The following is a 72,089-nucleotide window of genomic DNA, read 5'->3' on the forward strand; positions in this document are numbered from 1 at the left end:
AGTTTGAGGGAGGAGGCCTCACTCCTGCAAAAGTAACATCAAGCAGAAATAGGAAGTAGTGTTTACAGGAAACAATAATCATGTTCCTATCTTAAAGCTTTAAAGAGAAGGGATGAAACTCAGGCAAATAGCTCTGGAGTTTCAGCCAGGCAGTACCAGTCAGCATTCTGAAGAAGAGGTATCCAAAGCAGAGAGCACAAGAATAACATAACTCTTATGCTAGGTTATTCTCCTTGCTGACCTTTGAACTCCCTTTTCTTGCTCAAGTGCTTCTCTGAGGCATATGAAACTTAGCGGCCTAAACCCACAGAGACCAAGTTCAACCAGCTGCAAGGAGCTTTGCTCAGGGAATCAAAGGGAGCAGCAGCAGTTCCCACACAACCTGCAGGAAAGGCAGTGAGACACTAACAAGACCATCTGATGGGGCTCAAGGAAAAGCATTTCTCTAACAAGGAGGAGAAGAGGGGGGGTGGAGGTTATTATCCACCAGTATCATATTAACAAAATAAAAATTGTTTAAATGAAGACTTGTTTTAATAACAGCCATTATTTATCATAGCAATCTGTAGTAGTTAGCTGCTGATTGCACTGCTACTGTGTTCGCCTGGAAATGGCAAACCCCTACCACAGTTTGACAACGGTTGTATTTCTAGGAGCTCCTCAACAGGAGGAGAATGATCTTGTTCCCAGCTGATTATGGAGGTTAACATGAAAAATATGTTTGTAAGAGAATAGGCTTGTACAGCCTGCTCCCAAGCTCACTGAAGTCATACAGTGCTACTCAGTGTTGTATCAGCTATAACAAATGATATCAAAGACAGTGATGGGATGGTCCAAAGCCCACTGAAGTCCATGAATCTCTCACTGACTCAAGTATGGGCTTTAGATAAGGCCCTTACACAATAAATAGTACTGACCAGTATACTCAAAGGCAGCAGATGCTGATAATACTCAGATGACACTTTGTTAAGGTGGCATTCTGTATATATCCTTGCATTGCTTTGTAAACTTATTTTATTCTTTTGAAAATCATCCACTCACAAAACTCCAAAAGCCAGATTCTGCTTTCGCTAGCACTGGTTTAAATCTAGCATGACTCCCTTTTATGTCAATGGCCCCTCTGTATCATACCCAGCACTATCTGAGCACCCAGTGAGTTAAATCCACCAACGACAGTATCTTCCAAACCCAATTCACACAGAACTTCACTGCATTCACTACTCCTTTCTGCATGATTTGGAGCCTTTTTTTTTTGGAGCAGTGCTGCAGTTAGAAAAGGCAGACATGGCATCATGAAACTCATTTCATTTGCAACCAAGTCCAAGTGTCCCTCTAAGATGGCAGGCCTGAGCCTTAAACACTTTAGCCACGCAGTCCCCTCCTGTTTCATATCTGGGTAACTAAGCTTCACTTGCTCACAAGAGGACTTTACAGTCAGGACGATCACAAAGGAGCTATTTCACCAGCATTAATGCAGAAGATGAAATTGGAGATGCACAGAAACATGGCACAGAGAGACTTTTTTAAAATATATATAATACCAGTATTTAATGTAATTATAATTTTTTTCAACTAGCATAACTGAAATTAATCCCAGACAATAACAATTTCCAGACCAAAACATAATTTTCAAACTAATATCCTAACACACATACACAAGCTTTCAATTTAGGTAGTAAATACACTATTGGAGGTTTGGGGAAAACAGCCCTGACTAATATAACTACTTGTTTTCTGAGCATTGTGGAATGAAAGACCTAGTACTTGTTTTGTGCTTCAAATATGATACACATTTTAGGTACTTTGCTGAAAGTCAACACCACAAAATGCCAGTAAGTTCAGGTGTTTCTCATCATGACCTTAAAACAGCCACAGATGGGTCTCAGTGTGGCCTCAGTGAAATTATATCTGATTTGGGCCTTGTCTATATGAGAATAAATGCACCATTTTAAATCATTTTTAAACCTATCTTGTTAAATCCCATAAGAAGATAATATTTAAACTGGTTTAACCTCGTGTAAATCAGTTTAATTTAATTTGGTAATTGACAGATCCAAGCTGAACCAATTAAAGCAACAGTTAAACCAGTTGAAGTGTATCTATATAGGGTGTTTGCACCAGTTTTTAAAAAAAATCAGTTTAAAATAGAGTTAGTTTAAACTGGTGCAGCTTTTCTTTTATCCTAAGATCTTACAACAGTGAAAGTGAAATCAGAATTAGGCCCAGCACAGGTCATGTAAAAAAATACTCAGCCCAAAAGTTCTTTGTTCACAGGTACCAGATTCCCATATTTGTTCTTGCTTAGTGGTAGGAATGTTACAGATTAGAAATCAGTTGAATAAACACAAATAGATATTTCAAACACACATTGATGATTCTGGAGAAAAGGCAATTATACAAAATAAACCCCACTTCACACACAAGCCTCAAAGCTCTCACATCACCCTGCAGTTTGTCATGCCAAGACAAAAGTCAACAGATTAGGAGAGAATTCTTTATCATTAGCTGACCCTGGCCCCAGAACATGGGAAGAACTGTTTAAACTTTGCTTTTATTAAGTTAATTAGAGAAATGCATGTTTAGTGGGGTTTCCCCTTCCCCTCCATCTTATCTGCAGTGACACTTTGTTTAAGGTGTGAAGAACTATCGCACTACAAAATGCAATGAAGTAAAAGGTGGTGGATTGTATCTTACAAACAAAGGACCAATCCTGTGCCCTTAGTTAGGCTTCCCATTCAGGCCAGTGAGCTGCCTGCTACATTCTCATGAGTAAAACACATCTCCCCAAACTAAGTGGGGCCTGACTCTCTTCTGTTTTGTAAAATACTACCAAAGTTACAACAGGTTCTACACCCATTTTGCATTCACATGTCAATGAACAAGCCTGAACTTGCTGAGAGCAGGAAGAACCCTTCCCCTCTAACTGAGAGATTGGGGGCCAGTGGCTTTGTGAAGAATGGAGAGTGTGCAACCTGTAGGGTAACTTTAATTTTGGGTCACCTTCTCCTAAAGGAGGCTAATTATTGCACAGCAAATTTCAACTTTAATTGTTTTTTAATGTAGCTCCATTTATATACATATTTAGCCAGATTTTTTTTCTCTATACAATAGTCAGTGTTTTTTTTCTTTCACCCTGTCAGTGCAAAAATAGCTGAAGATAACATGCACCACGTTTCAAAGCCTCTCAAGATATGGCCCCAAAAGTGAAAGATTGGCCATCTGAAAACAGGAGGTCATACAAAACACAGTTTTGTACCTTACATTATAGCTAATATTATTTGTGCCCATTTTAATATACATGATCTATAGTCATACACACACACACACACTTTAAACTACCCTGTCTGCAGTAAAGAACTCAGTTTAGATATACCTACTAATGAACACCATAATGTTCTGAGTGTACAAGCTTGTAGCAGATTCTGCGCAAAATAACTAGACCTCAACTGTCATTGGCAGTTTGGGGTCAGAGTTTCATTACCTAGAGTCCCAACTGAGGTTTATTACTAGTGAGCCAATCCTTGCAACCAGAATGCAGATCAACAGTAATAAGGGAAGTTTCCAAAATCCTCCTTTGCCATTTAACTTACCAAACACTAACCTCAATCAATTAAAGCAAAATTTTATGGCCAAAGCTTGTTGCCTTACTTATGTGAGTATATAAATATAATATATATAATTAATTGGAGATATACCTATCTATCTCCTAGAACTGGAAGGGACCTCAAAAGGTCATTGATTCCAGCCCCCTGCCTTCACTAGGCAGGATCAAGTACTGATTTTTGCCCCAAATCCCTAAGTGGCCCCCTTAAGGATTGAACTCACAACCCTGAGTTTAGCAGGCCACTGATCTATCCCCCCCACTTGAGTCTCACTGAAATCAGTGGAAGTACTTATGTGAGTAAAGCAAGCAGAATTTTGTCCATAATAGCCCTTCATGTCTATTATGGTTATATTTTGTTTGAATCAAAAAACCATTTCATTTTGATTGGGAAAAAAAAACCCAACACTTTTCGTATCTAAAATCTGGCACAATCAAAATAATCAAAGGCTTTTACTCTAATTGTTTTACTTAATGAAAGTATTCTGCATTTTATCATAAAAACAATTTTTATTTAAAAGAACCCTCTTACCTATTAGCATATACTTATCTTATGCATGGAGAGTTAAATCTCTGTATAGTAAGGTGATATTGTGCCCCTAAATTTACCCCCAAAGGATCTGATTCTGCCACCCTTACTCTGAACTTGGTTTCAATGGCACTATTTGCAGAGTAAGTTATTATTCAGATTATGTTCGTGTGGCAGAAATGGAGCCAAACAAATTCCAATGGAAATGTTGCCTGAGTAAGGAGTATAGGCTTGATTATTCCCTAAGCAGGAACAATTTATGTGAGGCGCCGGGAAACTTCATAAGCAGAGAGTTCCAGAGCTCCTTTTAAATAGTCACATAGGGATGGTAAGGTTTGCTCCTCCATGGAATGGGACACAGGATTCGGTCCTCTAAATGCATGGAAGTCCTGAGTTTGGGAGATATTCAGGGCCTCCAGGAGGATCCATGAGAGGACTTTGTGCTCCGCAAAGATTCCTAATCCCCTGATTCCATTGACACCATGATTACTAAAGAAACCTTGCCCATATACCATCCCCTACTGTGTCTACTCCTAACACCTCCTTTTAGCAGGGCTCACTGTGCAAGTAGACACAGATTATATAAATCTGCATACCCCCATTTGCTGCCCCCCAAACCCATGGAGCCAAATCTGCATGGTGCATGCACATAGAAGCTTACACAGGGTCAGGAGAAAGGCAAGCAATCACAGAACCTGCTTTCCCCTCCCTCATCCTGCACATCCAGCCTGGATCGTGGTTTACTAAGCTCAGGGATGTGCAGGCAATGATCTAGCCCTGAGTAAGCACTGTAGTATTTCCCCATAGTTTCGCAGAGTTAGAAGAGTGTGCTGCACTTACCAGTTTACAGCGAAGCAGTCTTTTGGTTCTTTTGCTCATCAGCAAGCTCAGCCTTCTCTTAGGACAGGGCACTGTGCTGAGTTTTATTCCTAAAAGCAGAGTAGACGTGGAAATTTATTGTAAACAACTTCAGAGGAAAAGAAATAGAAGAAGAGACTGTTCTGGTTTTTGAACCAAAAAGGGCTATGGAGTTTGCCACTGTTTTTCCAATCAGACTAAATGGTCCCGCAGGGATAGCATTTCAGGCAAGACAGCTTATCTGAAGGAACAGTTCCTTGATTAAAGGAGCAATGATAAATCACAGTCATAGTATTCTCCAGTGCAGTGTACTGTTTTAGCCATACACAACAAATGAAAAGGATATGAGACACTAGACATTAGAGAGTCTATATGGTGAAAGGGAGTTTCAGAGTCTACACAGAGTTATTCATGTGTGAAAATATTTTATTCCCTTTTTTCCCCCTGGGCTGCTTGTACTTTTCTTCCAGTAAGTTTTGATTCAGCTCCCAGAAATGAAAAATGACTCTAGAAGAAAACAGCTCTGAGTGTGATGAAGATTAAATCATGCCAAGAAGACAATAACATATTTACTAATCTACGTTTAATATATATAATAATTCCATACAAAAATCTACATTAAAAAAGCATTGAAGTTGCAAAGTCAAACAATTAAGGGAGGAAATAGTTGGAAATGGTTGGTTGCCCGTGCTACCTTAATTTGGCCTCTTTGTGCATATGCAACTTTAATGACATGATCACATTTTTTTTCCCCACAGGCCTCCTGTCTGAGTCAGTGCACAGGATGGACAGTGCTCACTTAATGATCAGCTATTCAATATTTCATTTTATGCTTATTGTTCACTGTGTGGCCTCAGCTCTTAGTTAATTCACAATATTCATACCATGTCCTGAATACAAAATTATTAATTTCCTCATGGGCTTGTCTATGGAATTAATCACTAGTACTGAGGGCTTCACAAATATGAATACATTTATCTTCAGATTGTCACTGTGAAAACAGGTGGTATTATCCCATTTTACAGGTGGGGAACTGAGGCACAGGGAAATGACTAGCAAAGATGTACACTAATTTTGAGTGCCCCATGTGAGACGCTAGGCCTGACTTTTCAGATAATGTAGCATTTTATTGAACTTAATTTGTTCAGAATGCAGGTCCCTTTGACTTCAATGGCAGCTGTGAGTGCTCAACACTTCCACAAAACTAGGCCCAGATTTCTCAAGTTGGGCACTCAGTTGGTGACCACTTGTGAAAAGTTTGACTTAAGTGACTTGCCCAGCATCACATAGGAATTCTGAGGAAAAGGCAGAGATAGAATCCAACCAGGGCAACCTTCAACAGCCCTGACATTAGACCATCCTGCCTTTTCCTGCCTTATTCACGGTACACATTCCAGCTTCTGCAACAAAAGATGCCGGGGCCCCAAGGCCAACAGACTCCTTCACTACAGAACCCTGATTCATCCAGTTTGTCCAGTGCACTGAACAAGGCAGAGGTCCTGTGTAGTAAATAGCATGTGATTATCTGACGCTTCTCCCAAAGTTCAAGTCCTTGTACCAAAGCACTGAAGTGCTACAGATTCTCAAGCAAATGGTTGTAATAATATATTAACATGGGCAAAAGAAAGAATGTATTTATCCCAAATAAAGAGCTGGTCAGAAAAAGAGTGATGGAACCATTTTTTGTTGGAAAAAAAAACAACAGTTCCATCAAAAACAAGTCAATGTAGCTGAAATTTTGTTTTCAAAAATCCTTCTTTCCCCTTCCCCACCCTCCAAAGGAAGAAAGTCCAGACAGTGGTGAAACATCCTTTTATGACATTTTCAGAAAAGAAGGTTTTATTTTTCATTCTGAAATTTTGCATTGTATTGTATGTTACAATATAAAAATAATTAAGAAGTCAAAATCAAACTGACACAAAAATAAAATTTGAACTTTTCCTTCATGGAAAATTTCAAAATCCTTCACAAAATGGCATTTTCATCCTCTGCACAGTTCTAATCCTTAAATTCATTCTGAGAAAACACTGAACAAATTCTGCTGACAAAGACTGCCAAAAAATTCAACCCAAGGCAGACCCCAAACATGGAAAGTTTCATAGAATTGTAGAGTTGAACACCAGAAGGGACCACCAGATCATCTAGTTTGACTTACTGTATATCACAGACCATCAACAGCATCCAGTACCTGCACACTAAACCCAACAACTGAAATTAGACCAAAGTATTGTAGCCCACAGGAGACTAAATTATTACGCGCCACATGCAGAGAACAGAAGGGACCAATGTGCACCAGTTCCCCACAGTGGCAGGGAAGTGATTAAGTGATATATAACTGGATAATCCTGGCAAGAGACCTGCACCCATATGCTTCAGAGGAAGGCTACTCCCCTCAACCCTCACCAAAGTCACTGCCAATCTGACTATGGGGAGAATTCCTTCATGGCCCCACAGATGTGGCCCCACATCCTCCTCCTATGATACAAGGACCTCATCCTGCTTCTTTCCAAATACAGAAGAGAAATGTTTATTGAATAGTTCTGCCTTTTCTGAATCAGAACCATCTCCATCTAGGAATGATCCTATACTATTGCTAGAATTTATTTTGTTCCTAATATATTACAAAATAAAATTCATTTTTATTTTGTTACAGTGATTTTGGAGCCCCATTGTAGAGCACGATATAGACAATTCCAGAGCTTCCAATCTAAACAGTGAATACAAACAAAAACAGCATAAAAGCAGAATGTCAACAGGCACAGATACAGCTCTGGGACCTAAGTACCCTACATGGAATGGTTCTATGGGCTGGTGAAGAAGGAGGAGGAAGACACCTTTTCTAAGTTGTTCCTCCATCCCCACAGAGATACTTGGACCCCTATTCAGCCTCATATTATCTTCCTGGCACACAATGCGTATGGAAAGGTTTCCATGTGCTACAGTTTATTTTCTTTTCTAAACAGTACAATATAAACTAGAGCATATGTTATTTCATGGATGGCATGGCTCCCGAGTCATGAAAGTTTAGCCGTGTCTCGGGCCCTTAGTTACCACACATTCAAAGCCTTTTTTACTTTTCCGCAACTGTCATCAAAAGCAACTACAGATCTCTGAAGGGCTGGTGGAGAAATGGGAAACAAATATGTATTATATTTTTATACAATAAATTGTGATGGATATCTGTTAGGACATTTATCTGTGGCTATGATGAGAAGTCAGGATTTCAGACAAGCAGTTTGCAGTGGTTACAATTTAAAAAACAAACAAACGTTTATTACATTTCTGAAGGCCATTAAATGGGAAAGAGAAATCCTCTTCATCAGCTATCATTTTCCTGACTTCAGCTGCCCTGACCCTATAGCTCATCCCCCACCCCGCAATGTACGATGCATCAACTCTCTTTATTCATATGTTTCCTTAAAATTCACCTCTTTGGCATGGCTCATGAGCATTAGCCCATAGGCGCTGGAACTAGGGTGCTGGGGGTTCTGAAGTGGTTTCCCTCATATACAGGGTTTATAGTTTGATTCAATGGCTCTCAGCACCCGCACTTTACAAATTGTTCCAGCATGCCTGCATTAGCCCATACAAGTGTTATCAAGCCTTATCATTCAAAAAAAAAAAAGTTAGCCTAAAACTTCAAGGACCCTCCACCAAAAAAACCCTTTCAACACCCATGACAGCAAAGGAATCTAATTCACCCGTGGTGAAGAGGATTGGTGTGCAAGGTCCTCCTATTTAAGAACCCCACAGGGCCTGAGGGGATGAATACCATCAACTGTACAGGGGCACATGCACAACCTCTATGCTCTTCAGAAACTGTCTCCATGGCAGCAATACATAGCCTATTGTGGAAATCTACAAGACAGATTGATTGGCTTATGCATGGATTTCTGTATCCCATAAAATTGGCAGAGGGAGACTGATGTATGGAAAGGAAGAGCTAGGAAAAGTGTCCTCAATGGCAAAAACAAACAAAAAATCTTTAGGCTTTGATCCAGCAAATATCATGGGTGAAATCATGTTGTTAGTAGCTACCAGTGTGGTGCTCTGCTCTTGTTCGATGATGATAACAGTCGGCTGCGTGCGTGTTCCCTCTGCGTGCTGTCCCGGCTCTGTGCAGATAGCTGACACAGCAAACCCCGAGAGAACCCCTAAAGACCACAGGCTCTAGTAAGGTACAAAGGAACCCGAGCCAGGTTTATTGACAAACAAAACACCAGTAATAGTTTCCTATAGACTCTACAGGACATACTAGGAATATGTGCGCCCTGGCAATGGACACAGCTCAGTCAGTGGTGGGACTTCCCACTGCCGCCTAGGCTGGCCAAAGATGCGCACTCCAGGACATACTTTTATACAGTTACAGGACAGATTACTCATCCCTACTGACGTATTGAGGTACAGCCTCTTGGCTCATTAGGGTGCTGTCTCCCCTTTGATCATATTGTTCCAGACATACAGATCTATCCATCATGCTGTCCTGTCTTTAAGATGCACCTGCCTGTTCCTTGTTATGTCTATGGAGTGTCCTTGCATCAGGCTGTCCAGGTGCCATCTTGGCATAAGTTCCTCTTATTAGCCCTTATGTGTGAACACACCTGCTTCTAACAACCCTCTTCTCGTCAATTTCTGTGAGTGAGGCCTGCCTCTGGCTCACAGCCCAGCTTTTGCTTAGCAGTGTCTGGAAGTACTTTGGTTCAGGCTTCAGGCCTCAGACTGGGCCTCTGACACAAGAGTTTATATTTCAGGGCCTCATCTTACTACACTGGTCCCACTGAAGTCAATGATAAAACTCTGATGGACTTCAATGGGAACAAGAATTCACCCTGTGGGCTTAATGTTATTCATGTGATTAAGTAAAGTTAAGCACATTTGCAGGCTTGGGCCCTTATTTTCCATATGTGGAACTGCCATTTAAACCCTTCATTGATGAATTCATAGCTACCACATGCAACATGAATGTGAGTCCCATATGTGGAACAATTATATTCTACCCTTAAGGTGAAATCCTAGCTCCACTGAAGTCAATGGAAAAATCCCCCATTGACTTAATGGAGCTAGGACTTTGCCCTCAGTGACTTCTATGTGAAGCCAAGAAGAGTTTCATTTAAGGATAGTAACTACAGGGTATAATCTTGCTGTCATTCCAAGAGAGAAATTCCTACTGGAGACTTGAAACACAGAGGACCTTAAGTTATGATCAAATAAAAAGTCACTGAAAACGGTTAGAGTAAAATTGGATATCCTTGCCCTCCCTTCAGGAGAAACTGAAGTTTTTTCAGAGATAATCGGCTGATCAAGTGTATCAAGAAATAAACTATCTGCTGCCTGATATACAAGATACTTCAGAGACAAAGTCAAATAGCTCTAGTAAAGTTTACAAATAAATTAAATGCAAGATTCAAGTTCTGCTCTCAGTTCAGAAGAATCCAGTGGCATTACACTTGATTTAAAATCAGCGTGAATAAGAGTGGAATTCAGTTCCTCTTAGAGAGAGCACCACTCGAAGCCTTACAAAACTAAAATGAATAAGTTGTACTATTAAAAAGAAGCTACTGTTTTCCATTTTGATGGGGGGGAAGAAACAAAAAATTGCATTGTGCATAGAATCCAACCTACATTAAGATTATGGCAAATATTTCTAAACATACAAACCACCAGCATATGTCTGCTCTCCTCCTGGGCTTCGGTCAACAGAGTAAAGTACAATAAATCCTTCAGGCCTAAAGTATGATGGGTTAATCCATAGCTATACTGTATGTCACCACAGACTATGAGTTTGCTAAAATATTATGGGCCCCTTCTGAGGTTTAGAAAAATTGGATTCCTTTAAACTGTCATCCAAAGGCAGATTTATTCTTGAAGTTTGTGTGCAGTAACTTATATATAACTGGGCTTTTTGTTCTAATCATTCAAGGCTTAACTGTTATCATTTTGTGTTTGCAGAGTTTAAAGGAACTTTAATGGTAAGCTGAGAAAGATAATTTCTCTTTCTAGCCCACCTTATGCATTTTTTTGAAAATCATTTTTCCTGCTTCCACAATAACCTATTCAAGTTTAGCAACCCATTTCAAAGCACATAAATAACCAAAAGCAAGTTAACGATCCTGGAGTCAATCACCCATCCCCGCTTTCTCCTGCAAGTAACCCAATAAGGCTTACTCATGTGAATAAATACTATTTGCATTAATAAGGTTTTGCAGCACTATCTGAATTCTATTTTAATAATAAAGAGCCTGATCCCGAAATCAATCTGAAGTCAAAACTTCCATGTCACTTCTGTAGGAGGAGATAACTTATTTCTTCTTGTCACTGTTCACTGTATTTAGGAGTCTATTTTTTTTTTAAACTTTGAGTAATATTATGGTCAAATCCTGTTTGCCTCACTTGTACAAATAGCCCCACTGAAGTCATCATGCTAGTTTAGATGGGCAAAACTAATTTGAAGTCAAAGGAGTTGCACCCAGTTACACCAGACAATTTGGCCCGGTGGGTCTACCTGCTCCAGTAAAGTAAGCAAGATTAAACATTATGGACCAAATCCTGCAAACTCTTACCCTCAAGAGCAGTCCAAATGAAATCAGTGGAACTACTTATGAAAATACAAATTTGGAGGACTGAGCCCTATATGTGCCTTTAGTTGTTAAACCAGAAAATAAATTGCCTCATCATGAGCTTCAGATATTTTTCATGTTTTCATAATAAAACTTATTAAAGGGCATTGTCAACCACTTAGGCTCATTTAAATTTTGTAAAATAAAGCATTGTCATGAGAGAGTTGGAAGGTTGGAAGTGGGGGGGGGAATTTACAAAACCTGATCTGAATATAAATGCAAAAGAAGTCAATGAAAGCAATTTTGTGTTGCTTATTTTAACATATGTAATGAATTCCCTGAGCCTAAGATGTGTGCTTACAGAGGCTTTTATAAGTCTTCAGAGAGAAAGAAATATATCTGACCCATAATGTACATACTATAAATAGCCTAATATATACATTAAGGATTACAAACCCAGTGTTGCTGCTAAAAGCCAGATTTTCAAAGAGAAGATTTTAATGCATCAGTAAATTCATTCTGCTTTGTCCTTTTAATTTGGGAGCACACAGATCCTAAATCTTCAGCTACAATTTAATTATTGTTTGTCTAAACCTTATCCAAGCTGATACTACCTTCTCTGTATTTCCAAAACACCATTTGAATTTTAGATGCACAGAGTTACAGGATGGGGCCCATAGTATATAGTGTATATATTACAGTCATTTATTATTTGAAACAATTTACAGTAAACATTTATTATAATGTAAACATCACAGTTAATTACTAGAATAGCATTCGTGCTCCACCAGAACACATAATGAGATTTGGAGCTGATCACGTCTACACGGCCAATTCTTTGAGGTGCTGAGAAGCCTTCAACTCTCATTGAAATGTAATGGGGAGCTGTGGACATTCAGCACATTGCCACAGGGGCTCAGCAACTCGTAGTATGAATCTTTGGGGGAAGATTTTCAAAAAGGAAGTTAGGCACCCAACTGCCATTGAAAAACAATAGCAGCTGGACGGCTAACTGCGATTTGTGCCTTTGAAAATATCTCCGTATATCAGCAGCCCGGTTCAATCCAGGTCAATAGTGGCTGGCCCAATGAGAGAAATTTGGGACCCCACTACCTCACATTCACTGCGATGCCACACCCCTGTTGCCAACATTTGGGGGGGGCTGAGCATGAGACCCTGGTATGTGTCTCTCCTTTCCCCCCTATTGCTCCCCACAAGGTCATTACCGTCACACTGCTGTTCAGCAGCCCTAACGAAATGATTCTTTCTAGTGGGCAACTGTCCACATTGCAGTTACCTTCCTTGGCAGCCTTAGCAGAGACACAAAAGATTGAAGAAGCCATGAAGACTGAATGACCTTCTCATCCTTAGAAAGCTCAGCGCTATGAGGAGGTCTGCTATGCTCATGATCAAGTGGTACCAGGTCAGTGAATATATTGAGGAGTTAAATCCTCAAGACTGTCAGGCTTCTATAGCTCCTGTTCAGGGTTCAGATACATGGGCCGTGCAGTACAAGGGAAGCCACAGCTCCTGCTGTTGCTGAACTGTTGTTAAACTGAAGAGACATAAGTGTCCATCATGGTCAATCTCCAGTCTTTCATGAACACTAAGGACCCAATCCAACTCATATTAACATCAGTGGAAAGATTCTTGTGGACTTTAATGGGAACCAAATTGGCTCTTAAACTGACAAAAGAAAAAATACTGAGAACTGAGTCTCTTGAACCAAGACACTGAGATACTATCGTGATGGGCATGGCATAAAAGCCTAAAATGGCCAACACAGAAATAGTCACATAAGTACTGAAATTATTGAAGGAGGGGAAACTGCCAGTATACTAAAATTCACATTTTGCCCATCAATGCTTATCAACCCAAATGGCTTGCCAGTATGAGTTTTCTGAAAGCTTGCTTCAATTTCTCTCATTGAGAGAGCTACACCTGCCTTTGGGGCAGGTCAGCCTATGAATAAGATTCACAGAGACCTTTGAAAACAAGATAAATAGAAGACTAATAGAGTGAAAGGCATGCCCACAAGTAATGTGGTACCGCCATTCCTCAGACAAAAGGTTCTGCCAGACAGTGTCATCTGTTCAAACCACAAAATCATTACACATCCCTGTTTGTCATGCTTTTCTGAATTATGTTTATAGTAGTCTTCTTTTCTGTGTGTCTGTTCACATTCTTTAAATCAACTAAGCATTGATGTTTCATTCCAAACTACAGAAAGGGTATAAAAGGACTGAACTAAAGGGGTTACACATGGTTGAACTCACCACTTCATATATTTTAAAACATGTTTGTAATACATGATAAAAATAAATGTTAATTATGTTCATAACAGTACAATATCTTAACTCTCTAGTAATATAGACTATGACACAAGTCAGCCATGCCTTGGTCTCATGATTAGCACACCAGAGTGGGAGTCAGGCGTCCTGGTTCTTTTTCTGGCTCTGCTACTGACCTTCTGTGTGACCTAATGCAAGTCATGTCACCTTTCTGTGCCTCTGTTTTCTCTCCCACCCTTGGTCTATTTAGATGTTAGGATCTCCAAGGCAGGGATTCTCTTTCAATATGTATTTGGAGAGTGCCCAGCACAACAGGGCCCCAGTCTTAGCTGGTCCTCTGGGTGCTACTGAATCACAAATATTAAAATAAATATAATACAAATTTGGGGCATCATGGAGGTGCCAGGGCATGTCTGTGCAATTCTGATTGTAGGAGTGGGACCTATGTACAGTAATCAGGGGCGGCTCCAGGCACCAGCACGCCAAGCGCGTGCCTGGGGTGGCAAGCCACTGGGGGCGCTCTGCCGGTCGCCGCGAGGGCGGCAGGCAGGTTGTCTTCGGTGGCATGCCTGCGGAGGGTCCGCTGGTCCCGCGGCTTCGGTGGACCTTCCGCAGGCGCGCCGCCGAATCCGCGGGACTGGGGACCTCCCGCAGGCAAGCCGCCGAAGGCAGCCTGCCTGCCATGCTTGGGGTGGCAAAATACCTAGCGCCCCCCCTGACAGTAATTAAATTCCCTAATCAGGGCCAGATTCTAAGAGGACCAGAGAAGCCTCGGCTCACATTGAAGTCAATGAACATTGAGGGGACTCAGTCTCTTGCAAGATTGGTCCTTTAATTCTGCAAAGAATGGCCAAAAAATGCTTCCCAGTTTATGTGCTCTGAGAGGCTCTCTGATAATTTCGGACCATTTCAGGAAATCCAATATTTCATGTAAATATGCTTTCAATGCCCAGTACTTGAATTGCTTTAAAAACCCTTAAATTCCATTGTCTGTTTCCCCTTCATAACTACATCACTAGATATATTTGAATCTGCACCATCCATTGAAATGTATGTGACCTTTCTCCTTAATTGGTCCCAGTTTCATATCTACATATTTACATAATTTAGAGTTTGCTCCCATCAATCTTACTGTCACAAAAATATGTAGCCTTTATCGTAAGATTAAATCTCCATTCTCAGAATCAATGTTTTTGTAACCTCCTTGTATGTAATGATGCTTTCTACTTACATGCAATATTCATCAGGAGAGTCCATTGTCCTGCTTGGAGTATGAAATGTTCCCATTTTTTTTCTCTTTTTATATCAGTGTTGTTTTTTTTCCTTTCAACGGTGAAGATTTTTTGTGTGTTTGGTTTTTTTTATAGTTATATGGCTCAATATTTATGTATTTTAAGAGCCTGTTCAAGAGACCAGATAGCAAGTGTGAAAAATAGGGACTTTTTTTTCGGGGGGTGAGGGTGGGGGGAGGGAAGAGTATAGTTGTGTATATAAGACAAAGCCACTAATATCAGGATGGTTCCAATAATATTGGGACATCTGGTCATCCTATGTTCAATATAGGTGTAAGCTCTACGAACTAGTAAGATGTTGTGGTAATAAAAAACGTCATGGTGAAAGGAAATGGGAGAATATGAAAAGGTCAAAAGGACATGGTCAAAGAAACACCCTCCTGTATGAAAAACTTCCATATGAAACCTGTGTTATAATCATTTAGTACCACATGGCCTTGATATGGATAAAATAATGGATTCCAATGAACCTAAAGAACCCAGTGGACTTGCTAGTTCTGTCAACAGATGATCACTGTCCAAAAAGAAAAAGGAACCCAACTGACATCCAGAGAGGGAGTTCTTGTCCAATATAAGATGTTACCTCACCCATCTTGTCTCTCTAATATCCTGGGACCAACATGTCTATGACAATACTGCATATAAGTCTGTTATATATACTCATACCCTCAATATAGCACTCCCATAACAGTCAATGGCTCAAATGAGCACTAATGTTTTTGTGAGTGGTTATGTACAGTAAAAGTCACCATCTGGCAGTTGTTACCACACAGTTACCCCAAATACAGTCTATTAAATATTAGGGGTTGTAGGGAGCGTATGTTACCGCTTGGCAAATAATGGCTTTTTTATGGCAATTTTTATACTTGTGTTTTCAATCTCACTTAACAAGTAAAAGACTCATGGATTTAACACAGAGGTTTTCAAACTGTGGGGTGTGCCCTCCTGGGAGGGGGGGGCATGGAAGAATGTTCAAGGGGGACGGGACCGTGATGCTCAAGGCATTTTTTACCTTTTAAAATTATTATTACAAAACAAGAACATGACATTGACAATTATACACATTGAAATAGTATGAGTAAACATTTTGCAACTGATTAATCAGAATGGACTTTTTTGGCCAATACAAGATGGCAGATGCAGTACACAGGAGTGTGTTACAATGTATTTAAATATAAGCCAATGATCATTTCTATAGCAACAACTACCGTCCCTGCCATCCAGTTTCATATATCATATCCTGCCATTACAACAAGCAATTGTGCAATGCTTATTCCACTGGTGTGTTTGATATTTTTTCATATCATTACGTGATGAAAAATGGATTGGTACTTATTGCCAAAAGATGGTAGTGTTCAAAAAAAAAAAGGCAGGAACTGAAATGGCTAAAGTCGATACAGAAAAAAAATCTGCAGAAGCAAGAAGATATGATGACACATATTTGGATTTTGGTTTCACTTCCATTGCAGTTAAAGGAGAAATTAGACCTCAACGTATAGTGTATGTAGTAACTTTAGCAAACGATAGCCTGAAGCCAACAAAATTAAGATGCTGTTTAAAAACAAAACATGGCGATCTGGCAGGAAAGAACAGAGATTTTTTTCAAAAGCTACAAGAAATTAAACAAAAAAAACCACAATGAAAAATGTAGTATCCACTCCTGCAAGTGCTTTAAAAGCATAATATCAAGTTGTGTACCACATTGCCTAGAATAAAAAGCCTTATACAACTAGGGAAAAACGAATTCTCCCAGATGCAATTGAATTTGCAGGATGATGGTTGGTGACAGTGCGGCAGAGAAATTAAAAATGACCCTGCTGTCAGACAACACAGTCAGCTGCCGAATCGCTGACATGTCAGAAAATATCAATGCACAGCTGATCTCTCGATTGCCATCCAGTTTATATGCGAGCCAGTTGGATGAAGCAACGGATATATGAAAAGAAGCTCATTTAATTGCTTACATTGGGAACTCTCACAAAAACTTCAGTATTGGAAGATTTTTTTGCTCTGCAAGCCAGTTAAGAGGCGTGCAACTGGATCTGAACTGGTTAACATTTTAAACGACTTCCTAACTTCTCACGAGATGAAGTGGGAACCTTGTATCGGAATCTGCACACACGGAGACCTTTCTATGTCTAGGTTTGAAATTGCTCCACATATACTGTGGACTCATTGTATGCCATGAAGACCTTGCCACTTGAAACATGGATCAGGAACTTACTGATGTTCGGAGTTCTGCTATTAAAATTGTAAACTTTCTCAAGATGCAGCCCACAAGGGCACGTCTCTTTGCAACATCTTTGTTGTTCCACGTGGAAGTCAGGTTTAAAACAAACAGAAAGGAATGATAGTTTTCCTTAAAGCCCCAGCTCCTGGAGTCAAGTGGACATGTGACTATTTCAGCCGTTATTCTTAAAGAAAACGTAAGTTTCTAGCCCTCGTGGCTGTGGAGAAAGCTTCAAAATGTGATCCCAGTACACCCTAAGGCTCAAAAGACAGAAGGCAAATAAAAAAGAACACAAAATCAATTATTTTACATAATCTCATGATTTTAAAGCAAAAGTCATGATTTTTGGTAAGCCTGACACGTGATTTTTGAAGAAGTTGGCAATACTGCTTTCAGATAAATAGTGAATAAATATTTTCCTGAAGGAAATGCACCCCTAAATGACTGGATTATCCAACCTTTTGTAGCTGAGGTAGTGACCTTCTCCAGTCTCTCAAATGACATTCAGGAGAAGCTGGTTGAATGTCAGAGTGATAGGACACTGGACATTCAATTTTAAAAAAACAGACTTTGGGAGATTTTTGGTTGAAAGATGGCTCAGAATATCCAGCTTTGTCAAAGTGTGCGATCAAAGCTCTTTTGCCGTATGGTTCATCTTATTTGAGTGAGATCAGATACTGTGCGCTGGCTGTGATAAAGACAATGTTCATTCGAGACAGGAAGTAGAGGACATCCTCAGAGTGTTGAAACAGGCACTCCCTTCACACTAATTAATTAATTAGTATCTGTGTAGGGAAACCTACAGGTGTAGGTCATTTAATTAAAGTTGGGTTAAAGGTCTTCGTTAGGTTTATGAGTAGGCTATCAAGCATACTTTTGCATGTGTCTGTTTTTGTCTGGGTTGGGAGGGCACAACCAAAAATGGTAACTCAAAGGAGCGGGGATCAGCTCAAAAATTGGAAAACTACTGTCTTAACATCAAACAAGGTGTGTTTAGAATACACTGTGAACCACTGTATGATGCAATTTATTATCTAGTAAAATACGGTGAAACATTCCAATACCGCCCTTGCTTTCTTTTGAAAAAGCTGACATGTTAACTGGCTTCAGTGTCATGAGGGGCTGGAAGAGACTTGTTAAGTTAGGTCCTCCAGAGAGACTGCTACAGAGGAAAGGAGAGGAATGGTACCAAAAAACCCACAAGAGGTGAGGGAAGCTTCAGCCTTAAGTGTAATTTTTCCCCAGGACATATTTAACTCCCTCAAGTAAGCATGAAATGTCAGCTGAACTACATAAAACAGGGCAGTTATGCATCAGGAAGATATGCCTGCAGACTTTAGTAAGGAAGCTCAGAGAAAAATACATGTCTATTTTATCCCAAGTTAACCCAAGACACCTAGAGAGAGAGAAACACAACCCAAAGTGATAGGTGCACAGCTCTTGTCCCTTCAGATGAGTCACATTAGAAATTTTGCTGATGCGTCCATAAAAGGAAGACGGTGCTGTTTACAAGATGACCCATTGCACTCATTGTTGCTATTTATGCAACAGTACTGAAAATACTGACGTGGCAGACAACATCGGAGAATAGCAACAACATTCAGCTTTGTCTAAAGCTTCTACAAATTGTAGAATGTAAAACTCAAGCCAAAACCTATCAACTGTTGGACATTTCTTCTGGATTAGCACAAAATTGTTTATGCTAGGTGCAATTAAAGAGTGGTGCAGTACTCTGCAGTATAAATAGCTCTTCAATAATAAATAATCTCTGCATTTTAGGAATTTTGCAAACTAATGCTAATTGTGGAGTGCTCCTGGCGAGTGAAGCTCTAAGATAATATTGACAATATTTGCTTATTTTACTTTATTAGTTTTGGGATTATTTTGGTATGATTTTTGTCCTATGGGGGAAATAAAGTGATCAGTTCACCCCTGAAATAGTCCAGCTATGGACAATTTAAATGTTGAATGCTTTTCTATTGTTTGGCGAATTTAAAACTATTTGTCTTTGGAGCCAAGGTTTAGTTAGCACAGAAATGCCAAACTATAGCTCTCATTCCTTAAGTGCTTTCCTTTATCTGTGAAAGACTGAAAAATGGCTTTTCAGCTGGCACCAGTGGCTTTGGGGAGTGCTACAGAGCACATTTTTGTAAACTGCTTATTCCATGTTTATTGGCCTCACTGCAGGGATTACAGAAGACCACACAATTGGGTTGATCATTTTCCTTCACATTAACAGACTGAGTTTGGAATGGCAGCAGCTAACCTTAAGGAAACCCAGGCTAATGCATGATGCTTCATGGAAAACTTTTCAACATTAAAGAGGTTTCTTGCTTATGGAGGGAACTTTAGAAGTTGAGGACCCCAAGTCCTATTGAAAGTCAATGGAATTTGTGCTCCTAAATCCCTGAGACATTTTTCAAAACCTCCCCCATAGCCACAACTTCTTTCCTCAAGACACATCCAGTGTCAACGAGCTGTGCACTTGGATACTTCATGGAGAGAGAGTTCTCTCTCCCTATTGGAGACTATGGGGCCAATAAAATAGAACATCTCCAGAGCCTCTGTACATTTCCTGTGCAGTAATGACAGATCATTTTTCCTGCCCCTCTTGTAGTAGAATTAGGGAAATATGCATATTACAGTGAGTAACTGTCAGGTACAGCTCTGCCGGCAGATAAGGAGAGTAGACTTTCACAGACACGTGTAGAACTTCAGCGACTTCTGTAGCCACCACATGCGTGAGAGGATTTGGCCTATTGATGAACATATGTGAAGTGGTTTTATTCCCTCTTTCTTTGTTCACTGAAATATTTGGGAAAAGCTGATCTTTGTTTTGTTCCATCTTTTGTTCCCTACTCACTTAATCATCACAGCACCATGTAGAATCCTAGTATGCAGTTAGAAAAGGAAAAGGCCCATTATTCCATCTGAAAATGGTGGGGTTGGGTAGGCTTCATCTTAGACTACAAAAAACTAAAAAGTAGAACTGTAAAAAAAAATTTAATGGGACAGTTTTCCTTTGGAATATGGTTTTAAAGTTTACAAATCTATGAAAAACTATGTGTAGCACATGGAACAGCCTCTGATGTTTTCATGTATAGCCTGCTTGATCCCCAGAATTAACACTGAGTGGGGTAATACCAGAGGAGCAGCTCAAATATCCAAAAGGGCTGGCCAGGGGTAGGACATTAGCCCTTCAGGGCAGGGGTGGGTGTGGCAGTGACATCACAAGTGCCTTTTGCAGGATCTCAGCTTATTGGTCAAAGGAGGTCAGGAGGCAATGACCTCATAGAGAAACCCTGGACAGGCTGCAGGACAGGTGCACTCTCAGAAGCCCCCGTGGCTTTGCTGCAGTGAGTCTCCTTCATGAGGTCTCTCCTTGGGGACTGAGAGAGAATTCAGGTTCACATACGTGAGTGTGACAAGGAGCCTCTTTGGAGTTTTCTCCTTTCCTACAACTAATTTTGTTATAAAACAGACGTCCCTATTGAGAAGGTAAGAACCTCAGAAAGTTTTGGTACCTATTCAGCCTGATCAATCTGGTGCCATCCAAACTCTAGGCGTGAAAAACACTAGGTTAAGGTGGGAGAATTTTTTTTCCCCACCTAGGCCTTTGTCCCTTACAATCACTGAGGATATTGGGGTTTGTCATTTTTGGTTTCCCTTTTCCCTGCTTCTCTCCCTCCACTGGCGAGCAGGGGTTGGTCTGCAGCCTTCATTGTGGGAGGTCCTCAGAAAGAGGTGGGACTGGAAGAGTGCTCTGACCATGACTTGAGCTATCCTTAGGACCCCTTGGTGAGAACCCTCAGCCTCCTGCTCCTCAGAGTCTCAGTGCTGGTTGGCTGAGCTGGGGTTCTAGTGACATGGAGAAGACCAAGCAAATAAGTCATAACCAATCATATACTAGATGCATTTTGCTGCTTCTCTCCATTAATTTTCCCTGAGCATTTCACAATTCTCTCTAATGTTCTAGTTCTTCTAAAATACTTGCTGAATAATTACAGTAACAGTTTTCACTTTTGGGCATGTGCTTAGCACAGATCTGGCAAGTCTTAAAGCCTGGGAATTGCAGCATTCCCCAGTTACAAATGGGGGAAGAAACGGGTGGGAGGAACCCCCTGTAACTAAAACTTATAAGGAAACTACTAAATTAACTAGTGGAAACTAACTATGCAGAGCATATAGAGTACTGCTAATCCACTTGCCAAAGCAAGAGAAGTGCAAGGGGAAGTTCCAGCTACCGTCACTGGCGGTAAGAAGGAACTGAGGGGGTGTAAGGTTGGCAGGGGTCTATATTGGACACCATGAAGGCACGACTCCAGGAGGCACCCAGGTTGACCCTAAGGTTGTTGCTAGGGTAAAAATCTTCCAGCTACTGTGCATGTACTGTCAAATGAGAAGAAGGACACTTCTCTAACTCCTGCCAGTAGTGAGTCTGGGTGAAATAATGGGCATTCAATCACTTTGTGGGGGAGAAAGGGTTGTTTCAAGGTGTTGAGCACCAAGGCATTCTAAAATTTGCTAAAATGTCTAGTCTAGGGAAACAAAAAATGGTCAGGCACAAATTTTAACCACTGTCTTTCTTAAATCTCATTCAGGGATGTGACTCCTGTTATTTTAGTCACCTGGGGTTCTTTGCCAGGAGGAGAGAAGAGGTTCCTGGCTCAACTTTTGTGGCCTTAACAAACTAGGTGCTTTATACCAGTTCTCTTCTTAGATCCTAGAAAAAGAATGACAGGTTTCAGAGTAGCAGCCGTGTTAGTCTGTATCCACAAAAAGAACAGGAGTACTTGTAGCACTTTAGGCCTGGTTTACACTGGGAGGGAGGGGGAAAAATTGATCTAAGATACGCAACTTCAGCTACGAGAATAACGTAGCTGAAGTCGACGTATCTTAGATCGACTTAGATTGACTTACTTCACGTCCTCGCGGCGCAGGATCGACGGCTGCTGCTCCCCCAATCAACTCCGCTTCTGCCTCCCGCAGCAGTGGAGTTCCGGAGTCGACGGGGAGCACGCTCAGGGATCGACTTATCGCCTCTAGATAAGACGCAATAAATCGATCCCCGATAGATCGATCACTACGCGCCAATCCAGCGGGTAGTGTAGATGTACCGTTAGAGACTAACAAATTTATTTGAGCATAAGTTTTCGTGGGCTACAGCATCTGATGAAGTGGGCTCTAGCCCACAAAAGCTTATGCTCAAATAAATTTGTTAGTCTCTAAGGTACCACAAGTACTCCTGTTCTTTTTTTAGAAAAAGAATATCTTCACATACATTAACAAGACAAGACAGGCTCCAATACATCTTGGAGGTGAGCCCGATGAGGAAGGGTAGGGAGCAATTTTATCTTAACACCAGGGAGGACTGGAAAGGAGAGACCAGAAGATACATTTTCCAGTCTTTAGAGCCAGGGAGGGGCAAGGGGTCTATCTCCTCCTGATGAGCTGTTCACACATCAGGAGTACAGAAAGCATGGGACTAGCCCCAACAGCGAACGTTGTCCCAATCTAGAGAGACAATGACAAGTTGTGACCTGCAGGATACAAGCATTGTCCTGGGTGCAACAATACCCTTCTAAAGCTCTACGATCACTGAATCAGATATTTCACCTGAGCACAAAGTCTCAGCCCCTTGGGGATGGGGAAGGGCTCGTTTGCACAGCACGTGCACCTGCCCATTGACCCTGACCTGCCTTCTTCCCCCACAGCATGTCAACTTCTGGATCAGGTCCAGAGAGTGTCCCAGGAGAGAGCCAGGGCCATAAGGAGCTGCACAGGCCTGCCCCAATTCACCATCACCCTCCCTGAATTTGACGTAAGTAGCCTTTGACCCCAGCTTACTGACTTTAGGAGTAGGTGGGCTAGCTCTGACTGACTGTAGGATCTGCTGCTGCAGAGACTGTGGGTTAGGAGTGTTCCCCTTGGGGAGGCAGAGTCTGAGCAGGGAACAAGATAAGCAGGAAAAGAAGAATTTTACTCAAGCCTGGGCCTTTAAGAGGACCATGCTCCAGCCAGGTTTTTGCCTGGCCTTGGGTCCTTTCTTATCATCCTGGAGCAGCTGGGGGAACAAGTCGTCATAGAAGGCCCTGCCCACATCCCTTTACTCCAGGCTTCCTTGGGGGCAGAGAGAACTAAGTGATTGCTAGCGAGGGAGTCCAGAGACATGGGAGAGTTGATACCCAGTGACATAACTACTAGGTAGCCCCACAGATAAGCACAGCCCGCATCACAATTTGGCAGAGAAAGCAAATAACATCCCAGACTTGCTGTGAGGCCTAAAAAAGGGGGAAAAGGATAGAGATGGTAGAAGTATTGAAGTGGCTACTGGACAGCCTCCAACAACAGGCGGCCTAACTGCAGAAACAACAGTACCAACTGTTCCAACAAATGGCTGCCCAGGAGCAACAACAGGGGACACAACAACAGCAGCAGCTTATTTAGGAGTTGACAGTGTAGCGAGGAGAACAGCAACAACACCTCATCCAACAAATAGTGACCCTCTGTGACAGGGTGTAGTTACCCCACACTGAATAGGGAAGGGTTAACCCTGCATATTAAGCCAAGGAACCCACGCTCCCTCGCTCCTGCTGGGTGTGCTCCAACTGGAATACTAGTATAAAAAGCTCAGTCAGGGCTTATTGCCGAAGAGGGAGGACGCACATCACTGGCTCCAGCCCAGGAGCTGCTGAAGTCCCAGATTGTGGAAGCCAGGCCTGCCAAGACCCAGGCAGATACCTGGCTACCTGATGTTGCCCAAGGAAGGTCAGAGCCATGGAGAGCTGCCCAGGCCAAGGAACCTGGAGACCCCAGAAATGCCTGCACTGCCGCATCAGGAGACAGGGTAGGAAGTAGTCCAACGGGACTGTATGTTGATACTGTTATAGAACCGAAGGTTAAGTCAGTGAGTTTTGGTAGGATCCCTGCTGACCCAGAGATGAGTGTACTTGTAGCTAACAGGGCTATGGGCTGGGACCCATTGGCGTAGGAAGGGCCTGGGTCCTCTACCCCAGCCATCATACCCCTGGGTGGTGTCCATCCTCCTACAGCCATTAAACCACATCTATACTGACTCTGGCCATTGGGCCAGGCTGCACTGAGGTAAAGGACAGTCAGATGGACTTAATTATGGGGCTGCAAAGCCTTTGTCCCTCCCAAGAGGGGGGCAGGATGTACTCGCCTTGTAATACCCTCTTACAACTTCAGGGGTCAAATGTAAACCCTACAGCAAGACCTTCAAACATCACTCCAGCTAGAAGCATTCTGATAAAACTCGCAAAGAAGAGGAGTGAAGATGACCCAGAAGCCATCGTCATCACCTTTGATGAGGATGCCATGGCAGCACAATGGCCACCCAAACACTGTGCTGTTTTATTGGCAGGGCCGTAACCAGGGCAGTGCGAGCGGGGCAGCAGTCCAGGGCACAGACTCAGGAGGTGGGTGCAGAAAAATAGAAAAAATATCATAGGGACTAGAGCCCTGCAACAGGATGGGGATCCCGAGGGTCCCACAGGATCCATTGCCATAATAGCAGGAGCTGGATTAAAACTCAACAAACAATGTGGAAGTAGGTGGGAGTGGAAATTGGAGTGAGCATTGTGGGGTGGGATGGGAAGAATATTAAAAAAATAGACCTCTTGTGAAGCAAGCAACATGAACCTCCCATCCAGCACCCACCACTCTCCAGCTGCCCGGCCCTGAAGGCAGTGCCACCAGCAGCAGCAGTGCAGAAGTAAGGGTGGCAATACCATGGCATGCCAACCTTCTGTGCTGCTACTTGTGGCAGTGCTGCCTTCAGAGCTGGAGGCCAGGCCAGTGACCTCTGCTTTCCGGTCACCCAGCACTGAAGGCAGTACCACCACCACCAGCAGTGCAGAAGTAAGAGCGGCTGGCAAGGCAGTGAGCGGAACAAGTGGCTGATGAGGTGGTGAGGAGCCGCAGCTGGCAGGGTGGCCAGGCAGAGCAAGTGCTCAGATCACAGAGCATGCAAGATGCCTTCTTCCTCAGGTGCAAGATGAACTCACATACCACTCGGAAACCTGTCACGTAGATGCACCTCTGAACCCTGGGCCCTCACTGACCAAGGACAACCACTGTGAGTGGGGTATGGTGAGGGAGCAGAGTGGGTCATAGAAAAGGAACTGATGGTTGTAGAACTCAAGAACATGAGGTGGAAGGCACTGCCCCACGCACTCTGGGGTGGGCGTCCTGCTCACAGTTTTATGTTTATGAATCATGCTTGTGGTATTTTCCCTAATTAATGTCGGGTGACTTCACTCCTTTCATTAAGTTTCTTTTCTACACTCAGACTCTGTGCTTGTGAGTAGGGAAGTATTGCCTCTCAGAGGCACCCAGGGTGGTGTGTAATTTTACCAGGTTACTGAGTGGGGGCTCGAGCCAGGTCTGTGTTGTATTGTTGAAAAGGAATCCCTAGATATTGAACCCGGCCCTGCTTCCTGCTGGCTCCACCTGGCAGAAGGGTGACATACATCATCCAATTAGTGGCAAAGAGATCCAGACTAACATGGCTACCCCTCTGATACTATCATCCAATTAATCCCCTTTCCAGGGCACTAAATACATCCAACAGACAACTAGTTGCTATGGACATTATATGAAAATATAGGCCTGTGGGCCAAACTCATCCATATTCACTGGCTTCCTTAAGACCTCTTGGACCAGGAGTGCATGAGGAGAAATAAACAATAAAAATAAATGCTTAAAACCTAGTTTAAGATACTGTTTTTATTAAATGTCTGAAATAGTGAAAAAATAGGGGAATGGAAATGCTATTGCTACATTTTGTAACCAGAACTGGCTATTACTATAATAGTTTCCAAAGTTTTCCATGTGTTTTCAGCCAGTTTCTTATAAATGATAGCTACTGTTAGAGCATAACACATGATACGTTTTCAAATAAATAAACTATTCTAGGGATGGATTTTGTATGTCTTGGATGCACGAGGAGAAATAAGATCAAAAGCCAAATTATTACAACCACCCAAATGTATGAAATTGTCCCCCCTGGAAATATGGGTCTAAATTTTCCAAATGAATTTTGAGTACGTCAGTTTTTGGCTGCCTAGTATATGACACCAGAAGATGGCCTGAGTTTCAGTGTGCATGAGCCTACTTCCATGATCAGCCTTTTTGGAAAAATCAGGCCCCATTAAAGATGTCTAAAGAAATGAGATAAGTATGTTTGTTGAAACTGGTACCTCTGAACCTGAGAGTTTTTATAAGGTTCACAAGTAACTGACATCCTTACTCAACAACTCTAACCAAACTGGTTGGATGATCACAAACATTCCTCAAAGTACTCCTGTAAAAATGGCATCTTTCATGACAATTCTAATTGAAGCCATGATGATCCTCAATAAATAGGGCATTTAATACCTCCTCTACCTCCTCCCCTGCCCACTGATGTCCTCTATGTGTTTACATAAAAGATATAATGATAATACTAACTAGACTACAGTGATCCATATGCCTCAACCCCAACCAGGAGAGACCACCTCTTGCGAGCAAAGGATAGCTTAATCTCCATGCCAATTCAATCCCTGTCTTCTCTGCTGAGGCTGGCCGGATGATAGCAATTAGTGCCTCCTTTCCATTTTATTTTTTGGTACATTTGGAACAGAGCTCTGACCAGTGAAAAGATGTCAAATGATAACTTTTGGAATCTAGAGACATGGGGTAGATATAAAACAGAAACCTAGAAGTTAAAAATAACTATATCTCATTACTAATCCTCAGAACCACCCATTCCCTGCTAATCTTTAGAGACATTTTAAAACCACACTAAAGCACTCCAGGGCAAACATTATCTTTATAATCCTGAAAATACTCAACTTTAAATCATATCTAGCAAATGAATTCAATGTATAACATCATCACACTACGACACTTCCTTACATGTCTTAGCAATTAGGTGCTTGCTAGTTCTTTTGCTAGAATTGTTACACTAAATAAATGTTTCTACAGTACATAAAATGCTATTTGATTACACAGACATCCAGCAAAAGAAAGAAAAAAAAAGGCATGACAGACTTCAAAACATGCTGAAAGATGGAAAAAGAACCATATCTAGATTGTGATGACATTTCTGAGGACATGCTCAGCATTACTCAAGGCCATTGATATTATGTATAGTTCATTTGACTGGACGGAGTCCAGATAGCAAAACCAGAATTTGCAGACATCTTTGTTCTCAATGTAATGTGGAACCTGCACCACATTTTAAACTTCACTTTGTCAGAGAAATGTGGCTGAACTAATGACTGGTGTAATTCCACTGACTTTAGTGGAGATGATTCAACAATGAATTTGGTCCACTTAGTCAAAAAATATAAATCAGATTATAAATACCAAATTTTGAAAAATTTCCTTTCCTTTTGTTTTAGGAAAGTGAGAATTTATTAAATAAATGAAAGCATGTGAATTCCTTTTAGTACCAAATACACAAAGCCAACAAGCCTTTTATTTATACACAAAAAGAGCAGTAAAGCCCTTCCATATTTCTCATTAAAATAGTAAATATCTCAGCTTCTAAAATCTGTGTTTTCCCAAATGTTGAAATATGCATGCAAGCACAAGTCTGAATTCTACACTCTTCTCTGCATTGGCTGCAGGAATTCTATTCTGATCTCTTTCCTGATGCAAAATATTAACCTTTGCCAAATACATTATACAGTAATTAAAAACAGGTCTAGATCCTTTATCAATCAAGATTTCAAAGACATTATAGTGGGCAGATGTTATTTCAAGCTAAGATGAAAGCTTCACATTATCATGATCACAATTTATGCACTATATGGTTCTATAACCACAGTTAAACTCAGGGAAGATTTAAAAATTGTGGCTTTGTTTGAAAAAGGAGAACTAGTTCCCTGCTTGCAATTAGTAGGTGAAAAGCCAGCAGAAGAATTTCACTGATACATGCCTCTTTGAAAAGGGATCTTACATGTGTACTTGATAGGCTGAAAGTGAACCAAGGAGTCTCCAGAGAAAATGAATGAATAGTGATTGTAACTGAAAAATGATCATTATACCTCAAGGGAATAAATCATTCCAAAATACAATTTCAGAGTAGGATGACCAATAGGCTACAGCAGCCAGGAATACAGATTTTTTAAACTTGGGCTCTCTGACCTTTTAATTTAAATCACAGATAAGGAGAAGATGAAGAGTGTCCTTCAACTCTGGAAAGCAACATTAAAAATAACTATAGTGAATGCAGCTCAGTAGGCTATATTAAGTCCTTTGAAGTGAATACATTTCTGATGATTGTGCTTATAAATGATGTATCTAAATGTTAGCATTACATCCAAAGCTAATCCAGCCATGATATGTTCATTTAATTATCAGTTCTTCTGATGATTTGATTTTTCCCCATTTGCTGGGGTGATTCCTTGTTCACTTAGAGACAGTTGAAACAAAATCTGTCAGAGGAAACATATTCCAAAATGGCAGGGTAGCCTTACAAAACTGCCATGAAAATTTGCCACCCCGCTCATCCTTCTATGATAATGACAACAACAATATTTTATTCACCAGCCAAAATAAATCCTTTAGGCTGGATGAGAGGGTGAGTAGAACTTTACAAGCTCGTGGTACAGAACAGATATTATTGAATGACTCTTTATTGTACTACTTATAAATCTTACTCTGATGACATCCAAGACAAAGCCATTTTATATGATGTCACTTCACCTCTCTTCCAATTGTATTTGTTTCATTTTCATAACCCACTGTACCTATCATTACCATGCCAATGTTTTTGCTGTCTTTCTCTTTGGCCCAATGAATAATTAGTTATGCAAAATGGAAGAATCCAGAGAAATGCTAAACACCTTATCCCACAATAACCATTGGCTCAGTTGTTAGAGAACTTGCCTGTGATGTGGGAGGCCAAGCTTCAAGTCTCTGCTCTGATTCCTCATTAGATGAACACAAATTTTACCTTGGGAGTGTGTCATTCCAGAAAGGATTTTCAATATGATTGTTTTAGAATATTAAACTGTACATTTGACCTTATCCATCAGTGATTTTTCCCTCTGAGGTCATGTGACACTACAGGAAATCTTTCCTCCCTATATGTCACCTTAATTCTCAATGAAAGTCAATGAGAATTACACCATGTATATGGTGTACCACCTAAGGACATAAGCTGATGCTATTAATTCATTCAAATAGGACAGTCTGTTTATGATATCACAGATCTTCAGTTGTTTCAAGGTTGCCCATGTTTCTTTAGTTTGCCACATATTCCATTTCCGCTGGGCAAACACACAACGAACCTGTTGTCACTAGGGATGGGAGAGCCTGGAACAAAGCCCTGCTTCCACAAGCTTCTCCAAAAAATTCTACTCTCAGCACATGAAAAATGTCAGGCACGCTGTTTGGGCTTCGGTGAAGTAATGTGGTTGATGTGGGGGGGGCAGCAGAATCAGGTGTACAATGGAAAGTTAATTACACCAACTTCAGGTTATTTTATTAAAGGCGCCTTAAGTATTATTTGTCCACAGTATACACTTACACTTCCTACAGCTTTCTGAATTTAATATGACTTTAAAATGTTTAATGTATTTGCTATTTTAAAATTCAGAAAGTTCAGACTTACTAAAATTATGGCTTCTTGGTCCTTACTCTTCTAGCTATTACTATGTTGCCCATGAACCTGTTACTCAGCAGAGACCCAGAGGGGCCACCCCTCTAGAAACTATATGGCCAAACAAGGAAATGCTGAGTTAAATCCTGACTGGGGTCTTTCACCCCCACTGTGTATCTGACATTTCCATCAAGTTACAGGGTTGAGTGACAAGAGATTTAATGTTTTGTAATGAAAGGCTAATTTTTCAAAAATTATATTGAGGGCAAGGGGTCTATGTAACAGGGCTATGTCAATGAAAATGCCACAATGGTGATATCACATCCAGGGTCACTAAGATTACCACCTACAGACGTCCCAAAGGTGGAGACTAAAGAATGAATTTCATACATCTAGTTATGAGTTCATGTTACAGAATGCAACCATATGTTGGCACTCAGGTTGTGGAAGCAGAATCCCTAGAAATGTCAGAGAAAAAGACAGACGGTCAGACAAATACACACATAAATGTCCATTTTACATTTTCAAAGAATAGTAAACAAATATCTTGCTTTCATGAAAGCAAAATAGTTGTCCACCTGCATCTATAAAAACACCCTCTTATATACTGGTGCGTGTGCATGTCTGTATGTGTGTAAACTTTTATTTTGTCTTACAAGAACACATTTTGATAGGTGGGTGGAGACTCAAATGGGAATTGTAATTCCCCTTAATTGCTTTAGCCTTAGTACAAGGCTTATTTGTTTACCTGAAACCTATAGAAAAATATTGGTGGTTGCTGACGGTAAATTCCAACTGCCTAAGGGTAGAAAGAATTATTCTATTCTCACACACAAAAATACTTGACCCAGGGATTACATTCAAAAATTGGGGTCAAATGTGCACCAGCTGAGTTAATTTATAAAGACCTAGCCTGTCTGAAGAAAAACCAAGAAAAGTATGACAAAAAACAAAGTCCAGGAAAAATCCCAGATTTTTACAATAGCTTCAGGTGAAAATAACAGCTGCTACAGCAAGATAAATCAATATAGCCAAGGAACACAGCTGAGACTAGGATGGTATAAACATATTTTAGAGAATTTTCAAGTTCACTTGAACACTTCAGTGTGAAATTTCTTAATTAAACCAAATCTTTATGGGTTTTGCTTCCGATTAATGTTGCCCCAGAAGCTTTCCTACAACAGTTCACTCCCCCCATCATGCAGCCCTCCAGTCACAAATATAGCCAGAAATGGGTGGTCAGGGTTAACTAATGGAATGGTGGTGGCAGCAGGAGGGAGAATGCACAGAACACAGAAAAAATTGAGTTTGTAGAACTAGATGCTGTGTAAAGGCAAGACAGAGGAGGACAGCCCAGGAGAACGAATTTGGGATTGCCTCCTAATGAAGTAGTAGGAATGATGGCCTAGTGGTTGGCAATCTTTTCAGGTTGGTGACTGCTTATTCTAACTAGCCAATCACTAACTCCCTCACTCAATCCCACACAACTTCCTTATATTTACTCTAAAAGAGTAAAAAAAAATAAATCTTTCAATGATAAGTCTATATTATTTATTTGTGTCTGTGTTTTGAGAGGTTAGCAGAGATTACTTGACATTTAAAGGCAAGAATGTGCAAGGGACAAGGGGAGTGAGGTTTTCTTTGCTTTAGATTGTAATAAAATTTGCAATGCCTCAGAACCCCAAGTTGTTAGTTGTAGTTTAGAATCACTGGCCTCGTAGAGGGAAACTGGATTAGGGTCTCAAGAAACCTGGGCCTTGTCTATACTATCACTTAAGTCTACATAAGTTACGTCACTCAGGGGTGTAAAAAAACCCACCTCCCTGAGCAACATAATTTACGTCGACTTAACATGTTGTCTACACCGTGCTAAGTCAGCGGGAGATGCTCTCCCATCAACATAGCTTCCTCCTCTCATTGAGGTGGATTAATTAAGTCGATGGGAGAGTGCTCTCCTGTTGACTTATTGGGTCTTCATCAGACCCTCTATACTGATGCCACTGCATTGATCACTAAAGCGCTAAATTGGCACCATTGTGAAGACTAACCCTGGGTTCAAATCCTGGCCCAGGGAACAATAGAGCTAATACTTCCCTACCTCAGCAAGGTGTTGTGAGTAGAGCTGGATGGGAAAAGGTTTTGAGACACCAAGAGACCCACTGTCCCAGTGGTTAGGGCACTCACCTGGGATGTTCCTGAATCAGAGCCGGGACTTTAACTTCTTCATTCCAGATAAGTGCCCTAACCCATTGTTTCCCAAATGGTGGGTCCCAACCTACCAGAGGGCCTCTGGAAAGGTTCTAGGTGGTTTATGGGGCCTGAGGCAAACATTCATTGCGCCAGGTGCAGGGAGGAGGCAAGGGTGGCCAAGCAAGCCTGCACCACACTCCACCTGCAGCAGCGGCTCCTGTTGCATGAGGCTGGGCCCAGCTCCCAGCACTGCTAATTGGTGCACAGGATTACATGACATGATGGACAAGTGGCCAGGCCAAACCTGAGTGGAACTGTGATCTCATGAGTCATGTTTCCATGCCACGCACCCATATTTGGCCCAGCCACTGCTCCATCATGATGAAGGGGAGTTTGGGCCACACTTGGGTGGTGCTGTGATCCATGTGCTAGGTCACAATGCCCAGAGCAGGGACCTGGGCCTAGCTCCATAGGACGGGAGCTACCACTGCAGGGCAGGCTTGCTCTCCAACAATGCCCTCTGGGGCCTTCCCTCCACACACAGCTGGGAGTAGGGTTGCAGAGACTGACCTGCAGTCCAGAGGTTAGAGTCAAGTCCCCATGTCTCCCACCTCCCAGTGAATGCCCTTACCTCTGGGTTACTGGCTGTTCTGGGGTGGGCCTCCCTCCTGACACTCCTCAAAATTCCACACTGGACCTGTGGAAACCCATTCGGATGAAAGTGTTGTCGAAACCAACCCTTTCCCACTAAATCACCCAATTTGACAAACCGGCATTTTGCCAACAAAAAAATGTTTTGTTGAAAAATTCCAGACCAGCTCTAGTTATGAGTTTAAAACCTGTCAATGATTGTGCTTTGGTAATGACGACCATGTAGATACTTAGATAATCCTGATAACAGCGAACTTCTTAACTGGTCTGTCTTGTAACAGCTCACTTTGCCCTGTTGAGCCGGCACAGCATAGCCAGAACAAAGCATGCTCCAGCAATGTCCTCCGCTAGTCACACTTTACAGTGGAGGCTTTCAAGGAGCTAGGATAAAACTTTGCAATATTGGCTCTAATGTTGGGGCTTTTAGTCATTTGGGGGGCGGGGGTTTGCTGGTTGTTTTATCTTTCACCCTCCCTCTTAGTCCACCTTCTTATTACCAAAGTTGGCACCCTTTTAGATGCCTATGTTTCTGATTGGTTAAAGTTTAAGCCTAATCTACCTAGCAACAGTAAAGGCAGGAAAGGGTCATTTGACTCTCTGTTATTCTGTCTAGTGATAGAAAGGTTATATAAAGGGATTGCAGACTCTGTCAGGTGCTGTCCGCTCAGGAGGCAGCCCGTGTTTGGTTCAACTTGTGTCTGTGCTCGGTCATGCAACGGAGAAAGAGGAACATCAACAGCACACCCATGCTTACCTGGTTATCCATCATCAAAGGAGACCCTCTGTTCCATCTCGAGTTCTTGAGTCCGGTAGCTGTCCTCCAGGTCCCAACTTGAGTTACCTGAGAAGCAAGACAGATGAGAGCATCGTGAGCCATCTACACCTGAGCTCCTGTCACTCCTAGAGATGGAATAAGTTTGACATTTTATTTGTGTTATGCCCATATTGGTTAGGGGTTGGGTCTGGGCTTCAAGCCACTGTACTTGTAAAACCACTGAGTTGTTTTATGCTGTTTTACTCTGTTTAATGCTTTATTGCCCTTTCCTATCTTGTGTTACTTATCCCATAATAAATCCTCCTGCCTGTTTTCACCTTTTAAAATGACTAAGTTTAATTTGACCTGTGATTAATAGGTGATAGACCCTACAGGGGAATTGATCCTTTGGAAGGTGAGGTCACCAATTCCACCAGCCTCTTCTGATACCACTAAGATAGGTGGCAAAGTCCAATGTGAAGAAGAGGTTGCTGCCCCTTTACTGTGGCTGGAGCATGGAACAGAGTCTGGCCTTTTATCTTTCATCATATTCATCTCTAGCTGGGATCTAATCTCTGACTTCCAATGCGTATACACATCTCTGGAGTCTGAAGGAGTCTTATTTTCCCCCCTATTGAGAATGGAAAATAGCAACACAAAGAAAACAAAATAAAATGCAGTCCAGATTATAGGTAGGCAGTGTTGTGTCCACTGTACACTAGTTAAAGAAAATACTGTGGAGGACTTGGTTTTACGGCTGCAGTTTTGCTGTAACTCAGATGCCCCAGATTTGACATATATTTTTCACTCTTTGTCCCAATATTTATGATTTTAAATGTGCAATAATAACCCCTCAAATTGTATTCTCTCAGATCCATCAAGACTGAGAGCTTAAATTGAATTCAGGAGTTCCAAACCAAATCTCCAGAGGAGAGGTGGGATAAAGGGATCATGGGGGTGGGATGTGTTGTCAATTGTATGCAAGTATGAAAAAAGTTTAACTTTCAACTGTTTTCTTCCTTTTCCACCTAGGGCATAAATCACAAGGCACTGATCTTATTTGGTTGGGTAGCAGGGATGGCTGGAATGTACTGTGGTCAAGATAGCTAAGACATGTCTGTGTCAAGCCTCTCCTCCGCCAAAATGAGGCTACTCTACAGCAGAAATGTACATATTCTGGGCAGCGGAGTCAACATAGTGTCTTGTTGCACTTTCTGCAGTACCCTGATTTGTGGAAGGCTCAGAAAATTCAAGGGTGAAGCAATGATTACATCCGTATTGTTTTCAACCATTATATACACAGCATACTTCTTTTTTGAACACCAAAGCAGAACTGAAGTTTGTTTGTGGTGTATTGCTTCATTAAGGATCTATGGATGAAAATCCTGGCTCAGGAAATAATGGGGATAAGCCACCACAATGCAGGGGGTACTCCAAAGCCTTTAGGCACCACTACTTAAGTCCCTAAAAACCCTGTGTTAAGGACTCATTTGGGATGTTAGTGGTTTACAGGTAGTTTTAAGCGTCCTTTACGCTGGGATGAATTTCAGTTTATGGAATTAGAACAGATTTTCCAAAAGCGACTGGAGATTTTGGGTGTCCACATTTTGGGTGCCCAATCTGAGACACGAGAAAAGAGCCTGACTTGTAGAAAATGCAAAGTACCCTCCATGTGAAAAAGAGATCCTGGTAAGGTTTCCCAAATTGGGCACTCAAAAGTTGAGGCACCCCAAAAAATCACTAGTTATTTTTTAATTCTTTGGCCTGCGTGGACACATATGGTATATGTGTTATCAATTAGATCATTGCTTGGACATCGTAAAGGCAGATGGACTTGAACCAACAATGAAACTGAAACAGACAACGACCCTGTTTGTTTTGGGATTTTTAGTTAGTTAAGCATTATTGAGGTGGATTACTGTAAACGGGTCGGGACTCACCCCTGCGGCGCCTCCTACTGGTTACTCCGCAACTTAGCTCTTTTTCCAGTCCGGAGCGCCCTCTGCAGGCTGGTGATCCACCTGCTTTACTCTCAGCCCGTGTCCCTCCCTGGACCCGGTGCCCCTTTTACTCTAACTGGGTCTCCCCCTCTCAGGGGAAACCCCCCCCACCACGCTATCCCCACTTGCCTCAGGATGGCTACTGCTCAGTCACTATCGAGCCCCATATCCTGGGACAGACTGCAGTGTCAGCCTTCTCATCACCGGCAACGGGGTTCGGACCTGCTGCTTTACCTATCTTTAGGTTGCCCCCTGCAAACCCCAGTACCTCTTAGCCCCGTGCTAGGCCGCAGGCCTGGGGCTTTCCTAGGCTGGAGCTTCCCCAGCCCCTCAGCCTTTTCCCCGTCCTGCTTCACCCTAGGTACTTATCTTAACGTCTAAGCAGCCAGGCCCATCTCTCCCTAACCTCAGAGAGAGACTCTCTGGCTTCCTGGCTGCTCTGGCCTTTTATAAGGCCCTGGGCTCAGTTTGGGGCGTGGCCCCCAGCTGCCACCATTTCCCCAATCAGCCCAGCCAAAAGCCCCTTCCCAGGGCTGTTTTTAAAGCCCCAAAGGGCAGGAGCGGGTAGCCAGCCCACTACAATTACATAGATATGTTTAAAATATACTGACACAAGACACGGTATCGACATCGGCTCTGAAGTTATGTTTTTCGCCATGCCAGTTTTATTGTAATAGAGAAAAATCAATAAAAAAGTGATAAAAAATAATTTGGTGGAGCGATGGTGGTGCTAAGAGCTAATTTTGAATTGGTTTTAAAACAGCTCATGGGAAAGAGAAGGCTTATTTTCCTTTGTCATGTAGCAATAGGCAACATTATACTCTGCTGCTACCACTAACTGTCTAGCTCTGTGTGCCTGTAATTTGTTCTTCACTGATTGACACAGATAATTTATTCACCAGTACAGCTGCAAGACCAGGGTGGCGATGAAAAGCTATGAACCCTATAGAAGACATGTAATCGACTCCCATTTAGACAGAAATTCAAATTGTTGTTGACTAACCCCTTCAAGGCTATTATTAATTATTGGAGAAAAATGGTGCTAGATTCAAGATGTTATGATCCAGCTTTGCATTTAAGCAAGCTGATCCTCCTCTATGAAAGCCTCCTGTTTTCTATTAAGCGGCTATATAAACAGAGTTTTTTCTCATGTATGCCCCAGCCCGCTCAACCCCAGGATGAATGAAAAGCAGAACATCCCAAGGAATTTTACGACTTCACCTCCCAAATGATAAAGCAGAATGTTGGAATCAGGTAGCATCCAGGAGTGAAATCCTGGCCCTACAGAAGTCAGTGCAAACTTTGCCATTGACTTCAGTAGGGCCAGAATTTCAGATGCGGCCTTTTTTCCTCATTTATTATCACAAGAGAGACAAGGAAGAATAAATAATTGCATTGTGTACAATGATCTCCATAAGCAACATTCACCTTGTGCAAAAAGCTAACAAAAAGTTCTATATGCATCATTTAAGCGCCTTCTAAGCCTTCAAAACTTGGCTGATGCTGACCTTCTGTACAGAGGTGTTTCACTCAATGACACCTGAAACCATGTAAAACTCACCTACCTAAATTTCCTCACAAGCTTAAAGTGTCCATAAAGCTCTGTCAAGTTCCAAAACCTCTTGGACTGAGCCTGTATAGAATTTCAAACAAACCTGAGACGATTTGCTGCTCTGCAACAAAACAGTGGGAGGATCATGGATTTGATATAAAGCCCATTGGAGCACTGCAGCTTTGTCTAAGTTCAGCTTTGAGATTTTTCGGTTCAAACATGAAAGTCAAGCCAAAAACAAAGTTGCAAGCTCATGTAGAGGAAAACCAAAGAAAATGTTTACACATCCCACTGTGAAGCAAGGCCATCAATTTTCTAAAGATCTATAATAAAGCAGCCTATTTTTAATGTACCTGCAGTACTTTATAAAGTTTAATTTACATTTCATGGTAAGTCAAGAAATTAAAGGTTTGGAGAACCCGTGAAACATAATTTGAGGATATCAGACATAATAGTGGCATATTAAGAAATAAAAGTCTGTTCTGTTGCTGATTTATTGTTTCACAATAGATCGCCTATTAAGATTTCATACCCAAGCCCACAATGTAAACATGGAGTGAAACTGGATATTATTGCCCTTAAAATACAACGGCATACAGGGCCAAAACACTGTATTTTGAGAGAGACCTTTGCAAGCCTTTCCAATTTAGTTAAAACAAAGGTTCATTCCATTCTTGTGCAAGGACAGATTTGCATGGGTTGAAGTGTGAAACAGTTCAGGATCAAAACCTGTTTTCTCAGAATTCCTAATTTTGTTCTGAACTCATTGGTAAACTGTGTGGTTGTGAACAATCATATGGTTATGCATGAAATTGGCTCCTTCCATGGAACTTCTACAAAAGTGAGACTTCTGGCCGTAATGGGAGATACTATGTGAATTTTCCCAAAGATGTTTCAAACTTGAAATTCACCATCAAATAGTAGCTTCACAAAGTTATTGGATAGTCAAGCAGAAAAAAAAAAGTTAGCAAAAAAGCATAGGAAATTTGGCAGATATAAGATTTCTAATAAATCACTGTTTGGTTTTTAATGCCAGTACAAAGCTTATTTAATTCAAACATTTAAACTGAACTCTACTGTAAGCTTTTGTGGTTTGGACCATTATTCTAGAAAACTACCATATTGTGACTGCATGGGCTGTAACTATTTCAGCTAGGGGCTGTTCTTTGCTGGAACTTAAAGACAATGTTTGGGCATTCATAACACATACTGAACTTTTAAACTCCTGTATTAGAATTTTTATCGTGTTTTAAAGTCTGTCAGAAAAATTCTGTAAAGGATGAAATAACTCAAAATTAAGAGAAAAATGTGTTTAAACATATGTTTATCCTGCAATATGAAGAAAGGCTGAAAAGAATGTACTATATATTAAAGTTGGTCAAACATTTTTGACTAAACTTTGTCAAAAAAAATGCTGGTTCATCTAAACCAAAATGATGACAAAAACTTTGTCAGGAAGTTCAGGTCCAGCATGTAATTTCCAGTCAGACTTTAGCCCAGTGGCATTCACCTGGTCCTGATTCAGAGCAGGGACTTGAAGCTGGTGTCCCACAACTCACATCAGCACCCATCAGAACCAACTTCTCTCTCATGATCTTGCATGACAAATTTTGTAAGGTATCATTTTCATTTGAATAAAATTTTTTGAAATTTTCACAAAAAAAGTTGTTCTTTTCTGGCCACCCCTACTATACATCTCAGCTAAACTCAGTGGAACGTTTAGCTATGCTATCTGACTTGGGTTTTGTTTTACAATTTAGAGTATTCAGTCTCTCCTCTCTCTTCTTCCACACCACTTTTCCAGAGGCATTGCTGTTCCTTCTGCTGTTTGTAGAGTCCACGAGTAACAGGGCTAAAGACGTGCCCAGGAAAAGCAAAAATCTTGCCCCAAAACAACTGCCCTGCTATGGTCCTGTAGCCTTAGAACCTCACCTGTCTGCAGGAAGAGTGTCTTAGTACAAGGAATCATTGTTATTCAATGGAATTGACCTTGCAGTGCAGGAAATGAAGATCATAAGGAATTTTAAAGCTCCAGGGCAGCATGATAAAACCTCTGTATACTGGTGTCTACAAAGCCATTCGTATCCATAGCATATCTCCCATGTCCATCATGAAAAGGATGTGATCATAGCTGTCAGCACGGTGGCTTATGATTTGATTAACAGCACTTTTGACTTCAGTAGAAGTTGTGGGTGCTCAGCATCTCTTGGAATCAGGCTATAAATCTGAAAATTATATCAGGCTCCTTGTTGAAAGGGAAGAGAAAAATCAATACTTTATCTACAGAAGGTGACTTTCTAAAAAGCTGCAGAAAAAAAGTGTCAGTAGTGGCAGGAGTATGGGATCAACTTCCTTTTTCATAGAAAATGTCACCAGGTTATACAGATATACAAGGTAGGTGAGGTAATATCTTTTATTGGACCAACATCTGAAGCTGGACCAATAAAAGCTGTTACCTCACCCACCTGTATCTCAATAATATCCTGGGACCAACACAGCTACAACCACATTGCATACAGCAATGGAAGATATCAAATTTTGCAACCTGAAATGCAAACTCCATAACATGAAGAAAAAGGAAGCAAAACTTAACAGCAACATCTACTTCCTGAGCAAATGCAATGAACACATCATCATCCCCAGAGGACTCACACACTGTAACCCTCTGACCACTACATACAACTCCAAATGTGCTGAACAGCTCTGCAAAAGGACTTCAGAAAAACAGAGGAACCATTTACTGCAACTCACATATTCCATAAGGGATCACCGCAAACAAGAAATCATCACACACTCCCACACACTGTATAGAAGTTGGTTCAATAAGATATTACCTTCACTTGTCTCTCTAATATCCTGGGACTAACGCAACTAAAACACAGCATACCAGGTTATTCAGTCATCCCCAACCTTCAGCATCCTGCAGGTTGCCTCTAGTGAATATTTGATGTCATATTTTATATCTCCAATATCAGAACTTCTGCAGTTAACCATCAACAAACTACAATACCACCGGTTGAAGTGAAAAAAAACCAGATTGACAGAGCCAGAAGAGTACCCAGAAGTCACCTACTACAGGACAGGCCCAACAAAGAAAACAACAGAATGCCACTAGCAGCCACCTTCAGCCCTCAACTAAAACCTCTCCAGCGCATCAAAGATCTACAACCTATCCTGAAAGATGATCCCTCACTCTCACAGATCTTGGGAGACAGGCCAGAACTCGCTTACAGACAGCCTCCCAACCTGAAGCAAATAATCACCAGCAACCGCACACCATACAACATAAACACTAACCCAATAACCTATCCTTGCAACAAAGCCAGATGCCAACTCTGTCCACATATCTATTCAAGTGGCACCATCATAGGACCTAATCACATCAGCCACACCAGCAGGGGCTCATTCATCTGCACATCTCCAACGTGATACATGCCATCATGTGCCAGAAATGTCCCTCTGCCATATACATTGGCTAAACTGGACAATCTCTACACAAAAGAATAAATGGGCACAAATCTGACATAAGGAATCATAACATTCAAAAACCAGTGGGAGAACACTTCAACCTCTCTAACCACTCAGTGACAGACTTGAAGGTGGCAATTTTGCAACAAAAAAACTTCAAAAAACAGACCCCAAAGAGAGACTGCTGAACTCAAATTAATATGCAAATTAGATACAATTAACTTAGGTTTAAACAGAGATTGGGATTGGGTCATTACACTAATTGAATCTATTTCCCCATGTTAAGTTCTCCGCACACCTTCTATGGGTCATCTCAATTATCACTTCAAAGGTTTTTTTTTCTCCTGCTGCTGCTATCTCATCTCAACCGATTGGCCTCTTACAGTTGGCATGGCTACTTCCACCTTTTCATGTTCTCTGTATGTATGAATATCTTCTTGCTGCGTGTTCCATTCTATGCATCCAAAGAAGTGGGCTGTAGCCCACGAAAACTTATGCTCAAATACATTTGTTAGTCTCTAAGGTGCCACAAGTACTCCTGTTCTTTTTGCAGATACAGACTAACACAGCTGCTACTCTGAAACCAACCTTAACAATGAACTTCCTGAACTCTGTGCAGGTAAAATCTGAATTTTAATATCATTTTTTTCCATTTAATTTTTGCACTTAATGCAACACGTTCCACAATCATCTTCCATGTAACTAGCTACAGTGTTCTGTAACCAGCAGTGCCACCATGCAGCTGTAACCATGCAGGAGTCATGATGCCTTAACGCAAACAGAAACTAAAACCTTGACCTTTCTTCCAAGGTAAAGTGATAGGAGGAAATGGTCACTGCTAATTTGAGTTAAAGAGCTATTTGCATGAGTGAATTCTAAGGGCCTATTTACACAGCAAAGTTTACCATGGCAGGACATTATTGTTATTACATCACAATGCTTCAACCATGTATTTTAACATCCTTTGCTCCTGCCTGTGTGAACGAGATAAACCCATGTTCTAGACCTGGTTATGGAACCTTGTTATAGCCCTGATGCTAACTTTTTGTTTCAATTACCAATTGAATCAATTAATATAAATAGAGTTACTCTTTATTTATATCAGTGTAAATAATAGCAGAATTTAGCCTCTGACCTTTACAGCCATTCAACAAATGGCTTATGTGACCATTTTTCAATGTATAGTTTGTTCCTGAACAGCTCACTGTTAAGGGGCTTAGTCCTTCACCCTGTTACTTCCTGGGTCCTTCTCGCATGAACAAAGAGCAACAATACCCGAAGTCCAAAGGCGCAAACAATTTGATGTTTATTGGGATGAACTTCCAGCAAGCATGATTCCAGTTTCCTTCCTTAGTGTCCCCCTTCCCAGCTCTGACACCAGAGCCTTGCCTGTGTCCCTGTTTCTGTTCCCATCCCCTGTTCCCATTTCCCTCTTTAGCAAAACATAATCCCAATTCCTCCACCCCCCAGCCCCAGTCTGTTCCCATTTCCCCCCCCACACTTCCTGATTGACTGCAGACTATATAGTAAAACATGAGTTCTGCTTAACTATACCTTAACCAATCATTTTACTGAAATTTAACTAACCAATCCTAACATACTGTAACATGGTTATTTAACCAATTATATCCCACCCACCTTAATTGGTTTACACCCAACAAAATTAATTATACAGCAGACAAACAATTATAGAACCAGACAGAGACCATGCAAATAAACATACAAAACAATACAGAAGTGAGGATTTCACAACTACATCTATACAGACATAAGGGTTTTCCAGCTGTGTCTATTGATAAGTGAGTTGTTACCGGACAGGATGCTATTAAACTAAGTTTCCTTTTACATCTTCTAGGCTCTTCCCTTTCTCTGGAGGTGATAGATTGGATCACCTTCCTAACAGCCCCAGATTGCCTTATTTCAATATGACTAAACAGGGCCTCAGACTGTCACAGTAAGAGAAGGCCATTACACAGACAGTGATTTTTGATTCTTTCTTTTATATCTCTATAACTAGCTAAGTGATAAGAATACATCTAAATTCTTAAAGTATAGGCCTTTGCAGACAGGCCTGAATATCTATATCCTAACACTCACTGTGACAACAAAGATGATTCCCTATTCATAATATGCTGTGGTTGGTCACCTTAGTCTCTTTGTAGTGTTCCCTGTGATATATATATAATATATATATAATAAAGCCTCCAGGCTCAATTCTGCCTACCCTTTTACAAGTGCAATTCCTATTCACTTGAACGGGACCTACATGAATGTAAGAGCATCAGTGGACTTGGTGGATCGGTGCTACTACTTGGACCTACGCCCTCAGAACCATAGACAACTTCTATAAAATTAATCATCTCTTGGCAGACTTTGGATTTTAACCTCTTATCCGTATATTAATTGTACTAACGTAGCTCATCTCCATTAGCTATAATTGGAATAACCCATGGAAACCACAGGGTAGAAAGAGGAGAAAAGACTACAGCAATGGAGTCTCCATGTGCTTTGTGGGAGGTATGGGTGATGGACAGAGTTCAGCATCTAATGAGGAGCAAATTAAGCTGAGGCCTCTCATTCTTGTGAAATGATACTACAGTATGTCCCTCAACTGGAATGAAACAAATTGATTTCCAAATGCCGCAAAGTGGTCCTACATGAATGCACCCTCTGTACTACAATGCTGCACATTTGCCAACTAATCAGAACTGGGCTTTTGATCTTGACATTCTCTCTCTTGAATGCAGAAAATAATGATTCCGTCATACGAACTCTAGCAGATTGGTTAAGCCACAAGCTTGTTCCATATGTTTGTAGCGTACACCAGAGGGAATTGTGATAAATGTTTTTTCAGTGTTATTAGAGCCAGATTTTATTTCACCAATGCTAGATTTCTTTTGTGTTAAAAAGAGCAAGTCCTTATATTATTGTCCCAGTTATCTCTAATTTTATCAAAATCTATTTTACTCCTGAAGTTGCTTTTCAATTATTGCTTACAATGGCTGGAGAGTATAAATATTGTGAGAGTAAAGTTCCTGAGCTGGTGCCTTGCAAGGTTTACAATCATCCAATGGACTTGATATGGCAAGTTAATCATATAACATTGCTATGGTATCCTTTCAGTTGGATTCCCTAGGTCTAAATAATCAAGATCACAGAGATTTAGTTTTGCTGTTTTAATTCTCCCTGCATGCTTACCCTGAGATTTACACTATTCTCTCAATACAATATTAAGCATAGCTGAATGTTAATGAAACCCTTTCTATTTATAATCACGATAATTTTCAAAGGTTTTGAATTGCCTCTCAAAAAATAATAGATTTCCTTCCTTTCAGCCTTCAGTTGTAAGTTCCTTAACCAATGATGGTCTCTCTGGCCCACAAAATATCTATTAAAATGTGTGGTAACAGCAAGAGATATGTTTGTCAACTAAACCATAAAACCAAAAGAAGTGCAAAGGAGATACAGGATCCATTTTCAAATGGAGTACCTGATCCTAATTATCACCTACCCATCTCTAATTGATGTTTTAATCCCTTAAAATGTTTTAAGGATCTACCATTGTTAACCTGTTAAGATCCAATCACTGTATAAAAGCTGGTACCAAAAGAAACATGAATTTCATGCTCAAATCCTGGATGCTTCTTCCTAAACAATAGAATTATGGCAAATTCTGAAAGATCTTTGGCCAAGATCTTCAAAAGAGACTAGTGATTTTGGGTGCCCATTCGGAGTTTCCTTAAAGGTTCAGATTTTCAAACAATGCTGAACAACCATGCACCAAAAATCAGGCCCCTTTAAAAAGTGTCTCAGACTGGACACTCAAAAATCAAGGTAATTCAAAAATCACTAGTCACTTCTGAAAATCATGGCCCAGATTCATGTCAGCCTGTAAATGTACAATAAAGAATAATATATGCGCTCGATGAACTATGAAGCTATGCAATTTTAGAAGTTGAGACAGATAAGCACATACCTATTTTGAAGATACAACACTATGACCAAGGTCTTGGCATCTTCTACAGCAAGCTTGATCTAATTTTTGCAGCAAGCCAGTGCAACAGACAAGAATTTTGCAGCAGCATCAGATGCATTTTTAAAATCAGAGATTTTATTGACTTACACATGAAATCAACTAATACAAATCAGTAGAGTATTTCTTCTGTTGTCTATTCTGATATTCATTTTAATTTATTTTATGGTGCCACTAATTTCAGTGCGCTTCAGAATTCCAAACAAACTCAAAGTTGTATTATAGGAGTTACAGGGGAAGTTGGAGTTTCTGGCACCTGGGTAGGAATTGAGGGGAGGCAGTTTTGGATTGTAGGATAGGTTCTTTAATTGGATGGGTCTGCTAAAATGAGCAGCAATGAACAGGTTGTCATTTAAAACATCATTATTAGGTTTCAGTTAACACCACACTGAGATGAATGGAGGCAGTTCACACCCCTCACAGCTGTTGTTTCAGGCTGTCTGCAGACTTAAGATATCAGTTTACACAGAGGACTTAGGGCTTGGCTACACTTACAAATTTGCAGCGCTGCAGCAGGGTGTGAAAAGACACCCTCTCCAGCACTGCAAATTGCGGCGCTGCAAAGCGCCAGTGTGGTCAAAGCCCCAGCGCTGGGAGCGCGGCTCCCAGCGCTGTCCGTTATTCCCCACAGGGAGGTGGAGTACGGACAGTGCTGGGAGAGCTTTCTCCCAGCGCTGGCGCTTTGACTACACTTAGCGCTTCAAAGCGCTGCCGCGGCAGCGCTTTGAAGTGCTAAGTGTAGCCACAGCCTTATCTTTATTGTGGGGAGAAGTGTGTTGGATCCATGCAAATTTTTAGGGTAAATCTAGACTACAAAATTAACATGACCTAAGTTATGTCGATGTATGTCCAATCATGAATTTGCTTTTGCATGTTCACACTATGCTTCTTGTGTTAGTGGTGTGTCCCCTCACCAGGAGCACTTACACCAATATAACTGTCAGTGTGGGGCATTGTGGGATAGCTTCAGAAAGGCAGCAACAGTCGATGTAAGCAACACAGTATCTACATTGACACTGTCAAGCTAACTACATCAGCCTAAGTTATTACGTCAGTGTAGTGGGTGAGTTACATCAGCGGAAGCTACATTTTAGCATAGACACTTACAGAGTTAGGTCAACATACGCTGCCTTACATCAACCTAACTCTGTAGTATAGGCCAGGACTAAGTGTTAATGCATTGTACCAGTGTAAAAAGGGACTTACACAGTCAGTCTACTCTGCTTTGAAATGGAGGCAACTCACACTGGTATAAGTCACTTTTTATACCACTGCCGTACATCTAGAATGATATCAAATTAACATGGCACACATTAAATAAATTCAAAACTGGCTAACTGATAGGTCTCAAAATGTAATTGTAAATGGGAATTGTCATCGAGTGGGTGTGTTTCCACTGAAGTCCCACAGGGATTCGTTCTTGGCCCTATGCTATTTAATATTTGTATCAATGACATAGAAGAAAACAAAATAATCACTGATAAAGTTTGCAGCTGACACAAAAAATGGGGGAGTGGTCTGGTTTGCTCATTGATTCAGAGTAATCTAGACTACTTGGTAAACTTGGTGCAAGCAAACAGTACAAATTTTAATATGGCTAACTGTAAATGAATATGTCTAGGAACAAAAGAATGTAGTCCATATTTGCATGATGGGGGACTATCTGGGGAGGCAGTGACTCTCAAAAATATTTGGGGGTCATGGTGGATAATTAGCTGAATATGAACTCCCAGAGTGATGATGTGGCCAAAAAGGCAAATGTGATCCTGGGGTGCATAAACAGGGGAATCTTGAGTAGGAGTAGAAAGGTTATTTTACCTCAGTATTTGGCACTGGCGTATCTGCTACTAGAATACTGTGTGTAGTTCGGGTGTCCACAATTCAAGAAGAATGTTGATAAATTGGAGAAGGTTCAGAGAAGAGCCATGAGAATGATTAAAGAATTAGAAAACTCATATTAGAGTAACAGACTCAAGGAGCACAATCTATTTATCTTAACAAAGCAAAGTTTAAGGGGTGATGATTACAGTGTATAAGCATCTACATCAAGAACAAATATTAAATAATGGGCTCTTCAATCTAGCAGAGAAATTTATAACATGATCCAATGACTAGAAGTTGAAACTAGACAAATTCAGACTGGAAATAAGGTGTACATTTGTAGTCATGGGATTAAGTAACCATTGGAACAATTTACCTAAGGTCATAGTGGTTCTCCATTCCTGACAATTTTTAGATCAATATTGAATTTTTTTTTCCTAAAAGATCTGCTCTAGAAATTATTTTGGGGAAGTTCTATGGCCTGTGTTATTCAGGTCAGACTAGAGGATCACATAGATTCCAAGGCTGGAAGGGACCAATCAGTCTACACTTTCGTTATTTGTACATATTCCAAGACAATGATGTCTCAATCCTGACAGGGGCCAATGGGTGCTACTGCAGTATTAAATAATAATATATTGAATATAGACTATTTTATCCCTTTTCTTATGCCATGTCAGAACTACATTTCTAGCTGAGAAAACTTACTAAGTGTAGCTCTTTTTATCATTAATCTTACTATGGAAACTGAGATCAGGGAAATAACACCTCACACCTGCCTTCTGGAATTGAGCTGTCTTTGGAAAAAAAAGGGCAGGAGGGGAGGGCAGACAGCAGCCATAAAGCTGGGAACCTTCCCTTCAATTATGCAATAAATTAAAGGACATGCCAATGGGATGGCAGACAACACAATGTAGCAGGAGTAGATGAGACAAGACAATTCAGGAATAAAGACATTAGGAGAATATCTAGGCAGAGGTATGTTAACACTTCAGGAGGGGGAAGGAAGTATTAAGAGTGAGTCCACCCACCAGTATTCACTGTTCAAATTGCAGGTTTGATGTTAAAGGAATGTAAAACAGCCGTTTTCCAAAAGGGTTGGTCTCAAATTTTAAGGGCTGGGGAAGCAGCTGAGTGAACATCAGGTATGGTGTGTTTCTCAAGCTAATTTAATTTTCTACATTATAGTTAGGCTTGGAAGGATTAGATTCTTTTTATAATTAAAAAAATAATAATAATCAGGAAATGTTGATTTCACCATACAGGCATATGTCAACAAATATTTCCATCGATAATATTTAAAACTTACAGGTAGGCAAAGTAAGAAAAATGCTGCTTGAGAACTTATTAGAATTTGATTTAAACATATTTTCTTCATATATTTAGATATGTGATGTTGACAATTTGTGTTTTAACAGTCATAAAGCTTTAATTTTTGAATCTCAACATCTACGGTCATGAAATAATTATCTAACCTGCCCCCCATAATCTCAATCCCCCACAATTTCCTGCAACTGTGAAAATTTAAAATAGATTAAAAAAACCCTTTAAAACCATAATTTTGTGCAATTGTGAAAATGTAAGGACATAAAAATTAAAAATGCTTAAAATAAACATTGATATTGTGTTGAAATTATAAAAAAATTAAAATCAAATTCTGGTCAGCCTAATTTTAGTTTAGGATGGAATACTGTCTTATGTTATTATTAGACTAAAGAATATGGCCCATTTCTGCCCAATCTGCCCCGTACTCATCCTGAATAATATCATTCTCGAGAGTATTAGCATTTAAATCAATCCTGCTACTCAAGTAGTGAGGCACTGCTCTTTTGCATTATGGATCACAGAAGCAGGTCCACAGCGGTGCTGTACCCTTTTAAGCACATTGCTGTCTTTTATCTCTGAGGTGGCTGCATTTCTGTGGTGGGAAAAGTGATCCCTAATACGCAGTTTACATTGTAACAAAACCAAAACATTAAGAAAATGTTTTACTAGAAACTGCAGAAAACTCCTGACCAAAATAATGTTAAGTTATTTTTCCGTTAGAAAAAACACCTCTTCCTTTGCTGTTCATTGCAAGGTACAAAACCCCAAAACATTATAGTAAATATTGGATCAAATTCTCTCACTCACACTGGGGCAATACCACCAGCTTTGACGGGATTATGCTGTTACAACTGAACGGAGATTGTTGGTCAGTTCATGTAATGTAATCCGCTGCTTCATTCACCCTCCCCTCTTGTCTTCTGGCTTGTGCATCTCAGCTCTCCATTCACTAAAAGTTAAATCAGTCCCTCTAAAAAAGGTCAACATAACCCACTGGGCCACATGCAGGCTCCACAGAAGATATGGGTATCTGGGACACCAGGTAGCGTTATAGTATGGCTCTTTAACTCAAACTACAAGCTAGACTTACGCTTTTAGCTCTGCAGGTGTCCAGTTCAATCTTTGGCCAAGATGACAACCATCATACAAAGAGAGATTACAACAGGATCCCATTCGGCCACAGAAGGGTGCACATATAACACATGCTTACCAGAGGATCACACCAGCACCACTGGAGTTCCATCTGAGCCCTGAAAACAGAGTGTAAATGCAACATCAGCAGAATGCTGGGTCTCTGCATGGGATAAATTTCCCTGTCAGCACTCTATGGCAGAACCTGTATTTGCTTTGGTGAGCACTTACTCATACAAATAGTATCTCAGACTTCCAGGTAAGAGTTCCACAATCAGACTCAAGTCACAGCATTCCCCTGGCTCCATCCTTCACCTCAGCCTCCATGCCCTATTCCATAAGCAGAAAATCCACTTATTTCTCATACTCACCTCTGACACACATGGTAAGGTGTGTGCATGCGTGTGCCGCATTACAGACTGCACCACACTTCTCAATTCATAGGCTCGTCAGTCACAGTCTGCAGGACATCAGACCAGGCTCACAACTGAATCAGTGACACTTCTGCTGATAAAAGCTTATCAAGGGATTTTATTTTGGGAAGATGAGAAAATACACAGGATTCGGATTCTGGCTAGAATGGAAGCTTATCTTCTCAAAGTTACAAAAAAAGCAGTTTCCCCCAAATGGATGATTCTTGTCAGAACGCAAAGTACAGCAAAGTGAGCCGCAGATGAAACGTCCTTACCACATGTGCTGTATGCTTCAGAGTCACCTTTGATTTTAACTTTTGAACCGAATGGCTGAGTTAGAACTCACAAAACTGAAAACTTAACAATGAACCGAATTTCCTATCACTAATCAGTGACTGAATGTGAAAGGAAACTAAAAGCTGTGTTATCAACCCTACACAGACTTCATTTGTAATGACTGTCTGAACAAAAATGATTTGGGAGGGGATAGAGGATTGATCTAATGGCTGCACAGTGCAGTAAACTGATATTTTTGATCTTTGTTTTATACTCTATGCAGTTCTCCAAGAACTAGAGCGAGGTACTAATGACGATACTGCTAAACGGTTTCGTAAAATTATTTCCACCTTTAACAGTTTAAAATAGAGCTGATTTTTATTTCACCAAGGAAGTTTATTTGTGTCCTCAATTGACACTGCTTAACCACCCTCTTTTCACTCATTTTATTTCACCGTGCCAGGTATTTTTCATTCTAAAGTTTCAATCCCACATTTATGTTTGTGCCATTAGCTTCTGTAGGACCACTCATATGCTTAAAGTTAAGCATGTTATTTGTTCTGGGGTGGCTCCAGGCCCCAGCACACCAAGCGCGTGCTTGGGGCGGCAAGCCGCGGGGGGCGCTCTGCCGGTCGCCGCGAGAGCGGCAGGCAGACTGCCTTCAGCGGCTTGCCTGCGGAGGGTCCGCTGTTCCCGCGGCTTCGGACCCTCCGCAGGCAAGCCACTGAAGGCAGCCTGCCTGCTGTGCTTGGGGTGGCAAAATCCCTAGAACTGCCCCTGTATTTGTTATTAAATGCACCAAGATTAAGCCCTCTTTGCAGTAGGCACTGTACAAAGATAGTCCCTGCCCTCAAAAGCTTACAATCTAAATAGACAAGACAGGCAACATCTGGGAGGGGAAACAAAGGCACAGAAAGGTGAAGCGACTTGCCTAAGGTCACACTGTAGGTTCCCGGCAGAGATGGGAATAAAGCCCAGGTCTCCTGAATTCCAATCTAGTATTTTCCAAGTGCTAAACAAATACATAAGCAAAGGTGTAACGTGCAGATCCCTTTTTCTAAAATCACCCCATCCCTTTCTGAGGTCTTTCATTCTCCCCTGAGATCAACCAGTCTCTCTTTATCAAAGCCTCATCTTGCCCCAGAGAACTGCCATTCCCCCTCCGTAGGTTCTCTATTTCCTACACTACACTCTTATGTTGACGATCCACAGCAAGTGTTCTGTCATACATATGCGTAACCCCCGTTGTCTGGCTATGCAGGAAGGAGGACAGGAGACACGGATTGTGGCTTAACTGTCTGGGAGTACCTGGCAGGTAAATTTGTACAATGCAGGTAATTCCATAACCATTTACATATACTGTGGAGGGAGGCAGGGCCGGTGCAAGGATGTTTCGCGCCCTAGGTGAAACTTCCACCTTGCGCCCCCGCCCTGAGGGGCCCTCCCGCACCAGCTCTCCCCCTCTGCACTGAGGCACCCACCCCGCGGCAGCTACCACCCTCCACCCTGAGGCACCCCACCCTTGCGGCAGCTCCCCACCCCCTACCCTCCACCCTGAGGCACCCCCCCACCCCAGCTCACTCCTACTATGAGCTTGAGCACCCAGAGCACACCGTCGCTGCTTCACTTCTCCCACCTCCCAGGCTTGCGGCGCCCCCCCCCCTTCACTTGCTGCAGGCGGCCCTCCCCACGCTCCCCTACCCCAGCTCCCTCCGCCTAAATGCCGGCAGCGACCGGGGCGGCTGAAGATCCAGCCGCCGCAGTCGCTGCTGAAGAAAATGGCGCCCCCCAAATCCCAGCACCCTAGGCGACCGCCTAGGTTGCCTAAATGGTTGCACCGGCCCTGGAGGGAGGGAGTCTGTCAGTCCTCCGCCTATACCTATCCTGATCCCCAGCCACCCTGCTGCTGGGACCTCACCCCTCTCTAATGAGGGTTAAGGGCAGGGGTTCTTGAACAAGCTTTATAGTGGGGGTTTTGAGAGTCATTGAAACAACTGTAAATGCTGTACATGATGGAAACCACTTCAAGCTGGGAGTGTGGAAGTACACCCAGCACCAGCACGTATGGTTAAGGGGGGTTATGAAGGATGAGGGCTTGGTGTGACATTACCAGAGAGTAGTTATCAGTGATTCACAGTCATGCTGGAAGGGCATATGAAGTTGGGTCCCGCAGGGATCAGTCATGTGTCTGGTTCTGTTCAGTATCTTTATGTTTTAGATAATGGCATAGAGAGTACACTTATAAAGTTTGAGGATGATACCAAGCTGGGAGAGGTTGCAAGTGCTTTGGAGGACAGGATTAAAATTCAAAATGATCTGGACAAACTGGAGAAATGGTCTGAACTAAACAGGATGAAATTCAATAAAGGACAAATGCAAAGTACTCCACTTAGGAAGGAACAATCAGTTGCACACATACAAAATGGGAAATGACTGCCTTGGAAGAAGTAATGCAGAAAGAGATCTGGGGGTCATAGTGGATCACAAGCTAAATATGAGTGAGCAGTGTTGCAAAAAAAGCAAACATCATTCTGGGATGTATTAGCAGGTGTTGTAAGCAGGACACGAGAAGTAATTCTTCCGCTCTACTCTGCGCTGATAAGGCCTGAGATGGAGTATTGTGTCCAGTTCTGGGTGCCATATTTCAGGAAAGATGTGGATAAACTGAAGAAGGTCCAGAAAATAGCAACAAAAATGATTAAAGGTCTAGAAAACATGACCTATGAGGGAAGATTGAAATAATTGGGTTTGTTTAGTCTGGAAAAGAGAAGACGGAGGGATGGCATGATAAAAGTTTTCAATCACATAAAAGGTTGTTACAAAGATTGTTCTTGTTAACTTCTGAGGACAGGACAAGAAGCAATGGTCTTAAACTGCAACAAGGGTGGTTTTGGTTGGTCATTAGGAAAAACTTCTTAACTGTCAGGGCAGTTAAGCACTGGAATAAATTGCGCAGGAAGATTGTAGAATCTCCATCACTGGAGATTTTTAAAAGCAGGTTGGACAAACACCTGTCGAGGTGGTCTAGATAATATTTAGTCCTGCCATGAGTGCAGTGGACTAGACTAGATGACCTCTTGAGATCCCTTCCAGTCCTGTGATTCTATGATTATCTAAGGTACAATCTGGACTGACGGACAACTGTGTCCCCTCAATTCCCTAACCTGGGGTGCCTTTTACCCTTCTTCACTGCGAGAGCAACCACTCCTGTTCTGCTCTCACACAGCCTCCAGCATGTAAGTCACTCCAGTTATACTGTATGAATAGTCTGGCCAGCCACTCATGAGTTACATTACAGGACAATACTAAAACTCCCAGCCCCAGACTTTCCCCAAGAAATGTGCTTCTACTGCCAAGCACCCTCCTAGACAATACGAACTCAAAGAAAGTCTGTCATTTATTAATAGAAAATGATATGCACAAATCTTGTTATCCCAAATAGAGTTTCCAAACACTTCAGTCCAAACACACTGGTTTAGATAAAACAAATGTATTAACTACAGAAAGTAAGTGTCTACATGTCATGAGGAGCAAAAGTCAGAACTGAAAGAAATAAAATGTAAAACGCAACCAATACCCAACCTAACCAGCTAAGTGAAATCAAAGCAAAGGTTTCCTTCACCACACGTTCCAGCAGTCCCAGTGGCTGAAGCTCTTTCAGTAAGGATCTGCCCCCTGCCCAGTGCAATGCTGCTTCCTTTGTTGTTCATATGTTGATGATCCCATGGGTAGAGAGCAAGGAGGAGAAGATTAGGAACGGGGCATCTGTCCTCTCCTCTTAAAGCCCTTTCTCTTGTGCAAGAATTACATTCAGCTGATATTAAGAGACAGAACATCTGGGTGGCCAGGAACTTTAACCTTTTTCTTTGTCAAAATGTAGATCTTTTGCTCACACCCTGTCTCCTGCCAAAGAGTGGGCACCTAATCAGGTGATGGTCTACTTGATCTCCTTGACACTTGGCTGAGGCATTGGCTAGCCTTTTGTCTCTGGGTAGCTTGTTTGTGACTGCCCTCCAGAACATGCTGGAACAAGTCTTGGTAATATTATATAGTGGAATCATATCTTTACATACAATGTAGCCACACATTTTATCAGGACAATAATAATTAGCAAATCATGAGTTTTCAAATGATACTTTACACAGTATGCTTTGTACAACATTTAACATAATCTTGCAAAAGGGGTTACAATAGGAGTTGCAGTTGTCACAGTTGTCTCCTGCCATAAGAGCCCTGAACCCCCACTATTTCTGCTCCTTTAAAGAACACCTCCTTTAAATCCTTTACCAGTCCTTTTTATCTGATAATGGTATCCCTTCCCTGTGGAATACCTGCACTGGACATCCACCCCATGCTTATGTAATGTGTTGCAGTATTATAATCTAACCCGTTTCATGTTCATCCCAACTAAGCCCCAACCCACTGTGGGGAAGGCGAAAAAACCCACCTTGCATTGGTCAATTTGGTGGTGAGGGAACAAATTCCTTCCCAGACCCTCACAAAAGAAGCAATGAAGTGTAATGCCCACAGGAGATTATGACAAAATTGATATTTAATTAACAGAAGGGTGGGGGCTGCTCTACCTGGTCCAGGTAAGAGGACTTTTCCTGCACCATCATGGACATAAAAGTCCCTCCTCTCTTCTGGTGACCTTGCGGGGAGATGGGTCAGCAACCTCACACTGACATGGTATGAAGAAAGTCACTCTCTGGCTCAGTAGCTTGTAAAGGGGCCACACACCTTTTTGTATAAGCCCTGACAACAGCCCCCGCCAATTAATGTGCGGTGACATCATTAAAGTGTACGAGACTGGCTACAGCACATTAGCTGGATGTTTAATGATGATTGTCTCAACACTGAACGATTAATGATGAAATTTAAAATCATCATTGGGCTTCAGAATTAACATTCTACTGAGATGAATGGGGTTAGTGCACACCAGTCAGGGATATACCTTCATTTTGTCTTCCTACAAACTCAAGACAACAACTCTGAACTGACTCACATTAAGAAGGTCATCCATCAGGAAGGCTAAAACCATGTATTTAAGTGAAACCACACAGTCTGCAATAAACAATTATATCCAAGGTGAGACCTCATAGGGGTGCTCAGTATTGCTATCCCACAGCATGTATTTCCAGCAGTGCAGTGATACAAGTTAGCCAAAACTGGTTTCCTCACGAACTGGAGGTTCGGGGGTTCTTTTTAAGCAATGGATCATTTGTGTGACTATCAAGAATTTTTTCTTTCTTTCCCCTTATGGTTTAAAAAAAAAGTCTCCCAGCATGTGCTATCTGGTCAGGAAGAATCTATGCCTCACTAGAGGGAGGAAAAACCAGGGAGTGTCAGCAAATTCAGGTCCTTACTTTCCATTCTGCTAGAATAATTAAAAGAAAGCCTCATTCATTTTCCTCCATGCTCAGTTCTGATAGTTCACATGGTGAGAAGCAACTCTTGCCATATATAAACAATTATCTAGAGTATATTTTAAATTAAACTTTGTTGGCTAAAAGTGGCTTCATTTCTACCACCCACAGCGTAGCGGTCCAACATCAGAGCTTGTAAACCATTTTCCATCCTCTTCTAATGATGGTTTAACAACCACAAGAACTTTTCTGTTTAAATCTGAAATATTTCTGTTTAAACATTTAACCATCCCGAAAGTTTCAGAGGCCGTTGACAGTTTACAATGTCTCATGCGAGAGGCACACATTCCTCGCTATGTGACCTCGTACAGTTCTGCACTGAGTAGAGCTGGCTTAACTACAGAGTGAAACCAGATTAACTAACTGATTTATTTGTTGATGTTTTTAATTGCAATTAGCATCTTCTTTGATATAGTGCATATGTTAGCAAAGGAGTCTATGATGGGAACCCAGGCATCACCAACAGAGGATCCAGTCTTAATTTACCTAGGGGGTCCACTCTCATGGGAGCCAGACACTCTGAGGACAATTATTTCATATTAAACTGAGTAATGAATTTAGTAAAGATCAATATGATAATTCATGTAAAAGACACAAAGTTCGCAAAACAAAGTATAAAGGGCCACATTGAAAGAGTTCCAGTAAAATCACTATGTTTTATAAACCATATTACCACCACACAGTGTTGGTCTTTGCCCCCCATGAGTGCTCAGTCTACATAAGATAATGAGTTTGCTCCAAATGCCACCTAAAGAACTACTCAAGCAGTAGATATTTATGTTTTCAGTACAAGAGGTCCCAGGCTCAATTCCCTACTGACAGCTTAGAGTTGTTGGTTGTCAAAACTTGAACCCTATCACATTTATACAGGCTTACTTTATGGGAACAATATGGCCTCAAGATATATAGAAAATCTCATTATAAAAGCAGGACTCCTCACACATGATTGAAGAAAAAATAGGGCAGGGGGAAGGAAAGAAAGAAAGAAAAAAAACCTAAATCCCAGTTTCAACCCTATTCCAGTGCAGAGGCCTGGAAAAGTAACCCAGTGAAGTGATTCGGCCTTGCTATGTTATTAACATGCTTGATTGCTTTCCCCCAAGTTTTGGAGAACATTTTTAGCCTATTTTCTTTACAGTAAACAGAGTTTTTCAAGCTATAACACCCTGTCAAAGCTGATTCCTCACTCTGGCACTTCGAGTGCAGAAGGTGGGGGCCCTCAAGGATTCTAAAAATTAATACTTGCCACTCCAGGCTTGTATTAAACTCTCAAGATTACAGCTTTTCTCTGACCTTGGCTTGGTAAAAGCTACCACCACCCAAATGCAAAAAAAACCAAAACCCATTGGACTCAGGAAGGAGCACTTGGGAATTCCTCCCTGTGGGGTACTCTCAAGCCCTTTCTCACACACACACACACGCACACACGCCCTCTGGGGAAGAGCTGAGAAAGAAAACAAAGGAAATCAGCTGTTGCCACCAGCTAATCAAACAGCATTGGCACAAACCTCTTAGGACACAAAAATCCAAATCCTGTTCTTAAAGAAGGTAAATTTTATTAAAAAGAAAAAGAAAGAAAATACATCTGGAACTTGGGCGTTTGCTAGATTTTAAAAGAGTAATTCCAAAAATTAAGCACCCAAAATAACTTTCTTGGGAGGTTCAGTTTAAAGGTTACAAGCAAACAAGAGCATCCGTGGTTAGCACAGAGGAGCTCCACAAGCCAAAATAAAGAAATAAACCTGATAGTGTCTACCTAAACATACCTTCTAGGTATGAAAGACAATTTTTCATATTTGGTTCAAACCTTACACAGCATTCCTGCTTATAGCATTGCTGCTCCGTGTCCCTGCAGCCCTGAGAGAACAACAGACAAAGGGAAAGTTCCCCCCCCGCATTTAAAAAAGTTCTAGCCTTCCCATTGGCTCTTTTGGTCAGGTGCCCACTTTTTTCCTTTAGCTGGGGGATTTTTTAATCCTTTACAGGTAAAGCAAGTAAAGAACAGCTACTAAGAGGGCTTTTACAGCTAACTGGCTGGCTGGGTGTCCATCCAACGGAGCTATCCCCCACTTTATTTATCACGCACCCAGTCATGATTTACCAAACCATTAGTGCAGAAGACTTTGTCCGTTCATTGCCAAGATTAGTTCCTTCACCATCAGTCCATAAAAGCAGTTTTTTAAACCACACTTATTTATCTAAAATGACTGAATTTGGTGTAAGGATACAATTTGTAGTAAGTATTTTATTAATATAAAAAATTCAATACCTTCCAGTGGCAATTCCTTACAATTTGTTAACTTCCCGGAATTGGTTGGATAAATGATTTTGCCTTTAACATATTGCAAGAGGAAAAGTAACTTCTGATGATTCTGTTGCATTGGACTGGTCTTAGAATCTACTGTCTATTGCGAGACTGTTACTATACTACTATCCCCAGTGGTATTGGTTTCTAACCTATTCAGACACTTACCAATAATACCACTCCAGGGGCCCGCAACTCTTACTACCCATAATGAGACTGAGGTTTGACTTTAGCTGAATTTTTTTCAAGTTCAAAACAGTGCGGAGTTCAGTTTGAGTGTTGTGTGATAGTTCATGTAAAACCAACTGTCCCATCCCTAATTCTGAAGCTAGATCATCACCAGCTTTTTTAGCTTCTTAGCAATGTCTTGTACAGCACTGAATGCATTGTCAGCACTTAAGACATGATAATAAACTAATAAGTAGAGCTACTGTACCAATGATATGTTCATCTAATGAGGAAAGTATACTATAAGGTGAGGAAGACTGCTTTCCCCTCCCCCTCAAACTGAACCAAAAAATTGCAATGCAAATCTTTGACACCACTCACGATTATGGCCAATGACCAGTGCACACAACCAGTAAGACCATTTTCACACTGTGTCACTAATTTATACAATATAGATTGCCCTGTGGCTAGTCATGTGTAGAGGCCTTTTGTCCATGCTCCTCAAAGAACAACAGAACCAAATATAGAACTGGCTTAATATGCTTCTTTCGTGTGCTTTACTTAATTCCTTAGCTGCTCTTCAAATGCTTGTCTCTTCATTAAAAAGGTAGCAAGTTTTCTGTTGACTGACAGCTCTGGAGGCTGAAGTGCTCCATAGAGCATATTTAACATTGGTTATAACTGTGCAAGCTTCCATATGCTCCTCAGCCCTGACCTAGAGTGACCCAGTGGTGATAAGGGTAGCTCAGCATCCCTGTGCACGCAGCCCTTGAACCCTTAATAAAACAGCCAACAACAGTGCCAATTATTGCATTTTTTTTCTGGATTTTTTGGTTTGTTTTATAGATATCTGCTCACAGGGAACTAGACTGAGACTATCAATGCATTCACATAGGCCAACAACTGGCCTGGTCTGGTCTGAACACAAACCACGGACATAAGTATAAAATACTGATAATGGTTTATCAACTTTCTTATCCAGGGCTTCTCAACCTTTTCTTTAACTTATCACCTCACATTCATTGACCTACACCCAGTTCTTCTTAGATGTATCCAAAACCCTGACCAAATTTGACCAAACTGCAATATTCAAAGTGCAGCTCAGCTGAAATCTTTTGTTTCCTACCTTCAAGCAAAAACAGCGTTAGATAATGGAGGGCACGTCTACACTGCCCTGCAGTTTAGACTACAGGGGAAAGACTAGAAGTGCGCACAAAACTTCTGTAGTGTAACTCCCCTAGTGGATGCTGCCGGCATGAACTAAAAGGTTCCTTGTTCACATTAATGCAGTCCTCTAGCATTAATTACATTAGTGTAAACTAGAAACCTTTTAGTTTGCACCTACAGCATCCACCCCAGGGAATTACAGCACCGTATTTGGTGCATGCTGCTATTCACACACACCCATAATCTGAACTGTGGGGCAGTGTAAACAAGCGCTGTATCTCGCATGGTTTCTATGTAAAACTATTAACTGCTATGCTTAAGAACATAAGAACATAAGAACATAAGAAAGGCCATACCGGGTCAGACCAAAGGTCCATCTAGCCCAGTATCTGTCTACCGACAGTGGCCAATGCCAGGTGCCCCTGAGGGAGTGAACCTAAAAGGCAACGATCAAGTGATCTCTCTCCTGCCATCCATCTCCATCCTCTGACGAACAGAGGCTAGGGACACCATTCTTACCCATCCTGGCTAATAGCCATTTATGGACTTAGCCACCATGAATTTATCCAGTCCCCTTTTAAACATTGTTATAGTCCTAGCCTTCACAACCTCCTCAGGTAAGGAGTTCCACAAGTTGACTGTGCGCTGCGTGAAGAAGAACTTCCTTTTATTTGTTTTAAACCTGCTGCCTATTAATTTCATTTGGTGACCCCTAGTTCTTGTATTATGGGAATAAGTAAATAACTTTTCCTTATCCACTTTCTCAACATCACTCATGATTTTATATACCTCTATCATGTCCCCCCTTAGTCTTCTCTTTTCCAAACTGAAGAGTCCTAGCCTCTTTAATCTTTCCTCATATGGGACCCTCTCTAAACCCCTAATCATTTTAGTTGCTCTTTTCTGAACCTTTTCTAGTGCTAGAATATCTTTTTTGAGGTGAGGAGACCACATCTGTACACAGTATTCGAGATGTGGGCGTACCATGGATTTATATAAGGGCAATAATATATTCTCAGTCTTATTCTCTATCCCCTTTTTAATGATTCCTAACATCCTGTTTGCTTTTTTGACCGCCTCTGCACACTGCGTGGACATCTTCAGAGAACTATCCACGATAACTCCAAGATCTTTTTCCTGACTCGTTGTAGCTAAATTAGCCCCCATCATGTTGTATGTATAGTTGGGGTTATTTTTTTCCAATGTGCATTACTTTACATTTATCCACATTAAATTTCATTTGCCATTTTGTTGCCCGATCACTTAGTTTTGTGAGATCTTTTTGAAGTTCTTCACAATCTGCTTTGGTCTTAACTATCTTGAGTAGTTTAGTATCATCTGCAAACTTTGCCACCTCACTGTTTACCCCTTTCTCCAGATCATTTATGAATAAATTGAATAGGATTGGTCCTAGGACTGACCCTTGGGGAACACCACTAGTTACCCCTCTCCATTCTGAGAATTTACCATTAATTCCTACCCTTTGTTCCCTGTCCATTAACCAGTTCTCAATCCATGAAAGGACCTTTCCTTTTATCCCATGACAGCTTAATTTACGTAAGAGCCTTTGGTGAGGGACCTTGTCAAAGGCTTTCTGGAAATCTAAGTACACTATGTCCACCGGATCCCCCTTGTCCACATGTTTGTTGACCCCTTCAAAGAACTCTAATAGATTAGTAAGACACGATTTCCGTTTACAGAAACCATGTTGACTATTGCTCAAGAGTTTATGTTTTTCTATGTGTCTGACAATTTTATTCTTTACTATTGTTTCAACTAATTTGCCCGGTACCGACTTAGACTTAAAACTTGGTCTAAGTTTGCTCTAAACACAGTCATGTTTCACACAATGATCATCCCAAATTGCTAAAACATAGGTTGACAGTGCCTGAATTTTTGTTTAGAACAAATCCCATTCATTGGTGTGGTGGAGCAGAGTTCACTCTTCTGAACTCACAGGTTAAGATATGGTGTCAGTTACCATGCAGGTCTCCAAAGCTAAAGTCCTCTTCAGAGTTTATGCTTGTTTTTTAATGCATATGCAATATATTTATTTGTTCCATGTGTGTTTTCTTGGTTTAATACATGCATATATTGTGCACATTTAAAAATAGAGTGGGGACAATACGCTTAAAAGTCCTACCAAAAAAAAAAAAACCCCCACCAAAACAGAAGCTATGTAAAAATTGGTAGGAAAACTCAGTAGGAAAACACAAAACTAGCTTTCAACCTCAGTTTTCTATGTTCCAGCCAAGTTCACTGCCAACTGGTCACAGGTGAAGACATTTTAGACCGTGATTTTGAAGGGTGGTGACAGGTCTGTATCTATAATATATGTTCATCACTTGCACATCTGGTTTATATCGGTGTCCAGTTAAAATGTAATTTTTTAGAGTCTTGAAATGTTTTTCTTTTGTATTATTATATGTTAATGTAGTGTACTTTGCATGGAAGACATCCCAGAAGTTAACTGATACAACAAAACAAGTGTCACAAATATTAGCAGAAAACAAATCAATATAGAAATTAATTGAAGCAATATACTAAAGGTTGTTAACAGACTGTTGAAATCTAGGGTGATTGTAGTGAGAGATGTTTAACACTGTAAGCCAGGTACAACTTATGGTATAGTACAGCAGTTAGTTGATATTACTGGTAAAATTATATTTATCGGTTGTATGCAGTAGCGCTTAGAGACCATAACTGGGCCCCATTGGCTGCAGATAATGCATCAGTGTATTCAGCCGTTTCCTCCGGTATTTACATGAATACAATGTCATGCCACATCATAAGCTCTACATTGTAAAGGCAGCTTGATCTAGTGGATAGGGCATTCGAGTGGAATTCAAGACTCTGCCACTCTATAAGGTCTACCACTGACCTAGTGTATGATCTTAGGCAAATCACTTTACCTCACTGTGTCTCCCTTTCCCCTTCCAGGCTTGTCTAAATAGGCAGTAAGCTCTTCAGGGGCACAGAATGTCTCACCGTGTGTATGTACACCAGCTAGTATAATGGTGCATGACCAATGCTGCACACTCCAATCTTTTAAATGGTGCTGTAGTTGCCATTCCTGTGATCCTAGCCCAGCTAACCCTGAAGAACCTGCCTCTGCTCTCTGCACCTCCAGCCCCCACCACAGGAACTGGTTCTTTTCCTCAATACCATCATACCATAGCAAAGGTTTAAGCTACAACCCAGTTCTCAAGGAGATTATTAACTCTGGTAAATTTAAACTACCAATTAGAAAAAATCATTCTCACTTTAATCCAGTAGCTCAGTATCACTGTATGTGTTTGAATGAACCTGAATTCAGCAGTGACCATGAGATGGTTGAGTTCAGGATCCTAACAAAAGGAAGAAAGGAGATTAGCAAAATATGGACCCTGAACTTCAGAAAACCAGACTGACTCCCTTAGGGAACTGATGGGCAGGATCCCCTAGGAGGCTAATATGAGAGGGAAAGGAGTCCAGGAAAGCTGGCTGCATTTTAAAGAAGCCTTATTGAGGGTGCAGGAACAAACCATCCCAATGTGCAGAAAGAATAGCAAATATGGAAGGCAACCAGCTTGGCTTAACAGTGAAATTTTCGGTGAGCTTAAACTCAAAAAGGAAGCTTACAAGAAGTGGAAACTTGGACAGATGACTAAGGAGAAGTATAAAAATAATTGCTTGAGCATGCAGGGGCATAATCAAGAAGGCCAAAACACAACTGGAGTTGCAGCTAGCAAGGGATGTGAAGAGTAACAAGAAGGATTTCTACAGGTATGTTAGCAACAAGAAAAAGGTCAGGGAAAGTGTGGGACCCTTAATGAATGGGGGAGGTAACCTATTAACAGATGATGTGGAAAAAGCTCACATACTCAATGCTTTTTTTTGCCTCTGTTTTCACAGGCAAGGTCAGCTCCCACACTGCTGTCATGGGCAACACAGTATGGGGAGAAGGTGAGCATCCCTCAGTGGTGAAAGAACAGCTTAAGCACTATTTAGAAAAGCTGGACATACACAAGTCCATGGGGCCGGATGCAATGCATCTGAGGATGCTGCAGAAATTGGCTGACGTGATTGCAGAACCATTGGCCACTATGTTTGAAAACTCGTGGCAATCATGGGAGATCCCGGACGATTGGAAAAAGGAAAATATAATGCCCATCTTTAAAAAGGGAAGAAGGAGAACCCAGGGAACTACAGACTGGTAAGCCTCACCTCAGTCCCTGGAAAAATCATGGAGCGGGTCCTCAAGGAATCCATTTTGAAGCACTTGGAGGAGAGGAAGGTGATCAGGAACAGTCAACATGGATTCACCAAGGGCAAGTCATGTCTGACCAACCTGATTGCCTCCTATGATGAGATAACTGGCTCTGTGGATATGGGGAAAGTAGTGGACGTGATATATCTTGACTTTAGCAAAGCTTTTGATACAGTCTCCCACAGTATTCTTCCCAGCAAGTTAAAAAACGTATGGATTGGATGAATGGACTATAAGGTGTATAGAAAGCTGGCTATATTGTCGGGCTCAACGGGTGTCATCAATGGCTCAATGTCTAGTTGGCAGCCGGTATCAAGCGGAGTGCCCCAGGGGTCAGTCCTGGGGCCGGTTTTGTTGAATATCTTCATTAATGATCTGGATGATGGGATGGATTGCACCCTCAGCAAGTTCTCAGATGATACTAATCTGGGGGGGGAGAGAGATACTCTGGAGGGTAGAGATAGGATCCAGAGTGACCTAGACAAATTGGAGGATTGGGCCAAAAGAAATCTGATGAGGTTCAACAAGGGCAAGTGCAGAGTCTTGCACTTAGGATGGAAGAATCCCATGCACTGCTACAGGCTGGGGACCAACTGGCTAAGCAGCAGTTCCTCAGAAAAGGATCTGGGGATTACAATGGATGAGAAGCTGGATATGAGTCAGCAGTCTACCCTTACTGCCAAGAAGGCTAACAGCATATTGGGCTGCATTAGTAGAAGCACTGCCAGCAGATGGAGGGAAGTGATTATTCCCATCTATTCAGAATCGGTGAGGCCACCTCTGGAGTATTGCATCCAGTTTTGGGGCCCCCACTACAGAAAGGATGTGGACAAATTGGAGAGAGTCCAGCAGAGGGCAACGAAAATGATTAGGGGCTGGGGCACATTACTTATGAGGAGAGTCTGAGGGAACTGGGATTGTTTAGTCTGCAGAAGAGAAGAGCGAGGGTGGGATTTGATAGCAGCCTTCAACTACCTGAAGGGGGTTCCAAAGAGGATGGAGCTCAGCTGTTCTCAATGGTGGCAGATGACAGAACAAGGAGCAATTGTCTCAAGTTGCAGTGGGGGAGGTCTAGGTTGGATATTGGGAAACACTGTTGGAGGTCTAGGGGGGTGGTGAAGCACTGGAATGTGTTACCTAGGGAGGCGTTGGAATCTCCTTCCTTAGAGATTTTTAAGGCCTGGCTTGACAAAGCCCTGGCTGGGATGATTTAGTTGGTGTTGGTCCTGCTTTGAGCAAGGGATTGGACTAGATGACCCCCTGAGGTCTCTTCCAACCCTAATCTTCTATGATTCTGTGAATCATTTTAAAGGCAACAAAAATATAAATAATAAAAAGACTTAAGTGCAAAAAACAGAAGTAAGCCAAAGAAATTCAATGTCATTGACTGGTAGAGAGTCTAATTAAAATTGAATGTGCTTAGCTGTAACTAAGGTCATATTAGCTATTCCAGGTAAATTAACATAACAAATAAATTAAAAGCACAAACATTTTATGAAATTTTGGGTTGATTTCTGGAAGAATATGAATACAATTAACCAGTTGAGGACTAACACTTGGTCCCATGAGGCCTGATCCCAGAAGCCCCAGCCAACTTGGGAGCTCCCTCAGAAGTGCCAGAACCTGTGTAGAAGTTGAGGGGAGGCAGTGGTGTCAGAACCATGGTCTCAGCCTCTGCTTCTCCTTTTCTCCCCAGGGCTCTGCCCCTTGGCCAGGCCAGAAGCTGCAGCAAAGCCATGATGAGCTACCCAGGGAGCCTAGGCCACTGTGGGGTGCCTTGGACCCTCCATCTGCCCTGAGCAGGAGACTGGGAGGCCTGAGAGCAGCACCCAGCCCATGTCCCTGCCTCCCAGGGAGCACCACCCAGGGCAGGTGGAGGGTCCAGGGCTCCCCACAGAGGCCCTGGCTCACTGGGCAGCTCTCACCATCACCCAGCTCCAGGTTCTGGCCTGGCCAGGGGGCAGGGTCTGTAGGGGGCAGAGGAGGAGCAGGGAGAGGAGCCCTGTGCGTAAGGGGGGCTAAGGTCCACCTCATCCCCCCACAGGCCCACTGGTAGCAATTCCAGGCCCCAGGGAGCCCCCATGCACGCACAAGCCATGCCTGTGGGGACACAGTCCGCCTGACATTTGAGCAATCCTGCGCCTGCACTGGCTGGTGCCCAGCAAGCTGCCACCTGCGCAGGCTGGGCGTGCTCTTCCAGCATGGCCAAGGCTTCCATATGCCCTCCCAGTTGGGTTGCCAACTCTCTAATTGTGCAAACCCAAAGACCCTTGTCCCGTCCCCTGCCCCTTCCATTCCCTGAGTCCACGCCCTGTCCCGCCCCTTCTCCGAGGCCCGACCCCTGCTCAGTCCATCTCCCCCCCTCCGTCACTTGCTCTCCCCCACCCTCACTCACTTTCACCAGGCTGGGACAGGGGGTTGGGGTGTGGGAGAGGGTGCAGGCTCTGGGAGGGAGTTGGGGGGGGGTGCAGGCTCTGGGAGGGGGTGCTGGAGAGAGTGCGGGGTTGGACTCTGGGAGGGAGGTTGGGTGCAGGAGGGGGTGCTGGGTGTGGGCTCTGGGAGGGAGTTTGGGTGTGGGCTCTAGGCTGGGGCAGAGGGTTGGGGTGCTGGAGGGGGCCAAGGGGTCAGCGCTTACCTCGGGCAGCTCCCGAAAGCAATACGCACATATCTCTGGCAGCAGCTTCTAGGTGGGGGGCCCAGAGGGACTCTGTGCACCGCTGCCCACAGTTCCCGGCCAATGGGAGCTGCAGAGTCGGCACTCGGGAGGGGGCAGGGGACGCAGCACACAGAGACCTCTCCCCCGCCCCAGGGGCCACAGGGATGTGCCAGCTGCTTCTGGGAGCAGTGCAGAGCGAGGACTGGCAGGAAGCCTGTCTTAGCCACGCTCCGCTGCCAGTGGAAGCAGCCGGGGGCCTCTGGGCCCTTTTAAATCTCCCGAGTCCCGGGGCAATTGCCCCCTTTGCCCCCCTGCTGGGGGGCCTGTCCCCCCCCACCGGAAATAGGCTCGCCTTAGCTCCCCCGCCAGGAAGCACAGTCCTTGCCTCTACTGCACCACACCTACCCTAGGCTACTCCTCCCATGTTAAAAAGTAGGTGGGCATGGTCCACCCCCGAGTACCAGCGCCCCCAGTCTCTGGGGGGTGTGGCAGGCCCAAATGTTCTTTGTGCTCAGAGCCCCAATAAATCTTAATCCACCTCTGCAATTAACTAACTCATCCCTGCACAAAGGGCCAGAACAAGGCCTAAAAATCACTTATTATTCTAACATTTTGTTGTTGTGTGTATTATATTTATATAACACATAATATATACATGTGTTTAAATATATATGCACATACATATATAATAAGTTACAAAGTAGAAGTTGGAAAGTCTCTTCTTTCCAGTAAATAGCATAATATATCTAAGCTTGACAGTCTTTCATTAATCCACCCTAAATTCCAACTTTCTCCTAAATTTCAAAACATTCATACATTCTCAGAATGGTGTCCTTTGAGGAATTTATTGCCGTAGTGTCTATTCTGATTTCTAGACTGGGTGCCTGACATATACAGCCTTATAGCATCTTGCATTCTGAGAGAACACAGCGATTTTTCCATTTACCATAAGCTGCCTGCGTGTTTTCTCCTTCACTCACTGATACTATATTGCCAGGAATGATGTCATGCTATTCCTATCATATCTCACAATAACACTTTCCTAAAGTAAACCATAATCTCTTAAATCCACTGGACAGTGGCTGTCCAAACAGAAGAGATCTCTCTTTTTTTAATAAAACCCAGGTGATAAATTAAGTGCTTCTGATAAATGAGAGCCCCATAGTTCTGCAGTCCTAATCCTCCCGTGGAGAGAAATATTTGACTAGGCATAATATGTTTCTTATGAGGAAGGCACAGTATCTTTCACAAAGAAGCCAAGGCACAGAATTTACGCAACCAATTCTTTGCATGGATATAGTGCAACCAATTATGAAAAGAATAATATAAGTAACCGTTGTTGTCTAGAAAAAAATATATATGCATTTTTCAAAGTTGGTTGCCTAAATCCATATCTAGGTACCCATGTTGAAGCAATTTTCAGAGGTGCTGAGCATTCACAGTAATCACCTCCCAGGTGGATGTAAGGGTTTAACTTTAGGCAACTACCTTTGAAAATATTGGCTGCTGCAAAAACATAAATTCAGAAATTGTCCCAATAAAAATATGAAAGATTTAGCATATAACTTTTGCTGTTATCTATTTATCTGTCTATCTAGGTAATTATATGGCTCTTGTCACCATAATTTTGGAGCACCATCCAAGCATTTAAAAATAAATATCTCTCTCTCTCCCTTCCTAGCTTGCAGGTTTCTGGCTTGTCTGGCTATGTGAGTGTGTTTATAGTGTGTGCAGTGAGGGAAAGCAAAGAGTTTTGCTTTGTGTTCCAAAGGTGGCAAGGCCTGTGGTCATGGTTGCTCTCAGAGTGAGTTCTCTAATCTAGGGACAGCTCCAGTTTTATGTCCTGAACTCCCACTAGTGGACAGTTTCATTGCTCCAGAAGTACTCTGATGTCCTGGGAGGCCATGTCCATGGAGGCGTGGCTGATTAACACACAGGTTCCGGGGCCCTGGCCAATTTGGGGGCCGCAGGAGTGCCGGAACCTGTGTAGAAAAGGGGGCCACCAGTACCAGAACTATAGCACTGCTCCTGCTCCTCTGGGGTGCCACCCCCTGCTCCTCCTCTTCTCCCTTTCCACCCCCTCCCTCCGCCCTCTAGCCAGGCCTGAAGCCAGAGCCAGACTAAGGAAGCCCATGCTGCTGCAGGGAGCCCTGAACCCTCCCCCTTCTTGGGCAGGGGCCCAGGGTGCCTAAGAGCAGCCCGCGGCCCATGTATCTGCCCCTCAAGGCCCAGGCTGTTTAGGGACCAGGGGAAGGGGGAGAAGGTTGAGCAGGGAGCAGGGCCCCATGATGGGAGGGGCTAAGGGTTGTTGGGTTGTTTCTTGGCTCAGCAAGATTATTAATAAAGGAAAACATAATTTGCTGTAAGCTGTTTCTCATGTGCTCATCGGCTCTTTCACTGTAATAATCAGGATACTGTAATCGATTCGGAGGCTGAACCCTCTGAGACCATGGCTTTGTTAACAGTTGAACAATTGATAATCCCCACATTTCATTTAGGCTACATCAAGGTTTTCCATATAATACATTTTCCTTACAATATTTATTTTTTTTAAAGGCTAAGAAATTGAAAACACTTTACTATGTGTGGGTTTATGCCAGGATTGAGCTAGATTCCATTTTCAATCAGAAAAACAGATCACGACAATGGTTTTGCTAGTGTTTGGGAATGTAAAATTTGAAAGTGATGTAATTATTAGTAAGGTCAGAGTGACGCCCATATACAATGATCTCAGAGATTTACTATATGAATTAAGACGTGGGATACAACCTGATCTTACTCAGATGTTATGCCTTAAGTTAAAAAAAAAAAACACTTTCCTGACTTTAAATCCCTCATAAGATATCAACATCTTTTCAAATTTCCCACTTCGCATGGTTGTAGTTAGCCACTTTCTCGAACCACCCATTATAGTACAAAACTGCTTTTGAATATCTTAATGGTCTAACTCAGTGGTTCTCAAACTAGGGCCGCCGCTTGTTCAGGGAAAGCCCCTAGCAGGCCGGACCGGTTTGTTAGCCTGCTGCATACTCAGGTTCATTTGATCGCGGCTCCCACTGGCCGTGGTTGGCTGCTCCAGGCCAATGGGGGCCACAGGAAGGGCGGCCAGCATGTCCCTCGGCCCACACTGCTTCCTGCAGCCCCCATTGGCCTGCAGCGGCGAACTGCGGCCAATGGGAGCCGCGGTCGGCCAAATCTGCGGATGTGGCAGGTAAACAAACCAGCCTGGCCCGCCAGGGGCTTTCCCTGAACAAGCGGCATCCCTAGTTTGAGAACCACTGGTCGAACTGACACAGAATCCACAATACATTATTGCTGTTTCTTCAAACACCTACATCATTTCAAAGAGCCAGGCGAGACAATTAGAATAAATATTTTACTAAAAATGTCCAAAGCTAAATAGCTTCACACTATTCTTTCTATTTATGGCTTCCTATTGAATATTCTGAGTCTGCTGAAGAAACTCTGCAAGACAGATCACAATGAAGCACTTAGGTAATTTGCATTACTGATTTTAAGTCATTCTCAGCAAAGATGGGCTTTCAACCATAAAGCTTTGTTTAAAAAACTAACAAATGTATCAAAGTTTGGGACCCCAGTATTGCCAACCGTGTTTAGCTTAAAGCTCTCATTCGGATACTGAGATTGCATGAAAATCTCACTTTTTCATCCTCAGTAATTTTCTAGCTCCTGTGGTTGTGAGAAAAGCTTGAAAGCATGAAGCCACTTAACTGTAAAGGCTCAGAAACCAGAAGCAGTATAAAAAGAACATAGCCCCTTTTTTTTTTAAATCTCCTGATTTTTTTAAGCCAGTTTCATGATTTTGGGGGGCCTGAGTAATGAAAGCAATGCTTGGGATGTCTCCATTGAATCCTGGGTACATGTTCTTCACAAGAGGGTAGTCTCAGACTACAGTTCACATAAACTATGCACTTAACTTGGCACAGACCGATGTTTTTACCCTCTGAAAAGAACTCTGATTATCTTCAGCTTGTCCACATTCTTGCCTGGGGAGAAATGCCCAGTACACTGGTAGTTAATGTACCTCTCTCTCTGCAGTAGAAGGGAAGTGTAAGCCACCACAGCTCCAGTGATGTTATGAAGTTGCTGTAATGGACTGTGCCTTTAAGAGCCCACACCAGGAAATGTGGCTAGATCTTGGTGTGACACATGCCGCATTTCTGTAAGTAATTGACTAATTACAGCAGAGTTCGCCTCTCACAAGTTCAGGATAAAGTTTACAAAACAAGATCTGACACCTAGATACTAAATAACGGGCCTAATTTTCTGAAGTCACTCAGCACCTCTGAAAGTCAGATAATTTTTACTGAGGTGCCTATATATGGATGCAAGTGCCTTGCTTTAGGAACCCCTGGTTTAAATATTGGCCTTAAGTTCTTTCATAGCTAACTATGAAAAAAAGTTGTGGATTACGTTGCTCACCATCTAGAAATGGTTGTGGCTGTAAAATAATTTAAGAATGGACTCTTGACCTCTACTTTATAGTGTAAATCTGTGGTTCATTTACACTAAGTAACTAATCTCTTTATGATCTTACATTTTCCTTTGTGTAACTGTTCATCTTCTCACTGATTTTCGTCAGGAGCCCAAAAGGTATGTTCCTTATTTGGTTTTGGCAGTTTGGTCATCTTCCCTAGCGGCTGAGAAAATACTAACAGACCTAGGGCTGACAGATGGTTATACTTTCCTGACAAATTATTTATTTGAATTCTGAAACTTCCAGTTCTTACTTATTACTTTTTCAGTTTAATTTTAAAACTCCATTTATCAACTAGAGTGATCACACATTGACTCTACCACTATGCATCAAAGGTAATGTACTCATTTGCTCGTTTCAAGTAACAGAGTTAGCAACAAGTGAAGTGGTTCTGACAGAACAACCACTAAATGTAAGCTGTTATCCAAAGTTTGAACTGCCCTACACACTTGTTTAAGTTCAGCTAGCTTCATCCCTGTAGTGCTAACCTAAGCTGATCTGCAGATCCCCGACCTATCATATGCCTCAACCCGACAGCTAACATCTCTTCCTGAGAGCTGGTCAAAAATTAATTTAAACAAATTCCAAAATATTGTAAAGTTGTTTCCATTGCACATGATTGAAGATGGGATCCATTATATGACAAAATTTTAAAATGTTTTGTTTATCAAAAAACTGGGTTTTGATTAAATGAGAAATTTTGAAAGTGGTCCAGATTAAAAAAATGGCCTAAAAACTAATTGTGAAAAAAATTGTAACAAACAATTTAAAAAGACCATTTTAAAATAAAAAAATATTGAAAAATGTTGGCCATCTCTTCTCCTCCCACTTCATTGTTGATTCCTCCCTATACTTTTTTAAAATTCAAGCCCAGCAGTTCCCTGCTAGGGGTGTATATAACAGGGCTGGCACCCACCTCTCGCCAGTGCCCCCTTCTGATTGGTCATGTCTGCATTCTTTAGGTCTGGAGACCCCTTTTGGTGGTTCTTAAGCAGGTTATCAGTGACTCAGCCCTCCAGCCAATTCACACTGTCTACATATTAGCCAGCACAAACCCCTTCTGGGCTATACAGTCCGCAGGGCCTCTCTCTCTCCAGCCCTCCTTGGACTCTAGTCTTTAAGAGGTCCAGACATGATCTTTCTGTAGCCTTCTTCAGGCTCAGTCCTTACTCAGTCCCTAGCAGCCAGCCAGGAGCCTCTGACTTCCCTGGTCCCTGCCAGCAGACTTAGCTGTCTGTAGTCCTGCTGTTCTTCCAGGCAGCCAGGCCTACAGTCCATTCTTCTCCTGCTCCATGCAGCAACTAACTACAGCGCTGTTCTGCAGCTCCTTTTATATGGCCCTCCTGGGTCCTGATTGGCTGCAAGGGAAGCAGCCACTCTAGCCTGCTTGGAAGACCTATCCATTGCTCCTTTCCTGGGATGGGTGTGGCAGAACTCTGAGGCCTCCAGCAGGGGGCCTTTGGGCCTAGGCCATCCCGTCACAGTGTACTATTGCCCTACAGGTTTCCTGGTCCTCTGGAAGGCATTTCAAATTCAATATTAATCAAAGGATTTCCAGTTTTAGGTTAAATATTATTAAAAACTCATCAAAGCGGTGTTTTATTATTTTTTAAAAGCATGCAATAAAATCTCTCATTTTTTTAAGTCCCAAGTATCACATCCAGATACAGAAAACCATTCATCTCTTTGAGGTTTCATCCCCTGGCGGGGAGGTGAGAGTTTAATAGGGGGTACATTTTCTATATCATCTTAGGAAAACAAAATGTATAAATGTAAACATGTTTTAAAACAAAAAAAAATAACCTGATTTTGTTTAAAATTTAACACCAAAATGTCAAAAAAAATACAGTATCACAAACTTGAAGAACCAATTAGCCATTTTTTTTGCCCAATATACTTCAGTTCTGCTTTTTACCCCCCACCCCAGCCATATTCTGTATACATGACAACACTCTGTGTATGTTCATATGGACCAGCCATAAAGATTGCAACAAATCCATGGTTATTCAGGTTCAATTCAGACCTTCATAGTGA

General features: G+C 41.9%; 1 long non-coding RNA gene across 3 annotated transcripts; it reads left to right on the top strand.

The window, feature by feature from the left end:
* The first annotated feature begins 20,707 nt into the window (after positions 1-20,707).
* Positions 20,708-35,473, top strand: LOC123372034. 3 transcript variants are annotated; one of them, XR_006580061.1, is made up of 5 exons: positions 20,708-20,856; positions 23,073-23,179; positions 24,568-25,456; positions 34,439-34,501; positions 34,599-35,473. It is a non-coding gene; the product is annotated as an uncharacterized LOC123372034 (long non-coding RNA). The 3 variants fall into 3 exon arrangements; XR_006580060.1 differs by having other exon boundaries at positions 25,369-25,456; XR_006580059.1 differs by having other exon boundaries at positions 23,073-25,456.
* The last annotated feature ends 36,616 nt before the right edge of the window (positions 35,474-72,089 follow it).

The sequence above is a fragment of the Mauremys mutica genome, chromosome 1, assembly GCF_020497125.1.
Source record: "Mauremys mutica isolate MM-2020 ecotype Southern chromosome 1, ASM2049712v1, whole genome shotgun sequence".
Lineage (NCBI taxonomy): Eukaryota > Metazoa > Chordata > Testudines > Geoemydidae > Mauremys > Mauremys mutica.